The following is a 68,602-nucleotide window of genomic DNA, read 5'->3' on the forward strand; positions in this document are numbered from 1 at the left end:
GATGGACTGGTTCTCACGATCTGTGAAGAGACAGAAAAGAAACGATTATCATTATGTGCCATGAATATCATTATGACAACTTTTAGCCTGATATGACGAACTACTCAATTTATTATTGTTGGGTTTCATTGAATTCTCTTCCAATTAACTTTCCTAACACTCTGAATGCTACTGATTTAAATAACTGGGGACAAAAGAGGGGATAAGATTTCTTTTAACAAATTAAAGTACATGTTCTTATACTGTTATCTATATTTCTGACCAATCTGGTCTTTCCTGAAATTCTGGATATTTAGACAGTGCTAAAAACCTTGGAACTACCCTTCTTTGGTATTTCTTTCCTTCATAGTAATGAATGGAAAAGAAGAAATTGATTGAAATAGAGGAAGGAAGTTATCAATTTTCTGAGAAAATTTCACTGCAATTTCTGATATACACTGCTTCCAGAGTTTTTATAAAGCTACCATAGAAAACATTGGCTCCAATGTTGAATGTATTTTCCATTTACACACAGCGTTATTTACAGAAATTCATCCTAGTGATTTTCAGTCCTGCATAGCAATTCAAAGAACAATCCTTTCATCTGAGAAAAAGCAGAGCTTTAAAATAAATCCAAATTTCTTGAACGGAAAATCTGACAATATAGTCAATGTTAAATCATATCCTCCCAAATACACTGGACATGAAAATTTAACATTGATTTCTATAAACTTTATGTTCAGTAAAAAAATCTATTTACAGTGGTGACAGAACATCCACATTCCCAGCAACATTAAACTGAACTATTGTGCAGTGAAAAGACTTTTTTTCTCTTTTGTGAGTGTTTACAGCCAAGTGATTTTATAGAAAATCATGAAACTCACCAGTCAGCATGAACTGATAGGCGTTGTCAGAGATGGAGAAGATGTGTGGAGGGGCCTCCTGGCGCTTCTTGCCTCGGTAGGCCAACACCACCTCGGGGTTGTACACCGGCAGCCACTTGTAGGGGTTGACAGTGACGCAGAAGAGACCCGAGTAGGTCTGCAAGGAAGGGACACAGCTCACTGGCTTGCCCTGAGCCTGGCCCAGCAGCTCCTGAGGCTGCCCAGAGGAAGCTGCTGCTGCCACTTACGTAGATCATCCAGGCTGCGTAACGCTCTTTGAGGTTGTACAGCACAGCGGGTTCGTGCAGGTGGGTCATCATGGCCATGTCCTCGATCTTGTCATACTTGGGAGGGTTCATGGAGAAGATTTGATCTTCTTTCACGGTCAGAGTCTGTCACAGAATAGAGAGATGTATGTATGTCAGCTAAGAACTCAGACTGGGAATTAAATTTTATTTGTGTATTTTGCATTCATTCACCTCTCCACCTTCGGTCTTGACAGTGACCTTCCCTGCATCCTTACTCTCGATCTTCCCCTTCACATAGGACTCCTTTGGATGTACCACAAAGACACAGGTCTTGGCATCAAAAGGTTTGTTCTGGGCCTCAATTCTCTCCTTCTCCGATTTTCGGAGGTAAGGAGCTGCCTCGCCAAAGGCGGCCATGTCAGCGTCTGGAGCCGACATTGTTGCACTTCTTCAGGAGCCACAGTCAGCAGGGTCCTCCGTAGGCTACAAGATATGTTTTGTCAGTGAATGAACATCTTTATGTGAAAGAAAGGAGACCTCTTGCAGTTTGATCTTTTGAAATATTAAAGTAGGTATAAGCAAGTCAAAAGTTGGATTTTAACTTCCTAGTCTTGGCTGAAAATACTTACGTAGCTCTCTAAAATTAATCCTTAGACATCCAGCTAAGAGGACATGTACAGAACAGCAGTTAAGTGTACAGTATGTTTTGAAACTTAGCAGTATTAATTCAACTTTGTTAACTCTAGCAAATCTGGCTGTTCTCATAACAGAGTTTCTGTTTTTGTTTTTTTAATGCTACTGAAAGTCTCTGAAATAGTTCTTTTTTTCTGATATCAAGTAGTGGCTTTCTAAAAATTACTTGCTGTGGATAATTCATCTTGCATTATGACAGATAAAAATGTTACTATTGCCTGTTTTCCCTTCCACAAATCTTAAACTCTTGGATTTCATCCTGTTCCTTAAAAGTCGTTAAATTTTATTTTTGATTTTGGTGGCAGAGGTTACTGCTACTTGAAAACATAAAATCTCATTTTATGTTGCACAGATGTTCAGATCTAATATAGAATTTGAAGGAAAACATGCTAACTTCAAACCTACAATATAGTTACTGCTCATAGAGTCAGTCCATGACAGAAGTGGATATCCAAGTCTTATAGGAAGTTAAATGGAATAAAAAGGTATATGTTTTGCCCAGCAGTTCACAGGAGCCAAACACTTACCTCGAAATTTTCTGTCAAGACTGGGCACAGCACTCCAAAGAGACTTTTATAGACTCTGGTATGCAGATGCTTTGGATGTTTCCTTTTCCTTCTGTCAAAATATATTTTGGCAAACCATCTTTGGCAAAATATTGTCTGGCAAACTTAACTAATGGCATAATTGTCATTTGACCTGATATATTTAGAAATGTTTTGCATCTTACCATTCCTGTGGATACATTTCCTATAAATAGTCTGACAGGGCTATTAATATTGGAATCTGGACTAGTCAAGGCACTTAAAGAACTTGGGTGTATGATTTATTGGTTCTTCTATGATCTTTACAGGTAACTTAATCTTTGATCCAGATGGGATTCTTTGGCATTTCTGTACTTTTGCAGATGTAAAAGGGAAATATTGTAATGTATCTTGTACATGTGGTCCTATGAACTTAGAGCTCACCTTTACATCATTAGAAAAGGCAGTTCTACAAAAGACAAATTACTTCTAAAACTCCTTCAGTCATTCTTTATATATTATAATAAAAAGGGGAAAACCAGACGTGTAGTAGTCCAGGAATATCAGATAGAGAAGACTCCAGTAGACAGCAAGGTCAAATACAGTTACAAGTTTGGACATGTAGTTTGTGCCTTAAGTGTGAAATGTGACTCCTTAGCTATAAAAGCAATTGAGTATGTATGTGAATAAACCCTTACTTGGTATTCTGCAGAAATCAAAAAATTCAAAATGTGCCTACTGGAGGAATGTTCATGATTGCAATAGTAAGTCATGAGTGATATAACAGAAAATTCTTCATAGTTTCAAACAAAAAAAGTTATTCATAATATCTCACACCTGAAAAAAAATTATATAAGTTTTGCAAGTAATTTCAGATTGTGAAAAAGTATATGCTTCTGTTACAGAGCTGATACAGAAGAAATATATAACATTTTATAACAAGCACACTTATTAATAGGAAAATTATTCATTTATTTTTTTTCTGTTCTCAAAATTTATTAAAGATTTTCTAAGGGTTAAGAGAGCCTAAGAGGAAAAAGTAACCTAGACTAGGAAATACTTTTAGCCCCAGTAGACATACAGTCAATAACTATACAGTGATACTTCCTGTTCCACCTCACACAAACATGAAGTGCTAACATGCCTTAAAGAGCTCAGGCCCATGTTGCTAATATTTATGTGCTTATTGTCAATGTATACCAAGCAATGCTCACAACCAAGTCAGGCCTTCACTACCTAGAACTCCAAATAAACCTCAACCCTTCTGCCCAAACAACTCTACCCACATTCACACACACAGCACTGGTCTGGGATCCTCTGCACTCTGACACATCCTCAGTCCCACATTCCCAAATCACAAATATCTTGCATATTCATACAGTTCCAACAACAAGAGCTCTCGACACAGTGCTGCCTGGTTGGAAGCAGCATTGCTGTAGGCAGTACTCGGAGAAAGGGAGAATTTGCCAGTAGTTCTGGAGAATGAGTGGTCAAGTTCTTGGAAAAAGGGCACTGTCACTTGAGCTGCTTTAACAGTGTCACTTCTGAGCACGCTCTTCTCCTGGTCATTGGCATTTTGATTATTAAAAGAGCTCAGTGGGTAAAGCTCAATGAAGTGCAGAGGGCAAGGTCAGTAAATGTGATGCAAGATATCCAACAACAAGCATGACATGAAAAGCTTATTCCAAGGATGAGCAGGCAACTTTCTGCAGTTCAAAACCAGAGCTCAGCCCTGGGATCCCTGTGCAGGGCAGGGGGAAGCTGGTGGAAACACCCTCTGCCCTGAACAGGAGGAGCTCTCTAAAATAGAAACAGCCTGTATAAAACTGTGAGTGCAGAGGGGCATGAGAAGTCCTGTGTCTGCACAATCTCTGACTTCCACAGACATACAGAACTAAGAGGACAAAATCAAAGAATGGTTTGGGTTGGAAGAAACCTTAAAAGCATCATCTAGTGCAACACCCCTGCTGTGGGTAGGAATTTTGACTAGATCAGGTTGCTCAAAGCCCCATTCAACCTGAGCTTGAGCACTTCTATTGATTGGACATTCCTGTATTCTGGGACCTGTCTGTTCCTGTGTCTCACTGGGCTCTTCTTAAAAAATGCCAATTTATATCCAACCAGAATCTACCGTTTTTAATTTAAAACTTTTCCCCTTGTCCTATGCCAGAAGCCAAAGGTAAAAAATCTTTCCCCCTCTAAAGAGCTGCCTTTATATATAGAAAACTTGCAATATGGTCTTCTCAGAGCCTTCTCATCTCCATGCTGAGCAGGTACAACTAAGTAAGCTTTTCTTCATAGCAGAGGCATTCCAGGACTTGGATTTTTTTTCCTTGTGGCTCTGCTCTGCATCTGCTCCACCTGGTCCATTGTCCATTTTTTATCAGAGGTCCCAGAGCTGAATACAGCGCTACAGATGGAGTCTCATGACAGCTCTTTAACTGGATGACATTCCTTCCCATTGGTGTATCAGCTGAAACATCCAGCTTGATGTTGTCTGCTTTATCAGTAAATTGAACAACACAGGCTCCAGTACACATAACTCAGCTCTCTTTCTGTCTCTGGGTAAGAGACTTCCTTCTTATCCCATGGCTACATCACTTCTATAAAAGCCTCTGTTGACTTTCTTAACCTCGCTAAAAGGTTTTGGAAATCCCAGTCAATTATATTATCTGTATCTCTCTCTCCACGTGCTCATCTATCCCCTCAAAGTTTTGTGTGTTTTTTCATATGTAAGCCTGACTGGAATTTAACAGACTGCTCCTTTTGGAAGGACATAAATCACCTGTCCTCAGTTCCCCATACCAGTTCTGTCCCTGGAGGTGTTACATATGCTTGGTCCAGTTCTCCCTGGGAATTCAGTGTACTCTGCCCTAGGAGGCAGGGCATGGGACTGAACATGGTAACTTTCTCCCCCTGCACTCAAGTCTTCACTGTCAGTTTATGTGGATCTCTCCTCAGGCTCAGAATCTGCCATTTCATTTGCCCATCTTCTTTTTTGCTTCTTTTGCACATTGAATGGAAAATCATTCATCTACAGCTACTAATGGAATGACAGCTACTAATGAAGTGTTTTCCTTTCACTGCTGGACTACTGCAAGCTGTCTCTTCCCTGCTGTCTTCTCTGACCTCTCTTGCCATAGGCTAGTGAGAGAAGCTGCTGGTGTGGGTTTCCACAACACGAGTAAGGAAAACACGACATCAAAGAGATGATCTTTCTCATCAGGAAAGAAAAATTCCCCAAGAGAGGGCAGTGTTTCAGAAAGTAGTGTGGCAGAAGTTCAGCTTTTTCAGACACTGATCTAATTTATAGAAACAAAAGGAATTCTTATAGAACTGTCAACAACATTCTCTGGTTTTAAATCAAGGGGATGTGATACTCTTCATGGTCTTCTAATTAAAGGAAAAATATAGTGGAGACTAAAGACTATTTCTGTCAGCTTCACAAAAAACCATAAACTCTTTGGGTTATTACCACTCTATAAGTCACTCTCAGAGGCCAGCAAAAGGAGCATCTCACACCTGACAATCACAAGCTGGAAAGTGCTGAGGTGCCATAAGGGTGAACATAATATAAGATATTCTCTGGGGTATACCAGTAGGAAGAACTTGCAGGAGCCACAATCGGGAATTATTGTCCTTGACTTCTCTTCATGTGATGTTATTTTTCTAGTCACTAAGAAAAAAAGAAGGGATAACTAGTCAGGAACAAGATGACAAAAAAGCTGCACTGCCCACATAGGTACACAGAGATTATAAGACAAAACTGTGCAAAACAGTACCAAAAATGGTAAAAAAGGTCTAACCAATAAAACCAGAAATAAATGAAAAGCACTGCTCATGGTATGCACACAAACAAATCTACAGGATTTATTCTCTAGACATTAAAATGGTTAAAACAAAATTGCAGAAAGTAGGAAGTGACAGAGGGTACACATTTTGTGCAGCCTTCAGGTCACTTTGATGCCTCATGACATCCTCACTCTTCCTCTTCTATCTTCTTGCCGTGAATGTCACGGCTCTTGGCTCGGAGCTTGTTGACCTGTGACTCTGCAATGTCAGCCCGCTCCTCGGCTTCCTCCAGCTCGTGCTGGATCTTGCGGAACTTGGACAGGTTGACATTGGACAGCTCCTCCTGTGTGGGGAAAGGGAGTCAGTGATGAGGAGCCCAGGGCAGGGGTTTCACTCCTGCTGCAAGTCAGCCTTGTGGGGCTGCAAATCTCCATCCCCCTCCCACCACTGATCACACATCAGCCTCACACAGAGCTCCTCATCCTCCCCTTTTCAGGACCCTGCTGGGACAAGCTTCACCGGGACTGTGTCACAGGTGAGAATCAATTTCACCCCTTCGATTATCATTTCTGTATTTATTCTCACACTACTTCTCTGTATGAGTTTTTGGAACCCTTCTGCTGTTGATTATTAACAGATACTAAGGAACTTGTCAGTCACTGGGTGTGGCCTCTGGGTTTGTTTACTCAGGCTTCCTGTGTGAAACAGGCGGCAGAACTTCCCTTAATGAATGTCCCTGACTGCAGGGTGCCCAGAGCTCATCAAGGCCTCATGACACGATAGCAAACCAGCATGGCCAAGACAGTTGTGTCTTGGGACATTCTTTAATACCCCTCCTCCTGGCATTCAGACTCATTCAGTGTGTGTCCTGCCCCAATGGAATTTTTGCCCATTCTCCAATCAATACTTACAGCCTCCTCAGCTTGTCTCTTGTAGGATTTCACTTTCATTTGCAGCTTGTCCACCAGATCCTGCAGCCTCAGGACATTCTTCCTGTCTTCCTCAGACTAAAGCAGTTGGTACACAGAATAGAGAGTCAATTCTTGGTTCTGCATCACGTGAGGTTAACAATTACCCTTGGGAATGGTGTGGGCAAAATGTGACTCACTGTGAGAAAGCCCAGTGAGAGCAGGAGAGCTCCTGCCTTACCTGGTAGGTGAGTTCCTTCACCCTCCGCTCGTACTTGCGCACACCCTTCACGGCTTCAGCGCTGCGCTTCTGCTCAGCATCAACCTCCCCTTCCAGCTCCCGCACCTGCAAGCACAAGCCCATCCCTGCAGCTGCCCTGACAAGGTCTCTCCAAGGAGGGACACGCTCACTCAGGCACAGCCCCAGCCCTACACACCCTGGCCTCCAGCTTCTGGATCTGCTTCTTCCCTCCCTTCAGTGCCAGCTGCTCAGCCTCTTCCAGACGGTGCTGCAGGTCCTTCACTGTCTGGTCCAGGTTCTTCTTCATCCTCTCCAGGTGGGCACTGGTGTCCTGCTCCTTCTTCAGCTCTTCTGCCATCATGGCCGCCTGATCAGACCAAAAGGTCAGAGCCATTTTGGGACATATTTTGGGGAAAGAAGATCCACCATCAGCAATGCCAGGAGTGTCCAACTCACATCTGTGATGGCCTTCTTGGCCTTCTCCTCAGCATTGCGGGCTTCCTGGATGGTATCCTCCATTTCTCCCTGGATCTGGGAAATGTCTGTTTCCAGCTTCTTCTTGGTGTTGATCAAGCTGGTGTTCTGTACAACAGGAAAGACAAGATTCCTACTGTCAGACCAAATGACTCCTCATCAAGGCCTGAAAATGTGGCTATTGTTTAGGAAATCCTTTAGTGCAAGAGACTTCTTTAGCACCAGAGCAGCAGACCAGATAATGTGGGCTGGATGGAGGGGACATATCGCAGCACACTTCTTCAAATGTTTACGCAGGAATCACAAGATGAATAACAATTTCACTCCTTGTTATCCCCTGTGAATGGGAATAATTTCCAGCAGTGGCTGACCTGGGTGTGGAGGAGCTGTGCCCGTTCAGTGGCATCCAGAAGCTCCTGCTCAGCCAATTTCCTCGACCGCTCCGTCTGCTCCAGGGCTGCCCGGAGCTCCTCAACCTCAGCCTGCAGCAGGTTTGCTCTGCGCTCTACCATTGCCACCTGCTCCTTCAGGTCATCCTGTGTCCTGAGAGCATCGTCCAGGTGCAGCTGAGTGTCCTGGAAAGAGAGACAGGGGAAATGACCAGGCATCAACGGGTGCTTAAGTGGCAAAAAATGTCAGGATCTCATTTCTCTTTCTGTAGCTCTGCTGGACGGACCTTGAGGACAGCCTGGGTGTTTCTCAGGTTCTTCTGTGCCTCTGCAGCCTGGCGGTTGGCATGGCTCAGCTGGATCTCCATTTCATTCAGGTCTCCCTCCATCTTCTTCTTCAGCCTCAGGGCTTCATTCCTGCTCCTGATCTCAGCATCCAGGGTGCTCTGCATGGAGTCCACAATTCTCAGGTGGTTCCTCTTCATCTGATCAATCTCCTCATCTTTCTCTGCTATCTTCCTGTCGATCTCAGACTTCACTTGGTTGAGCTCAAGCTGCAGGCGCAGGATCTTTCCCTCCTCATGTTCCAGGGAGGCCTGCACAATTCAACATAAAGAATATTTTACTTTCAAAGTAATTTTACATGCAGTTCTACATGAAAGGTCGGTTTGCTTTCCTGCTCTCTCTCCAAAGGACTGCACCCATACTCTGGGTGGGGACATCATTAATGAGCATTGCCTATACCTCAGCTTCCTCCAGGGAGGCTTGCAGTTCAGATTTCTCCTGCTCAATCTGCTTCTTCACTTTCTCCAGCTCATGAATTGCCTTTCCTCCCTCCGCAATCTGCTCCGTGAGTTCAGAAATCTCCTCTGTGGGAACAAAGATCAATGGCATGGTCAGGCACAGAGCAGAATGGGAAGGGCCCTGTCCCACCAAGGTGACAGGCAGACCTGCAGGCCTGCAGGCACAGAGCCATGAACAATGGTGGTAATTGCTGATAGAAAGGCCAGGGAGTATCAGAGGGCCAGGGCCTTACGCTGCAAGTTCTTGTTCTCCCGCTTCATTGTTTCCAGGTGGTCCAAGGACTCCTCATAGGCATTCTTCATCTTGAACAGCTCCGTGCTCAGAGAGCGCGACTCCTTCTGCGAGGCCTCCAGCTCAGCCTGCGTTTCCTCGTACTTCTGCTTCCATTCTGCCAGGATCTGAAGAGAAACGGGGAGTGAGCAGGGCTGTGGCCATCACAGGGCCATGCTCTGGCCAGGAGGGCTGGTGCTGGAGGCCAAAAGACCTTGTCAAAGTTCTTCTGCTTCTTATCCAGAGCAGCACAGGCAGCATTGGATCTCTCCACATCAATCATCAGGTCCTCCACTTCATTCTGCAGCCTCTGCTTTGTCTTTTCCAGGGAGGCACATTTGGCATTGACAGCCTCAACATGTTCCTCTGCATCCTGCAGGCGCTGGGCCAGTTTCTTCCTGGGAGCAGACAAGCACATTTGTGTGTTAGAGCTTGGAAAGGCATCATTTCTATAATGTCATAAGAGGGCAGGTTTGTCGATTTGAGGGTTTTTAGCCAAGAGCTTTTCAGAGATATGTAAGGAGTTATCCTTTTTTGTGTCTATTCACCTGGGAAGGATTAGGCATGTCTTAGCACTTCTAATGACTATGTTTTTTCTTCCAATCTCTCTTTTTCTCTCCCTCTGTCTCCTCTTTTTTTAGAGATACCCTGTATTCTAGCTTCATCCCATTCTTGTCTTAGCCCACTCTCAGAAATTCTAATTTCCTTTGACCAATTTCAGTCTTCTCCGGTCATTTGCCACCTTGCATTCCCACGTACTTGGCCTCCTCAAGCTCCTCTGTGCGCTGAATCGCGTCCGTCTCGTATTTGGTTCTCCACTGGGCCACTTCACTGTTGGCCTTGGACATGGCTCGCTGTAGCTCTGCCTTGGCCTCCTGCTCCTCCTCATATTGTTCCCGGAGCAAGTCACAGTCGTGGCGAGCAGACTGCAGGGCGTGGGCGAGGGCATTCTTGGCCTGTGGGGACATTCGGTTTGGCAAAATTCACTACTTATCTTTAAATCTGTGAACTTGAACATGAAAACGGAATTAAACTCTAATTGGGCAAATGTAGAGCTTGGAGCTGATGAAGCCCTCATTGACACGTTCTGGAGCATCAGTACACATTAGTGATGGCTCCTCTGGTGACAATAACCTGCTATTTGTTTAAATGTGTGGCTGAATCCTGTCTCAGAGAGGATCATCAGAACTTCATGGAAACCTTGTGGATTACTTCCTCCAGCACCTAAAATATCCTGCTTCCTTCTCTCTCTACTGGAAGAGTGAGGGTTGTGCATTAGTGCTCTTCCCTCTGGTCCTATGTGTGTTTGGGGAAAGAACACTGAAGCAGACTAGTGTCACATAGGATTCTGAAGATGTTTTTGGGGCTAATGTAGGCTGTGGACAGTAAGGTACTTCCAGACCTTGATTTCTTCCTCTAGATGTCTCTTGAGTTCCTCAATCTGTTGGGTAAATCCTTGCTTGCCCCTAGACAGCTGAGAAATCAGAGCATCTTTCTCCTCCACCTGGCGGGAAAATTCACCTGGAAAAGGAAAGGAAAAAAGAGATGCACACTGTTGCTCCTAAGACAACTTCTGCTTGTAAAGCCATGTAATGTGGAATGGCCTAGAGGGCTTATACCAGCTGCCACTTGTACTCTCTGGCTTGCTCAGGGCATGCAGGTCCTGCCATTGAACTTTGGGGATGAGGATCTCTCACCTGACTCTGTCTGCAGACGAGCTCTTTGCGTATTGAGGTCGTTGATCATGCGCTGATTCTGCTCCTCCTTTGTTTTAAGCTCACTTAGCTGATCTTCCAGTGTGCGGCACATCTTCTCCAGGTTGGCCTAGACAGGGAACACAGGAAGGGAAAAGAGATGATGGTCTGCACTCTGCCTTATTGTCACAGTGCAGATTTTGTTTCTGAGAATGTGTGTAGCAGAGGCAGCTTTTATGCCACACTTTGTTCTTGTGAGCATATTCTCCTGCAACTCCATACCTTGGCTTTGGAGACAGACTCCATGTTGCTGGCCAAGTCATCAATCTCCATCTTCAGCTCACTCTTCTCCTTCTCCAGCTTCTGCTTCACACGTTGCAGGTTGTCGATCTGCTCGCCCAGCTCAGCCGTGCTGTCCGCGTGCTTCTTGCGCAGGGCAGAAGTTGTGGCTTCGTGCTGCAGCGTGGCCTCTTCCAGGTCACGGCGCATCTTCTGGAACTCTGCCTCACGCTTCTTGTTCATCTCAATCTGGGCTGCTGTGGCCCCTCCTGCTTCTTCCAGGCGCTCGCTGATCTCCTCCAGCTCCCTGGACAGGTCAGCGCGATGCTTCTCTGCTTTAGCGCGAGAGGTTCGCTCTGCCTCAATTTCCTCCTCCAGCTCCTCAATGCGAGCCTGCAGAACAGCAAGGACCCTTCACAGCCGTGCCCTCCTCCTGCCTGAGCTGAGCCTGAGCAAGGCAGGGGAAGGAACAGAGACTTGCCTGCAGCTCCTTGATCTTCTTCTGAAATTGCATGCCCAGGGCTTGTTCATCCTCGATCTTGCTCTGGATCTGGCTGATTTCAAAGTCTTTCCTTTGGGACAAGTGAACCGTGTTAGAGCTCCAAGAAAAGAGACAAGCGCTGCAGCCCAGAACTCAGGAGTCCCAGAACCACACTTACTTCTTCAGCTTCTCATCCAGCTGCTGCTTATCATTCTCCAAATCCATGATGCTGTCCTGGGCCAGCTTCAGGTCTCCTTCCAGTTTCCTCTTTGCTCTCTCCAGGTCCATGCGCAGTTTCTTCTCTTGCTCCAGGGACCCTTCCAGCTAAACACAACAAGACCATCAGGCCTCTGCCAGCCAGCTTGGACTCCATACCTGTCCTGTTCCTGCTCTATGTCTGTGTGCTTACATCATCCACTTGCTGTTCCAGCTTGGTCTTGGCTTTGGTCAGAGTATTGACTTTGTCTTCCTCTACCTGCAGGTCATCCAGGGTCTGCTGATGGGCCTCTTGGAGGGCTTTCTTCTCTTTTGTCAGCTTGGCAATGGTCTCGTCCAGAGCTGCCATCTCCTCAGTCAGGTTTTTCACCTTGGAGAAGAAGGGAGCAAATATAAATAAAGGAAGTAGCTATAGAAGTCCTGTAATAACACACAGCCCATTTTCTGCAGTGTGAGTGACAGGTTCTACCTCCTACCTTGTTTTCAGTGGCATGTTTTTCCTTCTCCACCTTGGCCAGTGTTAGCTCAAGGTCATCAATATCTTTCTTCAGCTCTGAACATTCATCCTCCAGCTTCCTCTTCTTGGCTGTCAGCTCTGCATTGATTTCCTCCTCTTCTTCAGCCCTTTCAGTCACCTCCTTGATTTTGGCTTCCAGCTGGATTTTGGTTTTGATGAGCTGGTCGCACCTTTCCTCAGCATCAGCCAAGCTATCTGCTTCCTGTTGGGGAGACAGAAATTTGTGGGTCTTAATGTTTGAACATTCTCTTCTCTGCCTCTTTTATTACTGAGTAGCAGCTGAACCTGACCTTCAAGACCAGCAACAGAAGGATCTTGAGTGGTGTCTACTGGTAAACCTTGTCATTTAGAATCAATATCTATTCCAAAGTTTTTGTGTTTCCTAAATATGTCTCCCAGGGTGACTAGCTATGAGAATCCCTCATATCACCAACAAGCAGAATGGAATAGGGGTTACTTCCTTTTCTAGTTTCAGCAAGAATAATGTCTTGGAGTATTTTTCTTGTGGAAAAAAATATGTAATACCTCTTCTTTTTAATTGACTAGTTAACTTCATAGTATTTGAGCAATAAAGTTTTATGAGAATTCTTCAGTGGTGAAAGTTATTTTTCCTTTGGTCCAATTGTATTTCCCTAATTGAGTTTTGAGGGAAAGTGGGTCTTTCTCAGGTTTGCTTTTACTGTGTTTGACAGAAACACTGTTTTGAAAATTATTTCTCTTCAAGCTCCAATTTCTCCGCAGTTCAGTACATATTGTCTGGTGCTCCATGGCTCATTCCTCTGACAACAGCAATGGTGAATGCCATGTGGGTCTGCCAGGAGTCTCACTATACCCCTGTCAGTGCATGTTTGTTCGACATTAGTGTGCCTCAGAATGTGTGATTTAGAATGTTTTCTTCCACCCATTAATTCCTGCAAGTCTCTTTGCAGTACAAGAAGCCGTCTGGCAGTATATCATTCTTTTTCCAGAGGAAAATGAACGGTGTTACTCACAGCCTGTACTTGCAGCTGCAGGTCATTTTTCTCCTGCACCAGGGCCACCATTTTCTCCTCCAGTTCCTTCCGCTTTGCCTCAGACTTTGCAAGCTCCTCCTTGGTTTTCTCAAACTCTTGTTTCATGTTGGCCATTTCCTTCTCAGACTCTGCACTCTTCAGCAAGGGCTTGATCTTGAAGAACAGCTTCATCCATGGCCAGTGTTTGACATTCATGAATGAACGAACGTTGTACTGGATGCAGAAGATGGAGTCCCTGAAAAGAAATTCACATGGTTATTGAATATCCTGTGTTTGGTGAATTTTGACTCAATTAGCCAGCAACCACTAGAACATAACAAATGAGGGAGAAGTATCTACCTTCTCTCCACCATTCTCTGGTACTCCACTCTCATCAGGTAGCCTCTGCACCTGGCTTGTATCATGGTCATAATCTCTGCCAGTTTCTCATCTCTCATCTCCTCTAGCACACCTATCAGTCCAGCTTTGAAGAAGACCTTGAGAAAGGCAAGATTGTAGTACATCATTGTTGGGTAGTACATTACTTGGGCACACTGTATTTAAATACAGAACTTCATTCTACCTTGGTGTGACCAAATCTGTACTGGGTGTGATCAACATCAATGGACCCAAGAAGCTTCTCTGAAGCCTTCTTGTTATCCATGAACTGTCCCTCTGGGATAGCACTGGCATTAAGTACTCTGTATCTGTAGGAAAAAGCAGAATATTAAGAAATCAACAGCTCTGAAACCACCACTGTGAATGAACCTCACTGCCTACTCAGCAACAGCTGAAGAATATAATGTTCATTATTTTTAAAAATAATATTATAATATATAAACAATATATAAAATATATATGCATCATAATTTTATATTATTTATATTTTAAATTTTTATTGTTAACATTTTCATATAAAATAATATTTATTATACTATTTAATAATAATATTATATATTATAATACATTATAATATATATTATATATTATAATATTATATATTATAATATTTAATGTAATATATAATAATGATAATAATCCAGCAACAGCTGAATAATATCATGTTCATTTATAATATCATAAGAGTGCATTCTTTCAAGACAATGGAAGACTTGAAAGACACTGCAAGAGAGGGCAAGAACCATTCATACCATTAACTCAGAGTCCAAGTGAATCCTTAAAATCAGCATAAAATAAATCATAAATTCACAACAAAACATGACAATGTAAAATGTAAAGATTGTTAAGATGATCAGGTTCTTCAGCTTACTCTGAATTGGCAGAAAGGTTCAGAGCTCTCACCTCTGTTTGAAGTCAGCGTAGAGGACTCTGCTGGGGAACCCTTTCCTGCAGATCCTGATCCCTTCCAGCACGCCGTTACAGCGCAGCTGGTGCAGCACCAGCTCGTGCTCCATGGCACCTGACAAATACCACCATTAGTGACTACCCTGCTGTTTGACACTCAGGAGAAGAGCTTCTGCTGCTCAAGCTTTCCTCCCTTGGCTTGCCTTACCAGGTGTTTTAGTCTCATTGGGGATGATACAGCGCACAAAATGGGGGTGAGTGCTTCTCAAGTTAGCCATCAGCTTGTTTAAATTCTCCTGTGAGGTTACAAGGAAAAGTTCAGGTTTAATCAAGTAAGAACCCCATGCCTATCTATGATGTGCATAAACAAAATGAGTCTTTTTGGGTCTTGAACAGTAGTAAATACATGATTATGTTGTCATAAAAATTGTATAAATAGGAATCAGAGTCTTAAAGAATTACAGGCCTATCTTCTGACTGCAATTTCACTGAACTCCTATGTTATTTCAGTAGATATTTAAAGGAGGAAATGAATTCTGCTCTTACCCTGAAGAGAGCCGAGACAGTCTGGAAGGAAGAACCCTTCTTCTTGCCTCCCTTCTTGCCACCACCACCAGCATCTGCAAGTCACCGAAAAGAAAAAGAAATATTTTTTTATCATGGGCAATAAATACTGGATACTACAGAACACTAAGACACTTTATATTTCTTGTGTTTTCAGCATTAATTCTAAGAAAACTTTCTCCCATATTAAAAATACCATTCCTACAAAACTGACCTGCATCGGCTCCACCATAGTTGGCAAAGAGTAAAGCCAGGGTCTTCACAGATGATTTCTGGTACAGCCCAATGACAGTTTCATTCAGAGGGTCCTTGTTCTTCTCCAGCCATCCAGTGATGTTGTAGTCCACTGTGCCAGCATAGTGCACCAGGGAGAAGTGGGCCTCAGCCTTGCCTTTGGCAGGTTTGGGCTTCTGGAAATTGTTGGATTTGCCCAGGTGCTGGTCATAGAGCTTGTTCTTGAAAGAGGTGTCAGTTGCCTTGGGGAACATGCACTCCTCTTCCAGGATGGAGAAAATGCCCATGGGCTGGGAGAAAACACAAGTGAAAAGGGAAGGTTATAATGGAAATGTTCAATGTCGCTTTAGATGGGATGTTCACCTGCCTGGTCTAGTGGAAGGAGTCCCCCCCACCTTGGTAGGGGATTGCAACAAAATGTTCTCTATGGATTCTTCCAACCCAAACCATTCTGTGACTCTATGACAGTGACAGGAAGCCTGTGCTATGAACATAAAAGTCTGGTTGTACTATTGGCAGCATCTCAGCCCGGATGAAAGCCAGGTTTACCAGGCTTGTTCTTCGTCAATGAGTTTATTTCTGCCCCCCGCAGCCTATCTTCATGGAACTGGTAGGATCATCAGTCCAGTTCACATGAGAATTGGTAGTAGAATTGGGGAAGCAATGATAAAGAGAAAACTATGGGGAAAAACAGCTAAAAGGGTTTTGGTACCTGGGGGTGCCAGGTGATATGAAAGTTATTTCTCAAATTTGCCTGTGGACTTTGGATCTGACTTTGTCTCAGAAACATCACAGAATTTCAGCAGCCATCATATACATGCAAGGGAAAGGTACCTTCTCAATGAGCTCAATGCAGGCAGCCAGGTCCATGCCAAAGTCAATGAACTCCCATTCAATCCCCTCCTTCTTGTACTCCTCCTGCTCCAGCACGAACATGTGGTGGTTGAAGAACTGTTGCAGTTTCTCATTGGTGAAGTTGATGCACAGCTGCTCAAAGCTGTTGAACTGCCCAAAGCAAGGAAAAGTGCACAGGTTCTCAAGGTGTGCCAAAACACACAGGCCTTTGCTGCCATTCTCCTAAGGCTGTTTGAAGTTGAAACACCAGTCCCAATCCTACTGTACCACCCTGTGTTTCTACTCTAACACTCACTGTTCTTGAGGGACATTTTCATTATTACTTTGCAAATCAAGCCAAAAGTGACAATTCTTTTTCACTGTGCTACTCAGCTGCATGGCTTTGGTAAGCTCAGTAGCTCCATGGTGTCAGATCTCTGAGCTGATGGATGGTAGAAACCTCCTGAGTGTCCCACCCAAGAACTTCCCTGGCCTCAGAACAATAATCTGGGGGGCTTTGTGTTCTGACACAGAAGTCCTTGCATCATCACTGCATTCACAGAACAGGAAACAGGCTCTGAACTTGTCCAGACCACTGCCTTTACAAGAGCATCCCCCTGTTTGGCCCAGAGCTGTGTGAGCCTTAGTCCTCTAGGGGTTCCTGTGTCCTCCTGACCCGTCCTTGCCCATCGCTTGACTGTGGTGTCAAACCCTTGCTGCTTACATCAAAGATCTCAAAGCCAGCAATGTCCAGGACACCAATGAAGTACTGCCTGGGCTGCTTCGTGTCCAGCTGCTGGTTGATACGAACAACCATCCACAGGAACATCTTCTCAAACATTGCCTTGGCCAGGGCACCCACTGAATTGTTCACCTAGAGGAGACAGGACTGGAGTTACCTCTGAGAGGCAAAGAAAAATGTGCACATACTCCTTCAAGCTGTGCATTTTCAACTGTCAGATGTTACCTGTGTCACGTTTTGACCTTTGGTCACGTATTCATTCCCAACCTTGACTCGGGGGTAACACAAGGCCTTGAGAAATTCAGCTGAGTTGAGGCCCGTTAGGTAGGCAGCCTTGTCAGCCACTAGAGGTGGGAGGAGAGAGAGAAAAGCATTTGTTCATGGATAATCTCGATACTTCAGGTGTTGTGAACAACTTTGCTGTTCATGTTCTAGGAATGGAAGAGGATTTATCTCATTCCATATGGACGGCCTGTGAAGGAATGCAAATTCTGGACACTACTGATGGTGGTCTTTGAAAGCAAGAACAAGTATGGCTTGGATAGGAAGAGCTTGAACCTGAAATTTCCCAGAAGAACAACAAAACCTCTAGCAAGACATAAGGCAAGGCATATTCTCTTTCTGTGGGAAGGTGATTTGTGGGTAGCAGAGCTTGCAGGAGTTATTTCATCAAAAAACAAAATTGACTCTCAGGGTACCTTAGTGCTTGGGGAATTTCAAGAGAGAGAGAAAATGCTGTATTGAAATGGAAGTTTCTGCTTTCAGGCAGCATGATTTTGGGGATCCACCATTGGATAGAATAATGGAACTTCCTATGATTAGGAAAGAACATCTGAATTTAGAGGGACCGGGGACAGAAAAGGAATTCTCAATGTTTTATCTGGGGACTCAGGCAACTACAGTATGCCTCTGGAGTCTAACATATCACCTCTGGTGGCAGAGACAGGCATAAATCAGCCCCCAAATTTGCTGATACCTTCTGTGCCATCAGGCTCTGCCTGCTCCTCTCGTTGCTTCTGCTTGAATTTCAGGTTCCCATAGTGCATGACAGCCCCTGTCAGCTTGTAGATGGCTGTTTTCTCATCTGCAGTGAAGCCCAGGATGTCAATGGCACTCTGCAGTCAAAATAATAAATTCAAAAATGTGTCCTTAGTGGGTCAGAGATGTCACCCTCAAGCCATGCCTTGTTGCTGTGTTACTTACATCTGTAGCCATGAGCTCCTCCTGGTCATCAATGCTGGGGACAGTGACCTCCCCTTGACTCACATAGTGGAAATCGTAGGGGTTGGTGGTAATGAGGAGCATGTCTGCAAATAGGAAAAGGCAGGGCATAGGTTTACTTTTGCCAACAGGCGAGACAGGGAACTGTTCCTCAGTGATCAACCCCAAAAACCCATAATGCTCCTTCCTACCAATTAGCTCCGGCTTCTTGTTGGACATGATCTGATAAAAGATGTGGTAGCTTCTTTCTGCCTGGAGCTGGAAAGTGACTCTGGACTTCTCCAGCAGATCTGGCAAGGATGGTAGAAAGAGTTAGGCACTTGTGGGAATGTACATGGAGATGAGAATTTGGGAAGGGATGGGAGCATTCCAGGAGAATCTCTTACAAGTTTCAATGTCAGCAGAAGCCAGTTTGCCTGTGGCACCAAAGTGGATTCTGATGAATTTGCCCTGTTAAGCAGAAGCAGCAGCAGGTCAGCCTGGATGTGTTCTGCTGACATCTCCTTTGCACCAAGAACTGCTCAGGCATCATGTGTGTTGCCATGGAGGGGAGAGATTTTATGCAAAGCAAGAACTCACAAAGCGTGAGGAGTTGTCGTTCCTCACGGTCTTGGCATTTCCAAAGGCCTCCAGCAGTGGGTTGGCGCTGATGATTTGATCCTCAAGCGTTCCCTGCAGGGACATCACTATTCAGTGACTGTGTTTGCTTGACAGGGCAATGACAGTCCAAGCATTCAGTCTGTCCTTCCTGACTCACCTGCATTTTGCCTGATGACTTTTCCTCTTTCTTCTTCTCTCCACTGGCTGCAATTGTTGCAAAGTACTGGATGACACGCTTTGTGTTCACAGTCTTCCCGGCCCCGGATTCTCCGCTGCCAAAGCCAAGAGAGAAGCAGAGGGTGCGTGGTCAGGCAGGAGGTGCCCTGGCACTGGGCAGCCCCGCAGGGACCCGCGCAGGGGGGTACCTACGTGATCAGGATGGACTGGTTCTCACGATCTGTGAACAAGGCAGAAACACAGCACTTAAAACTCAGTGAACAGAGAAAGAATGAAACATAGTCAGGTAAGTCTAATGTTTTGCCTGATGTCAGCTTCACTTCAACAAGCAAACCTCCAAAGCCCATCACTGAGTACAGAGATATCTTTCACTTAAAACAGCAGAAACAACGCTATGAAGTTTGCTATACTCCAACAAATGTGTGTGTCAGATCCAAGAAAGGTTTGAAAAAGTCTCTTCACTTTGCTGAGACAGGGTATCCCTTCAGAGAATTTATTGATCCAAGGCCCCTGAGGCAGACAGAGCCACTCACCAGTCAGCATGAACTGATAGGCGTTGTCAGAGATGGAGAAGATGTGTGGAGGGGCCTCCTGGCGCTTCTTGCCTCGGTAGGCCAACACCACCTCGGGGTTGTACACTGGCAGCCACTTGTAGGGGTTGACAGTGACGCAGAAGAGACCCGAGTAGGTCTGCAAGGAAGGGACACAGCTCGCTGGCTTGCCCTGAGCCTGGCCCAGCAGCTCCTGAGGCTGCCCAGAGGAAGCTGCTGCTGCCACTTACGTAGATCATCCAGGCTGCGTAACGCTCTTTGAGGTTGTACAGCACAGCGGGTTCGTGCAGGTGGGTCATCATGGCCATGTCCTCGATTTTGTCATACTTGGGAGGGTTCATGGAGAAGATTTGATCTTCCTTCACGGTCAGGGTCTGACAAGAAAACAGAAAGATCCACATGTGTCACCTAAAAGCTCTAAGTGAGGATCAAATGTTGTTCTTGAGCCTTGTTTTTGACTCACCTCTCCCCCTTCAGTCTTGACAGTGACTTTGCCCGACTCCCTGCTCTCAATTTTGCCTTTCACAAAGGATTCTTTAGGATGAACCACAAAGACCGATGTCTTGGCATCAAAAGGTTTGTTCTGGGCCTCAATTCTCTCCTTCTCCGATTTTCGGAGGTAGGGAGCTGCCTCCCCAAAACAGGCTAACTCAGCATCTGCAGAGGTCATGGCTGCACTTTACTGAAGGCACATCAGCAAAGAACCCTATGGAAGAAAAGAAATGTAACATGAATAGATCATTAATGTACCTTGCTTACAAGGACAGCTTTTCTACTGCTTTAAAACTGAGCACTTACTAGAATTGCTAAAACTACCAAAAGTTGCCTTCCTCGTGTTTAATAATTTAAACCCAGAAGAAAAAATACTGTTTCATCCTTAAATAATATATAATAACCTTGTAACAATTTCTTTTGTGTCTTATGGTACTGTACAGATTTTACTTTGGCTTTATGGATTGTAATGTCATATTTCAGAATATGAAATATGTTAAAGGAACCTTTTAGTTCTAGTATAAAATAATTTTTAAAAGTATAGATAGAATAAATACTATAGCCGTAAAAGCAGATGGAAAAACTTAGTTGGAAACCAGTTTCAAAGAAAAAAATATATAGGCATAAAATGCAAAAATGGGAACACCTAATAGCTAGATCCAGTGCACTTACCTTGGAACTTCTCTAGCAGACAGGGCAGAGCACTGCAAAGACTCTTTTATAGAGTCTGGTTGGCAGGTGCTCTGCATTCTTCCCCTTTCTTCGGTCAAAACATTTTTTGGCAAACATTCTTTGGCAAAGCATTGTCTGGCAAACTGAACTAATGGCATAGTCATTTGATTCAATACGATATATTTAGAAATGTTTTGTATCTTACCAATGCTGTGAATGTATTGACTATAAATAATTTGTCTAGAGACATAAGGACAGAAGTTCAGTTAGTCGAGGCATTTGGAAAATTTGGATGTAGGACCAGTGAACTATACTGCTGCATTTCCAATGGTTTCTTCATGTGCTCAAGGCAGATTTTTATTGCATGACTGTGGTGTTACTGTGATAAATCCTCAGTCCAGCATTTCCATCGCATCACAAATATCGCTGTCACTGAACCCCTTTAAACATGCTCTTCTCCTGGTCATGGGCATTTTGATTGTTAGAAGAGCTCAGTGGGTAAAGCTGAATGAAGAGCCGAGAGGCGAGGTCAGTAAATGTGATCCAAGGAGATAGTCAACATCAAGCACTGGCGCGGGCATGAAAAGCTTATTCCAAGGATGAGCAGGCAACTTTCTGCAGTTCAAAACCAGAGCTCAGCCCTGGGCTCCCTGTGCAGGGCAGGGGGAAGCTGGTGGAAACACCCTCTGCCCTAACAGGAGGAGCTCAGAACCAATCTGTGTAAAACAGTGAATGCAGGGGGGCATCAGAAGTCCTGTGTCTGCACAATCTCTGACTTCCACAGACATTCAGAACTTAGAGGACAAATCAGAGAATGGTTTGGGTTGGAAGAAACCTTAAAAGAATCATCTAGTGCAACACCACTGCTGTGGGTAGGAATTTTGACTAGATCAGGTTGCTCAAAGCCCCATTCAACCTGAGCTTGCACACTTCCAATCATTCCAGGGGCATTCCCTTATTCTGGGGCCTGTTTGTCACTGGCTTCTTCTTAAAAAATGTCACTCTTATATCCAGCCAGAATCTATCTTCCCTCCAGTGTGTTGACTGCAGCACATGGCTTGGTGTTATCAGCAAACTTGCCGACAGTGCTCTCAACCCCACTGTCCATGCTCTTGACAAATGTATTCAAATATAATGCTGGTTTCAAAACAACCTGCTGGGGGACACAACTTGTTACTGGTCTCCACCTGAAATTCAAGCCATCGACCACTGCGGCTTCATGTGTGACCATCCAGCCAATGTACCATAGCATATTTTCCAGAAGGATCTGTTCCATGATCTGTTCCATGCAGAGAGGTGAAACGGACCAGCCTGTAGTTCCCTGGGTCTTTCTTTTCACCTTTTTAAAAATGGGGATTTTTCTGTCAGTGGAACTTCATCAAACAATCACGACTTGTCAAGTGTGAAGGATAGTGGTTTAACCACTTCATCTGCCAGGATCTGGGGATGCATCTCATCAGGGCAGCTCCTTCATCTCTCCTACCTTGACTCTCCCTTCCAAATATTTTATAGCTGTCAGTCACAGCACATGTCAAGCACACAGTCCATCCCAACAAGTTTCTGTGCTAGCAATCAGGCCATAGTCCCTGTCTGGGCAGTGGCTACCAGCTCCTACTGTCTGTTGCCCAAAGTGCTGCACTGACAGAGAAGGACTTCATCTGGGCTATCAGCCACTTCTCCTTGGTAGAGGAGTTTGTCTTTATTCCCATAAGACAATCCACTGGTTTGGTCACTAATTCATTCCCAACTTCGACTCAAGGACAGCACAGGGTCAAAGCAGGTCTGCTGAGTACAGAACCATCAGGTAGGCTGCCTTGCCAGCAACTGAAACACAAGCGAGACAAAGAAAAAAATTATTATTGGACAAGGATTGGAATTTGTGTGTGTGTGTGGAAATGCCATTAATGACTAAAATTCTTGACTGCAAACCTTTTGACCAAGTGTCACAGCAAACAGTGAATACAGAAAAGCTACAAAAGCCAATATTGCTATTTTCTGAACACAGTTTTCAGTAAGAAAACTTTCCTTGGATATTTGAACTAAATTTATAAAACAAATTGCTTATTTTAATAACGTTCACGTTAAAAATTCATTAAGATTATAACTCAACTTCTTCTCTAGAGTTGGCTCTGTCATATTTATACTCCTCCTCATGGCAGTACAGACCACGGCCTTTGGAATAGAAGAGCTTTCTTCGATCATGACTATGTATGAAACTAGAAAGACTTTGTCTTCTAAAACCTTGTCAAAACCCTCCATATCAAAAGGTAAAATGCATGAAAGTATCCCATCAAAAAGCAAACTGAAGGAGTACCATTTAGTAAGCAAGGCCAGGGGTCAGACAATCAGTTTCATATATACTGAAGGAAATATTATTTGGTTTTCACATTATGAACTAATAGCTTTTTTCCTGTCTGAAAAAAAAGTATTTCTCAAAACTGATTTCTTTATTAAAAGGTTAGTTGCTAAGGATTTTCTGTGCCATCTGGCAAAAAACCTGTGACCAATTGTAACTAAGTCCAAGGTGATATTACTGAAAATAGAAAAGCAGAAACGTGTTACAGCTCACATTCTCTCATGGACAATATATCAACTCTTGAAGTACAGGTCATGTATAGAGCACTTGAGGTGATTTCTGGAATATTGAGATCCATTCCAACGGATAGAAAGATACATAATGATAAATATGAAGGTATATTATATTTAAAGGATATTAAATTAAGTTTCCCTGAAAGATGAGATATAAAAGTCATTCTGCATATCCATAAAAATGAAAAATTAGTTGCAAATGATACAGGTTTTTACATATACTATATAAGATTTTAACAGCTAAAAATCACAGCATCCCCATGTCTGTAAAAATAAGGAAATGTTTTGCTTTGAGCAAAAGGATGAAATTTATGATTTCTAGAATTCAGACAGAGGAAGTATGTAACAACTCTTGCTTGAGACAATGCAAGAAGAGTGAGGGATGTCTGATGCTTCTCCTAGGGTGACAGCTGGGGATTCTCTCCCCTCACATTTGGAACTGAAAATCTTTGCTTTCCCAGTGGCAAATGACAAAGCTGGTCCACTCAGTGGAGCACTTTTGGGGCTTTTTTTCTGTACTGTACAGGATGTGGACCCAGACTTGCAACAGGCAAGAGTGAGCCCCATGCCCAGGAAGCTATAGGGCTGCTAGTCCTTAGGAAAGGGTGCACTGAAAGCAGCAGTAATGCCTTAACACTAAAAGAAAAATTGAATAGATCCTGCCCACCACTGTCTTCCAGTTCTGCTACTGTCACTGCAGGGCTGGACTCTGCTCCAGCTGAGAGCAAAGCACAGCACACTCAAAAAGAGGAGAGGGAGAGTGAGCACAGACCCTGGACACAGAATGTCCTGCTCAGCAATGTGGGGTGGGCAAAGTATTGCAGGGCTGACATTTCCTCTGAAGAAGAGACTGAAGCATGCTGAAAATAGAACCATCTTGAGAAAGACATCAAGCAGCTGACTCGCTGTCTGCCAGCCCTTAAGATATGACTTCTTCTATCTCAGACTCTGTGTTAGCAGGCAGACAGAGCGAGAGAATACTTAGCAACAAGTAAAAGTATGTGCAAACACAGATTTCCAGCCTGTGGCCTGGCAAAATCTCACCATTTTTAGATTTGCATTGTAAACTGGAGACTAGAGTTTATAACATTCGAGTGTGGAAAACTTTTCCCAGCCTGGAAGAGTGATATTATCTTCATTACTTTTATCCATGTTTCAATAGTTTTATTAATGAGTTTCTTCAGTGGAAGAAGCCCCATGGTCCTTGTTCTGGTGTCAGAACCTATAGCTAAAAATAAATCTAGGAAGAGAGTGATCAGATCTTCATACAATTCTCATCCATTCTGTTATGCAGCTTGAAAAAACTGATTGAGCACTACAGACTTCTCACATTTGGCAAGGAAGGCCTTTTCATCTTGTCTAGGTTGAATCTTATTAGAAACGGATTACCCTGTGGCAGCCAGCAGAGTCCACTGTATAGAAAATAAACTGTGAGGTTCCATTTCCCCTTTCACTATGGTGCAGCAGTGAAATTACATTCAATTTATAATTTTTATATGCTCATCAACTATCTATTGCAGTCTCATTAGTTTCTACTTTTTCACTAGTTTCCCAGTACAATCTGAAATTTCAGACATGTCTTCAGGATGTTTGTACATTCACTCAGTGGGCAGTAGATGAAGAAGTACTCATTTATAGATTCATAAAGAAACTTTCACATGTTATGTAGCACCATGCCTCATTGAGATTGTGACTGGGGAGTTTTGAGTCCAGAACCTTTTCCTGCAGATTGGCTGCTGTGACATTTATTTCCAACTGACTGTATCTTTGGGGATAATTCATTCAAGTAAGCATCAGTAGATTCCAGTGAAACACTGATTGTACTTATATGATGGACATGTCCTCTGATCTAGGCCTTGTGAGGTTTTACTGCTTACAGAATGGCATGGCATTTCATGGGAAAAATGCAGTAGACTTTCAGGGGGATAACAAGATGCATTGCAGAGTGAAATTTGGTCTTGATAAGTAATTACTACCACCACTACATGAAGATTAAAAGCATGACTCCAATGTTTTACTTATTTCCCTAGCAACATGAAGCTCACAGGATAAAGCAATAAGCTCCTGCTAGTGAGCCCTGGGAGGCTGGACAGAGCTAAGAGATGCTCAGCTTCTGCTCCAGTAGGTAACCTCCTGCTGTGGGTTGAGGATCTGGAGAGGAGGTTCAGGTGCTCTACACAAACAGCTGTGTCTCCTTGTGCCTGGGGACAGGTCATTGCAGCTCCTCCTCAGGTAATTGGGGTCCCTGATGCCCTGATCAGGAACTGGGAGGTGCTCAGGGCCATGGGAGGGACCAGGAATGAACAGGATCTGCATGGATGTGCTGATTCCCTGGCAGACCATGGCCCATGTAAACTAAGCTCAGACACAGCTGGGAGAGCAGAGGAGCAGTGTGCCTGAGCTCACTGCAAGGGACACACCTCCAAGGACATGGGGAGGTTAGGTGGGTGAGAAGAATGAGAGCACTCATCAGTGGGGAAACTGAGATGGGGTAATGCAGGATAGGGGATGTAAAGAGAGGAGGGACAGGCAGTGGAGAGAGAAGATGCAGTGATGTGGGTGCATTGTGAATGAGAAGTTGATGCAGCAAAAGTTTTGCTGGAATGGAAAGGTCTTGAGCTCTGCTGTCACTCCTATAGGAATCCAGGAGACAAGCTCACTACAACATCATTTATTTTAGAATGTGCTAACACTTTTCAATATTTCTTTTTCAGTCTCAAAGACCAAAAATCTTAAGAGGAGCTTCATCCTTTGGAGATGAAAATCAAGAATTGTGATGAAATCCTTTTAAATTATTCTCTCCCTTCTCATTTTAGAACTAGCTTAGTTTTAGTATTTCAAACCAAGAAAACAAAATTAATCCAAATGCTACACCTGGAACACATATACATACTTATTGTTGCCAAAAAAAGGTTAATATCACATAGATTTGGAAAATAGGGTTACTAGAATAGTTTATCTTCTAATGAGAAGCCTTTAGCTGTAGGAATGAAATCATCAACATGCAAGAACAGACATTGTCTCATATACTGACTTGATCCAAAATGCAAAGATAAGCACCCAGGTTTCTTGTTAAAATATGGAAGATGTGCAGCATTTTTTACTGCTTCATGTTAGTTTTACAATAATCTAGAAGGAAGATTTCCAATGGGAATTGCAGCTTGCAAATGCAATGGGATTTGCAGCTTGCAAATGCTATTCTCAGCTATGCTGTTAATATTTTTAAAACATGCCAGGAGGGACCTTTTTGCCTGCGGATCCTTAATGACTGATAAGGAATGTGTAGCCTCTTACTGAAGATCCCTGGGTAAAGTAAGACCTCTGAGGAATGCTGGCATGAGACAAGGAGAAATGCCAGAACATTAATTCTCTGGTGCAAGCTTCTCACTGTGACACTTTTGCTAAGATGTGGCTGAACACTGGACCCTGGAGATGGTAAGAATGAATTTGACATTGAATTTCTATTGAAAGATGGCTATTGTGTTGAGTTAAATTAAATATGCTGAGTACTTTCTCTGGTTTTGGCATATTTAATCCAGGTAATTTTTTACCTGGGTAAGATGAGTCCTTCAGAGACTTGAGCTAAGAGTTGGGGATTATATCTAGCAAAAAACCAGTGATGAGCCTAACAAGGGAGAGATTAACTAAACTGGTGGGGTACTTTGGCCAGTTACTGGCTTGGCCATTGCAAGAACAGAACAGGAGAGAGCTGACCTTTGTGCCTGTGCTGCTTAGAACATCCTTGTATCTCAGGGTAGCTGTGAATGGACTGAGATGGTCTTGAGCTCTTCTGATCCTGCCCTTTCCTTTGGAGACTCATTTCTGCAATGCTTAAGGCAGTTATTAGCTGATCTCACAGCAGGGAAAACATATGGCACCTCTGAAGTTTCAAGAGTATACTTTAAAACCTAGGAATGTCTTTATTTTTCTTGGTGAGACCTGTCTGCCCACTGAGGAAAAGTAAGTTTTGCAAAGAAAAGTGAAGAGGGAGGGCAAAACCAGCTAGAGATTGGTGACAGTTGACTCACAGAATTTTTAGACTTAATGATAAACTGCTTTCTATGTGCGTGAGATTTCTATGGTTACTCAAATTCCTCCCATCTTCACAGCATATGTCAGAGAAACATGAGCAGGAGGTTCTGGATGAGGAGGTGACATTCAGGATGCCCTTTCCATCACATGCCAGAGTAGCTGAAAATCTTCAGTTACCAAACAGGTGAGTGAGGTGGACAGGCTCTGATGGCAATGGAAGGAGAAGGAAAAGGCAAAAGGAGATGGACAATGGCATGGAAATAGAAGAAATGAGAACAGAAATGAAATTAAATAAAATTAGGAATTGGAAAGAAACAAAATAAAATTAGCTTGATTAATTGGCTTGTTTCGCTGTTAACTGCGCTTGCAAGAGAAGCAGAGAGAGGCTACACCATGGAAATAAATTTGCTTAGATTTGCACAACTAGCCTTTTTTTCCCTCTAAGTGAACGTTGCAATTATATAAAAAATGTTCATCACTTTTCTTTATAAAACAAGAAGGACATCAGAACATTAAACCCAAATTGTACAAGGCATTTTAAAGTGCAGAAAAAGTTTGCAGTGTTGATACCAGATGTTTAGTATTGGTAATTACCATATTCATTATTTACATTGGTAGAAGAGAGTTCTCCAAATTTGCTTTCAGTTTTGAGAGGATACACATTAAGAGTAGCAAAACTTTGGTTTCTCATGGGTGTTCTACATGTGTCCTAAAAATGTAATATGGATCTTCAATAAAGCTGTGCTGTAATTCCCAGGAGAACATGTAGGACTAGAATAATTTATCTAAAGATGGTTTTAGGAAGAGCACACCTCGTTTGAAATGATTAGTTTAGACTGAAAATTACAGCAAGTTGTTAGAATCCTAAAAAATCCCTGCAAATAAAACATTCAATAAGTGTGATATGAGTTTAGAATCCTAAGGAACATGATAATTTTCCAAGTACAGTATATTTTCAAGGTATTTATAATTTATGGTTGATATTTTAATTATTTTATATTGTTCAAAATATATTATCCAAAATAAAAATGCTGTTTTTCTTATTCACTTATTTACCAGCCCAGCCCAGTGAATTCTTTCCTACCACAGAAATGTTCTAGGTCTGCCACAATAACATACAAGCACAAATACAAACCAAAAAATTCCCTAGAAATCTTCAGAAATATCAAAATACATTTTTCCCCCCCCAAAGTTAACTTTTGATGGGTTATAACCTCCACATCCTTTTCTTCCTAATTCAAAAGCCATAAACCTTCTTGACTAATCATCACAAAAGTACTTTATGTCTCTTTATTGCATTTACTACTGAAGATTTGAGACAACTTCTCCAGTTTCTCAGAGTTACTTTTAATTCTGATGCCATTTCACCCTGCCAAAGTGTTTGGACGTCCCTGTCCCAAAAATCTCTCAGGACCTTCACAGATTCTGCACTGTGACAACCATGTGAGGTAATCAGGGCAGGTAGTCCTGATAGTCGCAGTGGGGTCAAAGGGCATCTCCTGTGCCAGATACATGATGTGGTTTCCAAGTGTGGCACTGAATACCCCTGCTTTAAAAGGCAGTAGAAATCACAGCACAGGATGCTCACGTATTCTTTACCTGCCATGTAGCTCTGGGTATTTTAGGCCAGAGTTTTTTCCCCTGAAGACCCAGGTCTCTGGCAGATGGGACAGCCTGAGTCCATCTCAGTAGCTCTACCATGATGGAAAATTCACATTCTGGCCACAGGTTTCAGGGAGATCTCCCTGCCGGTCTGCAGTGGAGCAGGGCCCAGAGCAGGGTCCCCTCCATGGCTCCAGGCTGCCATCCCCTGGCACTGGCTGCTGGAGCAGAGGGCCTGGGCAGCTGCTGCAGCTCCCTGTGACTGACAGGAGCCTGATGGGGCCGTGGCACCGGCACCCCCTGCTCCTCTCACAGCAATAATGCTGCTGGCTACCTGCCAAGGATCCCGAAAGGAACTTCATGTCAGGGGACAAGGCCCAAGCGGAGGAGAAAGCTGATGTGACCTGTGCTGTCCGAGCAACAGCCAAGGCCTGAGGGACAAGGCACAGCCGCCATCCCAGCTGATGTCCTGGGCTCAGTGTCCTCTCATTGCCCGTGGTGACTGCACCTGGCTGGGACACGGCTTCCCTGAGCTCCCCAGAGGGCCAGGGGAGTCAAGGGGCAGGCAGGGCTGAGTCTCCATAAGCATCATGTCAGAGCCACCAGCCCGGCCAGGGCTTCTCCTGCAGCCCTGACACTCCCAGGACACTGTAGGCCGTACTCTGGAGTATGACCCTGCATCTTTCCCTAAATGAGGGCTGGGAAAGCACAGCCTGAGCAAAGGGACATGGATGGCAGCTGAACCTCAGAGCAAGCCCTGCCTCTGCCTTCATCCTCACCCAGGAACTCCACCATGGCAGCTGTAAAATGCTGCACTTTCAAACCTACAGCCCAGCGTGTCTTTTCCATTTGCTGGTCAAAATGGAGAAGCAAAGCCTCATCCACCCCAAGGAGCTCTGGCTGACTGCTGGAAGTACCTGGGCAGTGTCTGTGCTGCCCGTGGGACAGCACATCCCAGCAGGGAATGGCCATGGCACTGGGCTGGCACAGGGCCCTTGCATGGGCTCCAAAGGGGAACAGTCTGGATTCAGGCCCTGAGCAGGAGAGCACGCTCAGGCCCCATTCTGGTGTTTAACCTTTCAGCTGGCAATGGAGCTGTGCTGCACTGAGTCCCTCTGGGCTAAGGAGAGCAGCTGCTGCCTTGGGACACAGCACACGTGTCCAGCTCCTCCAGGGCAGCACGTTGCAGTGCCACAGAGAAGGCAGCCTACCCGCCCAGGAATGTCTTCAGGCGCTATTAGTGGAAGCAGATCATGCCCACAGACAGGCACGACCCCGCACAGGAGCCTTGGGAGAGTGGGGCTATTTTGGGCTTTTGACATTGAGCGTGAAAGGAGACACGTGCTGGGCTGATCCTCCTGCCATGGGCCTCTCCAGAGCTCCTTTCAGCCTTGTCCCCTCCTCCAGCAATGGCTCTTGTGAAGGCTGAGGGGCAGTTTGGTGTGGCCTTGGAGTGCAGGAGGTGAGGGCAGAGGGAGCTGTGAGTTTGCTGGTGGGGCAGGGCCAGCCCTCAGTGCCATCAGCAGTGCCCAGCTGTGCCCAGGGCAGGTCCTGCCTGCGGGTGTGCACCTGTCCCTGAGCTCAGGGCATGGAGCCTCCTGCTTTGTTCTCAACCACACCCATGAGAGGGAGAGAGATACAAGAGGGTGTGTGCAACAGAAACAGGCAGAAAGCCGGAGGAAGAAGCAGCTGATTTTACAAAAAATCTAAAGTCAGAACAGACACAGTCACACTCCCAGTGAGAGAGTTGTTTCTTCAATGACATGTCCGTCATTCCCCATTCATGTCCTTTGGGACAGTGCTGTTGGACAAGTCATCAAAAAACTCTCCAGGAGTCTCATGTGACCGTAGGGCTCATTGACTCTTCACTTCAGCAAAATAGGGATGGGGTGACTGGCTGTGACAGCTTCAGAAAGGGACAGAGCTACAACAGTGGGGACAATTTCATGAGCTGATATTGCTGAAAGGATTTCCAAATTAACTTCATAGCCCTCAGCTCTCACTAACCTGTTTGACTCAGTGTATACACAGAGCCCCATGGCCTTTGAAGTTTCTGGGAAAACTCTCTGGAGCTGAGTGTCTCTCTGTCAATGTGGTGAAGAGCCATGTGGTGTGTAAGAGCTGGGCACGAAGGGACAGTCCTGACAGTCCTTCCAGCACACGGCCCCAGGCAGGCTCAGCTGTTTTCCAGCTCAAGAGAGACTGGCAGCAGCTGGTGGCAGCAGCTGAGGAAATCTAGGCTGAGGGAGATGGCAAATGTATGGACACTATTGGTGTCTTGTAACTGTGCTCTTTGTGACTGAAATAATCTCTGTCAAGGAACTATCAGTCCTTCACAGTGCAGTGCGCTGCAACTTCTGATGACTCTCTCAGAGATTGATGTTTAGGGTTTATTAGGGCCAGCATCACAAACAAGTGTAGGAAAAGGAAAAAGCAAAAGGATCACCCTCTCTTGACTCTCCCATGGGAAAGATGCTGTGCTGAAAGGACAATGGGAGAAGCATTAGGAGGATGTGAAGGTAGGAGCTGGACAAAGAACTGCTGGAGACAGGAGAGAGCACAGGCTGGATTTTTCAGGAGTCTCCACAGCAATGGCCAGCCTCTAAGTGTGCAGATCCTCAATCCAGTACTGGCACCAGCTTTTCCCTTGTCCCAGAGAGGAAAAGTAAGGAAACTTCTTCGTCAATGGAATTGCTTGAGGAAAACAAAACCCAAATAAGAACAAAAGCACTGGCCATAGTGTGTATGCAGAGGAATCTACTACATTCTTTATTCACTAGACACTGAGGTGGGTACAAAGGCTCATGGCAGCAGAAAAGTGACCAAGAGGTTCACATTTTGTGCAGCCCTCAGGTCACTTTGCTGCCTCGTGACATCCTCACTCTTCCTCTTCTATCCTCCTGTGGAACTCGCGGCTCTTGGCTCGGAGCTTGTTGACCTGTGACTCTGCAATGTCAGCCCGCTCCTCGGCTTCCTCCAGCTCGTGCTGGATCTTGCGGAACTTGGACAGGTTGACATTGGACAGCTCCTCCTGTGTGGGGAAAGGGAGTCAGTGGTGAGGAGCCCAGGGCAGGGGCTTCGTTCCTCTTGCACCTTGGCTTTGTTAAGCTGCTGCTTTTCCCTTGGGGGAAGGCACAAATCTCCATCCCATTTCTTCCACTGCTCACACGTCAGCCTCACACAGAGCTCCTCATCCTTGCCTTTGGGGAAGATCCGTTGTAGAAGGAGCATAATGGGATTTAAACATAATTCTGCTTTGGAATGTGGGAAGGAAGCATAATAGGTGGCTGGAAATGTAATATTTTTAGTGCAGAAACAAATGTTCATTTACATCTGCAGATGCTTAAATGGGTTTAGGAATTTATGAGCGACAACAATTACAAGAGGGAACGTCTCATAAATTGCCTTAACTGAACCAGAAGCCCTATTCTGTGCTGGACTGTTTCCACAATGAAAAAACCATGCCCAGGCAATCATAAATGCAGGGGATGTGAGACTTCCCCCAGGCCAACCCTGACTGCTGCATGCCTAGAAACAAGCAAAGGTTCCTTGTACAATTATAAGAGCAAACATAAAGTGGTGTGGGAGCAGAATTCCAACTATCTTCTATCAAAACTCAGAAAAAATTTTTTTTCAAAATTTCTTAATACATTGTATTACTGATATCATTCATAAAAATCCTTACAGGTTGCTTTGTAGTTCTAATAAAAAAATGCTATGTGCATTTGCCCTCCTCAGTAGTCTTAGTAATTCATTGGCAAGTCTGAATTATGATCCTTTCAGAGAACTGGAAGAACTCCATTACTGATGAATGGCATCTTCCAACTCTCTTGTATCTATCTCCTCAATGGCCAAACTACCCTCTGGGAAGGTGATTCTTGCCAAGCATTCAGGGAGATACTTACAGCCTCCTCAGATTGTCTCTTGTAGGATTTCACTTTCATTTGCAGCTTGTCCACCAGATCCTGCAGCCTCAGGACATTCTTCCTGTCTTCCTCAGACTAAAGCAGTTGGTAAACAGAATAGAGAGTCAATTCTCTGTTCTGCAGCACTTGAGGTTAACAATTGCCCTTGGGGATGGTGTGGGCAAAATGTGACTCACTGTGAGAAAGCCCAGTGAGAGCAGGAGAGCTCCTGCCTTACCTGGTAGGTGAGTTCCTTCACCCTCCGCTCGTACTTGCGCACACCCTTCACGGCTTCAGCGCTGCGCTTCTGCTCAGCATCAACCTCCCCTTCCAGCTCCCGCACCTGCAAGCACAAACCCATCCCTGCAGCTGCCCTGACAAGGTCTCTCCAAGGAGGGACACGCTCACTCAGGCACAGCCCCAGCCCTACACACCCTGGCCTCCAGCTTCTGGATCTGCTTCTTCCCTCCCTTCAGTGCCAGCTGCTCAGCCTCATCCAGACGGTGTTGCAGGTCCTTCACCGTCTGGTCCAGGTTCTTCTTCATCCTCTCCAGGTGGGCACTGGTGTCCTGCTCCTTCTTCAGCTCTTCTGCCATCATGGCCGCCTGATCAGACCAAAAGGCCAAAGCCATTTTGGGACTGGAGATATTGTGGGGAGAGTACATTCACTATGAGCAATGCCAGGAGTGTCCAACTCACATCTGTGATGGCCTTCTTGGCCTTCTCCTCAGCATTGCGGGCTTCCTGGATGGTATCCTCCATTTCACCCTGGATCTGGGAAATGTCAGTTTCCAGCTTCTTCTTGGTGTTGATCAAGCTGGTGTTCTGTGCAATGGGAAGGACATGGCAAGAGTTGAATTCCAAAATTTGCAATAATAAACCTTCTGCCTGAACAAAGACTTTCCCCTTCCATTTTCCAATTCTTACTCTGGAATTATTGTTACAATGGTTGTTTACAAAATGTCAGGTGTTGGCTTGGGGAACTGATGCAAAACATGCCTTTCCTTGGGGAGAACAGTAGTAAGGCATGTCTAGAACTGCTGGTACATTCCAGCCCTTTGTGTTTGACCAGTGTCAACACAGGTCTTTGCCCTGACCTGGGTGTGGAGGAGCTGCACACGTTCAGCAGCATCCAGAAGCTCCTGCTCAGCCACTTTCCTCGACCGCTCTGTCTGCTCCAAGGCTGCCCGGAGCTCCTCAATTTCAGCCTGCAGCAGGTTTGCTCTGCGCTCCACCATGGCCACCTGCTCCTTCAGGTCATCCTTTGTCCTGAGAGCATCATCCAGATGGATCTGAGTGTCCTGGAAAGAAAGAGAAAAGAAATTAGGAGGTGTCAGTCGCTTGAGTGGCATAAGTATCACGGATCACATTTTTCTCTTTCTGTAGCTCTGCTGAACGGACCTTGAGGACAGCCTGGGTGTTTCTCAGGTTCTTCTGTGCCTCTGCAGCCTGGCGGTTGGTATGGCTTAGCTGGATCTCCATTTCATTCAAGTCTCCCTCCATCTTCTTCTTCAGCCTCAGGGCTTCATTCCTGCTCCTGATCTCAGCATCCAAGCTGCTCTGCAGGGACTCCACAATTCGCAGGTGGGTTCTCTTCAGCTGCTCAATCTCTTCATCTTTCTCTGCTATCTTCCTGTCAATCTCAGCCTTCACTTGGTTGAGCTCAAGTTGCAGGCGCAGGATCTTCCCCTCCTCATGTTCCAGGGAGGCCTGGACAAGTGGACACAAACATTGATAGCATTGATAAACCTACTGTTTGTTTTTTAGACAATGATAGGATATTTCTAGATATCTCAGCTGTCTGCACTCCCCAGCCAGAAGAGAGGAAACCCAGGCCTTGTTAGCCCTATTTCCTCATTTCTTTACTACAGAAACCAGTGATTATGGTCATGTACCTCAGCTTCCTCCAGAGCAGCCTGGATTTCAGATTTCTCCTGCTCAATCTGCTTCTTCACTTTCTCCAGCTCATGAATCGCCTTTCCTCCCTCCGCAATCTGCTCCGTGAGGTCGGCAATCTCCTCTGTGGGAACAAAGATCAATGGCACGGTCAGGCACAGAGCAGAATGGGAAGGGCCCTGTCCCACCAAGGTGACAGGCAGACCTGCAGACCTGCAGGCACAGAGCCAAGAACAATGGTGGTAATTGCTGATAGAAAGGCCAGTGAGTATCAGAGGGCCAGGGCCTTACGCTGCAAGTTCTTGTTCTCCCGCTTCATTGTTTCCAGGTGGTCCAAGGACTCCTCATAGGCATTCTTCATCTTGAACAGCTCCGTGCTCAGAGAGCGCGACTCCTTCTGCGAGGCCTCCAGCTCAGCCTGCGTTTCCTCGTACTTCTGCTTCCATTCTGCCAGGATCTGAAGAGAAACGGGGGGTGAGCAGGGCTGTGGCCATCACGGGGCCGTGCTCTGGCCAGGAGGGCTGGTGCTGGAGGCCAAAAGACCTTGTCAAAGTTCTTCTGCTTCTTATCCAGAGCAGCACAGGCAGCATTGGATTTCTCCACGTCAATCATCAGATCCTCCACTTCATTCTGCAGCCTCTGCTTTGTCTTTTCCAGGGAGGCACATTTGGCATTGACAGCTTCAACTTGTTCCTCTGCATCCTGCAGGCGCTGGGCCAGCTTCTTCCTGGGCGACATAAGGTCAGCTCACATTAATACTGAGTATCAGTGCATGCTTTTAATTATAGTGTGCCTAATCAATTTGCAGCTTGCAGTCACACAGTGCTAAGGGCTACATTTATGCTGTCCTTAGCCTTAGCTTTTACTATAGCACTAAGTATATTGTAGGATAAAGTTTCTCATTTTCTATTGCTCTTCTGCAAATCAGATACCTGACTTATTTCTCCTAATATAGTGATGTTTCCCTTGAAATGTCATCTTTGAATTTTCAGTCTTACTTTTCTGCTTTTTCTATCAACATACTTGGCCTCCTCGAGCTCCTCCGTGCGCTGAATCGCGTCCGTCTCGTATTTGGTTCTCCACTGGGCCACTTCACTGTTGGCCTTGGACAGGGCTCGCTGCAGCTCCCCCTTGGCCTCCTGCTCCTCCTCATATTGTTCCCGGAGCAAGTCACAGTCGTGGCGAGCAGACTGCAGGGCGTGGGCCAGGGCGTTCTTGGCCTTGACGGACAATTGGGTTGGAACAATTAATTTCCCGTGGGATAGTAAAATGTTAACTTGATGATAGTTGTTGAAAATTCTTTGATTATGACATTTAAGGTCAGACCGAGAAAAAATGGCATATTCATTCCATGTTTTGAGAATCTAGAATGCCTTTTCAGGAGAGACGATGGGTAAATTGTAAATGACAGCTATACAGCTGCGAATCATTGAAGCCTCTTAAATATGTTCCAGTGTTTCAGCTGCCACTGCGAAAAAGCAGACCAAGATGTGCAATTTCCTTTTAGATATATCTCAATCAATTTTTATTTGTCATCATAAATTGATTAAAGACCTAAAATTGTTTTCCCTGTCTCAGTATCCACATTGGGAGGGTGTCTTCCTCAGCTTTTTACACCACAGAGGAAGGAGACAAAATTTCTCACCTTTTTTGATAGCTCAAAAATTAAAAGGATACAGCTAACATTCTGATTTTATGTGAGAGTAGGAAATATAAAGTAAACAGCTTCCCAATCCAAAATCAACCCACTACAGGAAGTAGCTTTACCTTTATTTCTTCTTCTAAATGTCTCTTTAGTTCCTCAATCTGTTGAGTGAATGCCTGTTTGCTTCTGGATAACTGAGATATCAAACCATCTTTTTCTTCCACCTGACGTGAATATTCACCTAAGAAAGTTTTCAAACAGATTGCCATTTAGAATCAATATCAAATCAATATTTCTTTTAAGCACAGTATACCAGCTTACAGAGAATAGATCAATTTGAGTAAAGCATCAATATTTTTTCTTATTATCACGGGTTACCGTTGTTCCATTTTGAGGTGATATCGGGGTGTATTACCTGACTCTGTCTGCAGACGAGCTCTTTGAGCATTGAGGTCATTGATCATGCGCTGATGTTCTTCTTCCTTGGACTTAATCTCACTCAGCTGATCTTCCAGAGTGCGGCACATCTTCTCCAGGTTTGCCTGCGCATCAAGGTAATGTAAAAAAAAAAGGAGTACCACTAAGTTCTAGCATACTGTCCTCAAGGTGAAAAAGAATGGATGTGAAAGCCGAATATAATCAGAATCAAAATCATGTATTAGGGTGTGTATAATAGGGCAGTAACAGACAGAAACTCCATACCTTAGCTTTGGAGACAGACTCCATGTTGCTGGCCAAGTCATCAATCTCCATCTTCAGCTCACTCTTCTCCTTCTCCAGCTTCTGCTTCACGCGTTGCAGGTTGTCGATCTGCTCGCCCAGCTCAGCCGTGCTGTCCGCGTGCTTCTTGCGCAGGGCGGCAGCCGTGGCTTCGTGCTGCAGCGTGGCCTCTTCCAGGTCACGGCGCATCTTCTGGAACTCTGCCTCACGCTTCTTGTTCATCTCCACCTGAGCTGCTGTGGCCCCTCCTGCTTCTTCCAGGCGCTCGCTGATCTCCTCCAGCTCCCTGGACAGGTCAGAGCGATGCTTCTCTGCTTTAGCGCGAGAGGTTCGCTCTGCCTCAATTTCCTCCTCCAGCTCCTCAATGCGGGCCTGCAGAACAGCAGGGACCCTTCACAGCCGTGCCCTCCTCCTGCCTGAGCTCAGCCTGACCAAGGCAGGGGAAGGAACAGAGACTTGCCTGCAGCTCCTTGATCTTCTTCTGAAGTTGCACCCCCAGGGCTTGTTCATCCTCAATGTTGCTCTGGATCTGGCTGATTTCAAAGTCTTTCCTTTGGGACAAGTGAACCATGTTAGAGCTCCAAGAAAAAAGACAAGTGCTGCAGCTCAGCACTCAGGAGTCCCAGAACCACACTTACTTCTTCAGCTTCTCATCCAGCTGCTGCTTATCATTCTCCAAATCCATGATGCTGTCCTGGGCCAGCTTCAGGTCTCCTTCCAGTTTCCTCTTGGCTCTCTCCAGGTCCACACGCAGTTTCTTCTCTTGCTCCAGGGACCCTTCCAGCTAAACACAACAAGACCATCAGGCCTCTGCCAGACAGCTTGGACTCCATACCTGTCCTGTTCCTGCTCTATCTCTGTGTGCTTACATCATCCACTTGCTGTTCCAGCTTGCTTTTGGCTTTGGTCAGAGTATTGACTTTGTCCTCCTCTGCCTGCAGGTCATCCAGGGTCTGCTGATGGGCCTCTTGGAGGGCTTTCTTCTCTTTTGTCAGCTTGACAATGGTCTCATCCAGACCTGCCATCTCCTCAGTCAGGTTTTTCACCTTTGAGAAGAAAGGAACAAGCACAGACAGAAAATGGTGCTTAACATTTTCTAACAAGACAAGTTTTTCCAGAGTGAGAGTGACAGATTCTACCTCCTACCTTGTTTTCGGTGGCGTGTTTTTCCTTCTCCACCTTGGCCAGTGTTAGCTCAAGGTCATCAATATCTTTCTTCAACTCCGAACATTCATCCTCCAGCTTCCTTTTCTTGGCTGTCAGATCAGCATTAATTTCTTCTTCATCCTCTGCCCTTTCAGTCACCTCCTTAATTTTGGCTTCCAGCTGGATTTTGGTTTTGATGAGCTGGTCGCACCTTTCCTCAGCATCAGCCAAGCTATCTGCTTCCTGTTGGGGAGAAAGAAATTTGTGGATTCTAATGCTTTGAACTTTCTATGCTCTGACTTTTTTATCACTGACTAGCACCTGAACCTGACCTTCAACTCCAGCAACAGAAGGATCTTAACTGCTAGTTACCAAGCAAAGAGAGGATAGCTTTTCCTACACTTGCATTCACAATCACCACTTTCAAGTGTGGTTTGCATTTTGCCACAAAATTAATTAGTTGTTCTACCTCCTTTCGAGGATTTACATTTGCTTCCTTCCTCTGAAGACAATGGCACTGACTCCCAGTTGAAACTCTCTTTCAGAGCGCTTACCACATCACTGTCAGAATTTGTTTCCTCACCTTCATATGCATATAATGGATAATTTCCCAAATTTATGACTTTTGGTCTTCTATAGTCTGATCTTCTGTTCATAAAGAACAGTCTGAATGTATGGACTTATTTTCTGAGTGATAAAATAAAGGTGATAAACTCACAGCCTGTACTTGCAGCTGCAGGTCATTTTTCTCCTGCACAAGTTTCACCATTTTCTCCTCCAGCTCCTTTCGCTTTGCCTCAGACTTTGCAAGCTCCTCCTTGGTTTTCTCAAACTCTTGTTTCATGTTGGCCATTTCCTTCTCAGACTCTGCACTCTTCAGCAAAGGCTTGATCTTGAAGAACAGCTTCATCCATGGCCAGTGTTTGACATTCATGAATGCACGAATGTTGTACTGGATGCAGAAGATGGACTCTCTGAGGCATAATTAAAAAGTGCAAGGAATATTCTCACTCTGATGAGTGTCAGCACTTCCCCCCAAGCTGAATGACACTTTAACTGAAGAAGAGGAAGGTGTACCTGCGCTCCACCATTCTCTGGTACTCCACCCTCATCAGAAAGCCCCTGCACCTGGCCTGGGTGCGGGTGATGAGCTGTGCCAGCTTCTCATCCCTCATCTCCTCCAGGAGTCCCAGCAGCCCAGCTTTGAAGAACACCTTGAGAGAGGGAATGTTGCAGCACATCACTGGCAGGTAGAGAGAGCAAAGCCCAGGCAGGCTGTGAATGGGGGGGTTTGTACCTTGGTGTGTCCAAATTTGTACTGGGTGTGGTCCACATCGATTGACCCAAGGAGCTTCTCAGAAGCCTTCTTGCTATCGATGAACTGTCCCTCAGGGATGGCACTGGCATTAAGCACCTTGTATCTGTGGAATCAGAAGAAGGCTATTTTTTTCCAAGCAGCACACAGTAGCCTCTAAACCCCATGAACTGCTTTTGAAAACAGAGCACAGCCTAAATGGACCTATGAATGAACCAACATTGCTTTTAGTGATGCTGACTAGTGCAGAGCTCTCACCTCTGTTTGAAGTCAGCGTAGAGGACTCTGCTGGGGAACCCTTTCCTGCAGATCCTGATCCCTTCCAGCACACCGTTACAGCGCAGCTGGTGCAGCACCAGCTCGTGCTCCATGGCACCTGGCAATGCAGAGCACAAATGAGTGGCACAGATTGCAGGGCAGAGGGGAATGGATGTGTCAGAGCAAGGATCTTTCAGCTTGGAGTTCTTACCAGGTGTTTTAGTCTCATTGGGGATGATGCAGCGCACAAAATGGGGGTGGGTGCTCCGCAGATTGGTCATCAGCTTGTTGAGATTCTCCTAGAGGAACCAGTTACCAGTGTGAGTTTTCTTGTATCGAAGCAAGGTAATGATTTTACAACTTCTCAAGCTGGGTTTTGGAGCATTTAGATAAAGCCACAGAAATCAAAAACTTTCTTCTAATTGAAGACACTGAGCAGCAGAGTGAAATACTACTGTGCTGCTATTGGTTCCTTGAAAACTTATATAGAATTTCACATGGTCACAAAAAATAAATGACTTAGATTTTTCACATTCTTCCTTCAAAAGTCAATCTACTTTAGTTTTAAAAAATAGGGATGTTTTACAATGAGATATATATCTCCTTGGAAATTATTTTCAACTCCGCAACAGAAATGCAGGAATACTAATATTACTATTCTAGTCTGACCCAAAGACATAAAAATATGAAGATCTGAATGATATCTGCCAATAAAAAAAAATAAGAGCAAAAACCACCACAAATTAGATTTCCATGATTTTGAAGACTGAATGCTTTTTTTTGGATATATTTGCAATGTTTAAATTGATCCTCGAAAACCTGATGGGGAATACCCAAAGAAATTTACCCCCTTTATAATAATAAAAAATAACTCTTTCAAATTTAATATTAGCTCACCCCCGTTCTTCACATTTCAGAAATAACAGATACAATAATATACCCGGAAAAGAGCTGAGACAGTCTGGAAGGAAGAACCCTTCTTCTTGCCTCCCTTCTTGCCTCCACCAGCCTCTGCAAATTGAATAAAGGAAAACAACATTTTAAAATGAACATGAAACAGTTTAAATGTTTAATATTTATGCCTTTAATTCTGTGACAAGTCCCCACATTAAAAATACAATTTCCACAAAAACTGACCTGCATCTGCTCCACCATAGTTGGCAAAGAGTAAAGCCAGGGTCTTCACAGATGATTTCTGGTACAGCCCAATGACAGTTTCATTCAGAGGGTCCTTGTTCTTCTCCAGCCACCCAGAGATGTTGTAGTCCACGGTGCCAGCATAGTGCACCAGGGAGAAGTGGGCCTCAGCCTTGCCTTTGCCAGGCTTGGGCTTCTGGAAGTTGTTGGACTTGCCCAGGTGCTGGTCATAGAGCTTGTTCTTGAAAGAGGTGTCAGTTGCCTTGGGGAACATGCACTCCTCTTCCAGGATGGAGAAAATGCCCATGGGCTGGGAGAGAATATGACAGACAAGAGGGAGAAACAGATTAGAAAGGAGACATCTCTTGGTTGGAAAGTTGCTGAAGTCAGAAAAGGAAGCTGTTCCCATCGTGACTTTAAGTCAGACAAAAGCAGCTAAGGCTCAACTTTTTTCAGTGTTGCTTTTTCATTCAAAATTATGGAAATGCCTTTGCAGATGAAATTATAATAGATATGACAATGTGTGTTTTATGTTCTCTCCATAAAACCTGTTTACTGGTAAGTACTTAGAGAACATGACCCTTTTCACTTCATTTTGTAATTTGGCAATGAATTCTCTAACCAAAAGCCTTCATATCTGTGTAATGATCTCCAAAAGCACTTTTACCCTGTTGCCACTTTCGCAGAGTATATATTTGAAGAAGCCAAAATATTCTCATGTGCTTCTTAGCTGTTTCTCCTTGCAAGCATAGAACACCCAATTTGTATTAAACTTGAACTGGAAGGATACCTTCTCAATGAGCTCAATGCAGGCAGCCAGGTCCATCCCAAAATCAATGAATGTCCATTCAATCCCCTCCTTCTTGTACTCCTCCTGCTCCAGCACGAACATGTGGTGGTTGAAGAACTGTTGCAGTTTCTCATTGGTGAAGTTGATGCACAGCTGCTCAAAGCTGTTGTACTGCCAGACATAAAAAGACGTACAACACTTTCAAGGATCAGCAATAATACCAAGGTGTTTTCTTGCACAATCCTAATTCACCGTGTCTTCTATTTTAAGTACAAGTCACCCTCCTGTATAGTTTTCCTTTGCTGTCTCCCTAGGATATTTAGAAAAGAGAGGTTTCTAATTTAGAGCAGTGAGATTAGTTTTCTATTCTCTAGTTTTTTCAGGATTAAACATGATTCCAAAAGCCCTACAAAAAAGTGGAGGGAGATAGTGACTTCTATGAAATATATTCTCAATTATAGTTCTACAAAAATTCTAGGAAGGCTGTGCTCCTTACATCAAAGATCTCAAAGCCAGCAATGTCCAGGACACCAATGAAGTACTGCCTGGGCTGCTTCGTGTCCAGCTGCTGGTTGATGCGAACAACCATCCACAGGAACATCTTCTCATAGACAGCCTTGGCCAGGGCACCCACTGAATTGTTCACCTAAAGCATAGATAAAGCTTTGGAGGTTACTATACACAGCAGAGGAGAATCAGTGGGAGCCATCACAGCATGCTCCACATTACCATGTTTCTTCTACCTGCTGCACAGTTTGGCCCTTGGTGACGTATTCATTCCCCACCTTGACTCGGGGGTAGCAGAGGGCCTTGAGCAGGTCTGCTGAGTTCAGACCCATCAGGTAGGCAGCCTTGTCAGCAACTATCACCAGAAAAGACAGAAGAGTAGATATTCAAAAATTCCTAAAAGTCAGTGCTTGTCTGTCCAAATACTGTTCTCCACAAGGTTTCACAACAGTACCTGTCAAAGCTAAAAAGCTAATTTCTCTTTTTGTGATCAAGACTCAGAGTCTATAACTCCTCCTGAGCATCAGATTCTGCAAGCATTCTTCAAGAGACCTCATTGCCTTTCTCCTCGTCCAGGTGTCAGTATGAAATTTCAAACTTTCTATTCATATAGCGGGAAAATTTATCACTCAGAAAGATTGAGATATGGACTGTCATTCCTGATATGGCAGAGACTAATGAAGTACACATCTCATGTCAGAGCTCTTTCCAGTAGGTGAGGGTGGAGCACAGCCTTCTGTCTTATTAGGGCTGCTCCATACTACAGCAGAGGTTGCAAGGTGTATTTCACCTTAAGTATGATTAGCAATGTTACAGCAACTGACATGCAAGTCTCCTGGCTTCCTGTTGGTGTACACCAGATCTCTTATATAGCAGTCACAGAGGAAAAAGTACATGTATCATTAAATGAGATAAATCCCTCAACTGGCATTTAGCCATGGAGCAACTACTGTTATTCTTAGTTTACACTTTTAAAGCCTGAAATCTGCTAAAGTCCTTCTGTAATAAAGACTCTTTTGGAAAGCTTGCTGACTCTGCTGATACCTTCTGTGCCATCAGGCTCTGCCTGCTCTTCTCGTTGCTTCTGCTTGAACTTCAGGTTCCCATAGTGCATGACAGCCCCTGTCAGCTTGTAGATGGCTGTTTTCTCATCAGCACTGAAGCCCAGGATGTCAATGGCACTCTGGCAACAGAAACACAATGTACATACAGCAGAGCTCAAGTCCAGCAGATGATCATTTGGTAAAGTTACTCACATCTGTGGCCATCAGCTCCTCCTGATCATCAATGCTGGGGACTGTGATCTCACCTTGACTCACAAAGTGGAAATCGTAGGGGTTGGTGGTAATGAGAAGCATGTCTGAAAACAACAGAAGGAGAAAAACAAGCTTAATTTAGTTTCCAGATAAGAAAATGAACTATTGCTCTTCCTTCCAAAGTGATCTTCCTTCCAAAAAAGTTACTGATCTTTCCTACCAATAAGCTCTGGCTTCTTGTTGGACATGATCTGATAAAAGATGTGGTAGCTCCTTTCCGCCTTGAGCTGGAAAGTGACTCTGGACTTCTCCAGCAGATCTGGCAAGGAAGGTAGGACACAGTCAAGCACAAGAACTGGGGAAGGATGGAGGGAAAGGGGATCAGGCCAGAAGGGTGTCTTACAAGTTTCAATGTCAGCAGAAGCCAGTTTGCCTGTGGCACCAAAATGGATTCTGATGAATTTACCCTGAAAGCAGCAGGAAAGTGAATTGAGACTTATTTTACCAATCTGGACAGCAAGAATATCCAAATTGGTGTTGACAGTTGTACCAATTAATAACTCACAAAGCGTGAGGAGTTGTCGTTCCTCACGGTCTTGGCATTTCCAAAGGCCTCCAGCAGTGGGTTGGCACTGATGATTTGATCCTCAAGCGTTCCCTGCAGGGTGATAATTATCCTTTGCCAGTTATCCTTTCCAAGAATCATGTTAGGACCAAAGAAAAGCATTGATCCCAACATGTATCTTGCTGTCCAGATTGGTAAAATAAGTCTCGTTTGACTCACCTGCATTTTCCCTGATGCATTTTCCTCCTTCTTCTTCTCTCCGCTGGCTGCAATTGTTGCAAAGTACTGGATGACACGCTTTGTGTTCACAGTCTTCCCGGCCCCGGATTCTCCGCTGCCAAAGCCAAGAGAGAAGCAGAGGGTGCGTGGTCAGGCAGGAGGTGCCCTGGCACCGGGCAGCCCCGCAGGGACCCGCGCAGGGGGGTACCTACGTGATCAGGATGGACTGGTTCTCACGATCTGTGAAGAGACAGAGGTAAGAAACAGAGGTGAGAAAAGACAAATAAGAAATTTGAGAACTAGGAGAAAAATAAGAACTGAATTTTCCAGAGGTTCCAGGAGCAGTAAATAGCAAAAAGTGCCCAAGGAATTCTAGTGGGTTGTTTTGGTGCTGTCAGCAGTACTGCAGCTCTTAGCAACTGGTTCTATAAAGGAAACACTGCAGAGAAACTTCAGTAGTCTTATGCCTTTCCTGACATTGCCTTTCCATCAAGCTACTTATTTCTCTTTTAATAGGCAAGTACAGGTAAGGAAAATATTGAGGTTGTAATTGTTTTGTATGTAAATTCTTCTGAAGCTAAAAGTCTCTAGAATAATCTTAGTAAAATTTGGAGGCATCATTAATTACAGAAACATCTGACCAACATCTTTCATCCTTTTTCACCTCTATTTTTTTAATCCCTATATATACAGAAACTATGCATTCTTGAGATTATACGTTGACAGCATTCGTTTTTTATTTTTCTATTCTGAATGTATTTCCCAGAGTCTAAGAAAAGAAAGGACAAGAAGTTCTAAAATCCTGCACACCTTTCATTTCAATATATATATAAGGAAGAGAAAATAGGAGGTGAAAGGAAGAGGGAAAATTGGCAAGAAATTTTTTTAAGTCGGCCAGTTTAAATGCCAAAAGCTTTATTTTTTCCTTGATATTTTTTATGAAGCTTACTTTTCACTATACAGTGCAATTGATTTATAGATGCAGCAACCAGTGCACGAGTTCAAGAGATCATTGAAGGCTGTATGCAATATAAATCACATGGCCATCATCTACATAATGAAATCCATTTACATATTAAGTGCCTAGGTGAGGCTTATGTACCTCTTTAAGGTAGAGCTCTCTGATTTATTTGTCAGCACTGATGCTTGAAAATTTAAATTTATATTATGCACATAATTTATAGGTTATGTCATTTAGCTGTACCCTGTACTCTGCTTCTGAGACTGATTTAGTGATTAACATACATAAATCTATCCATATATGTTAGATTCCATTATAGGCATAAGGTCTGCACCACAAAATAGGTGATTTCTTTCCAGTGAATTTACACCCTCTAGGTTATGTCCAGATCTTTAGTGATTCTAATGGGATCACTGACACTCAGCTCTCACAGACTATTAGAGTAAAGTGCATTAATCTTCCATTAATTTCACGCACACAGTTTTTTTTAAGTGTGGCACCATATTTCCAGAGAATACTCTACATTTCCCTCTACAGACAGACAATTTCAAGAACAGCTCAAAGGAAATCAAGCACTCACCAGTCAGCATGGACTGATAGGCGTTGTCAGAGATGGAGAAGATGTGTGGAGGGGCCTCCTGGCGCTTCTTGCCTCGGTAGGCCAACACCACCTCCGGGTTGTACACCGGCAGCCACTTGTAGGGGTTGACAGTGACGCAGAAGAGACCCGAGTAGGTCTGCAAGGAAGGGACACAGCTCGCTGGCTTGCCCTGAGCCTGGCCCAGCAGCTCCTGAGGCTGCCCAGAGGAAGCTGCTGCTGCCACTTACGTAGATCATCCAGGCTGCGTAACGCTCTTTGAGGTTGTACAGCACAGCGGGTTCGTGCAGGTGGGTCATCATGGCCATGTCCTCGATCTTGTCATACTTGGGAGGGTTCATGGAGAAGACTTGGTCTTCCTTCACGGTCAGGGTCTGCCAGGGAAACAAAAGATCCACATGTGTCACCTAAAAGCTCAAAGTGGGGATCAAATGTTGTTCTTGAGCCTTGTTTTTGACTCACCTCTCCCCCTTCAGTCTTGACAGTGACTTTGCCCGATTCCCTGCTCTGGATTGTCCCTTTCACAAAGGATTCTTTGGGATGAGCCACGAAGACAGATGACTTGGCATCAAAAGGTTTGTTCTGGGCTGCAATTCTCTCCTTCTCCGATTTTCGGAGGTAAGGAGCTGCGTCCCCAAAAACAGCCATCTCAGCATCTCCAGAGGCCATGTCTGTCCTCTAATGAAAGCTCGTCAGCAGAGGTGCCTTGTGAAGAACAAAATGTTATTGGTCATCAGGAAGAATAATGCAATTAATACCAATGAGAAAGCTCCTTGCTCTTCAGCAAATAAATTCCTAGTTAGTCTCCAAAATAAACTCTTAGGAAGAAACCAATTAAATCCACTTTGATTTGAAGTTAAAAGTAACCTAGTTTGAACCCAAGAGTAAGACTTAGCCTTCTACAACAGGCAGGTCTTGTAACAGTAAATAGACCATCTGAATATTGAGTACAGTTTGGTAAGTCACCCTGAATTCTGACAAGGTTTGAGTTTTTCACATAAAATAATCTAGTCATAGAAAAATCACTCTCTGTTCAGAGTGATTCAGAGTGACTTTTCACTCTGAACAGAGAGTGATTATAACCTTAATTATAAGCTGAGTCTTCAAGAGAATACTTTCTTGCTGAAGGATTACCTTTTCTATTAAAAATGAATTCATTTTTTTAGATCTTTCCTATTTCCAGCTATCTAGACTAAGCAAATTCAGCTGGAATATTAGAGGATTTATGAAGAGAATTTGTGCAGCTCTTTAAAAGTCCTGTCCTAGAATATAGATTAAGAATGGATTATTCAGTGGATTACCTTTGGGTAACAGCTTGTATCCTGGAATATGGCCAACCCTGTAAAATAGGAAAGACAGCTGTTTCCTATTGCTGAACACAATTCCATAAAATACTGTAGATTACAAATACAGGCATGCATCAAAATTACACTGAAATTTTTTGTTCACATGGGCACTGCCTCATGGAAATGGTTGTTAGAGACAGAAGAAATGAAACAGGATATTGCAAAGATATGATCCTCTTTCTTCAAGCTCATGAAATGCATGCACTTACCTGGAAGCCTTCTGCAGAGACAGGCTAGGCTTGTCTCTGGCAGATTTTATAGTGTCTCGTCTGCAGATGATGCAGATGGTCCCCCTTTCTTCGGTCAAAATATTTCTGGCAAACCTTTTTTGGCCAAGCATTGTCTGTCAGACTAAGGGCATAATTGTCACTTGATTTGAATGATATAATTAGAACATTTTTATATCTTACTGACTACGTGAATACATCTATAAATAATTTGTCAAGAGTGTTAAGGAGAGAATCTAGACTACTCAAGGCACTTAGAGAACTTGCATGGTTCTATTGCTGCCTTTCTCAGTGATTTGCTCCTTGACCCATGGTAGTTTCCTTGGTATGTTTATACAACAACTTTTCAGTCATGTAATGGTGATGACAACGCCTATGATGCTTTAGGAACATATGCATTGGGAGGAACAGGGAAAATATGTAAAAAACTAGCAAATAATGTTGGGAATCACTTTTCAGTGGTATTTTTTAAAAAGCAGGAAGCAAAAAACTATTACGGCTGAGTTTTCTGCATATGACACTCTCAATAGCATAAATTATTTGAAAAAAAGTGAGTTGGGAGCCTGATCCCAAGTAATGGGAGACTCTACTTTGATATGGAGCTCTTGAATAGATTCCTGAGCTGACTGTTGAGGAATCAAATGTTGCAAATGCGTTTAGGTTGCTTAAAGTATCACCATCAAAGGCATTAGTGAAAGAGGGTCCAATATAAATTTGCAAAAGCGCAACAAAGTTTGATGGCAATGTTTGCTCTATTACTTGCTGCAAAGATCAAGAAAAATCTACTAAGAATTCCTTTAGAATGCTTTGCACAACAACTGGGGATGCAAAGTGCAGGGGTAAAAAGCAAAAGAAAAATCTTCCTGTTGAGTTATGAGGTTCACAGAGGGCCCCTTGATTTCTAAACTCCTGACAGAGTCTAGGTGCCATTGGATCTAATTTAAATACAGATCTGGTCAACAGTTTGTGTGTAAAGGATTTTAGCAGGACTTAATCATTGACTAATTTGACATTCAAAAAGTGATTCAAATGGATTTACTGTGAGTGCAACAGTGACTTACTTAATTATAGATCCCAGATAGCAAACTATGCTTGCTGTAGGGTGCTTAAATGAACTCATAATGCACACACACAGACACAAAGGCGTGTGTATAAATGTTCAAGGGTTACCCCTGTTAATAGTTCCCTCTGAGCTCAGTGAAATTTTCGCTTCAAATCTCTTGGAATTTCTCAGTGGGCAAGAGCTGAGCCTCAGGGACTGGAGGGTATTGTTCTGGTGAATCAGCTTGTGGTGATTTTTTTTTAAATCAGTCTTTAATTTTTCACAAACTTGAGAGTTCATGAGTTCTGAGAGGCACCCCACTCTGAGGGGGATACTGGTTGCAGCCAGTATGAGTAATTCAGTTCTGAGGAACATATACTGACCATAGCACTGTTTGCCTTTTTTGGTTGAACAGCAGACTCATACTGAACAGACTGCACTCAGGAGAGATGAAAACTGGGAAGCTGAATTCCTTCTAGCTCTTGCCATGTCCAGCACTGAAGTCCTATGTTAAAATTTCTCCGTGCTCATGCTGTTCAGGGAATTCAGGTTCCTCAAGTTTCCTGCTTCAGGCTCTTCACCAAGCATCTCCTCATTTCTCAGCAGCTGTCCTTTCAGGACAGAAATACCAACTGCAAATAAAGAAGGGGCTACTGTACTGCTCAAGCAACTCATGTAACACCCATAGGAGACTACAACTGCTCCATACATTATGGGCAGATGTTATTTTGGCTTCTAGTACTCCTTGCCAGTGAGTGCCTGTAGAAATCACTAAGTAGGGTGTGAAAGAAAAGCAGTGTTGACTTACCTGGTTCGAATACAGCCGTGGACATAGCTGAAAATAAAGCTGTGTGAGAATTGATCTATGACAATACATGTAATGTAGCATCCTATGAAGGGTTAAAACAGCCCCCAGAAGTCAATATGATTGTGTTTCTAAAGTACATCTCTCCTGAGCAGTGTCTTCCACAGCTGCGGCAAAGTGTGTGCTAACGAGCAGTTCCTGGAATGCAATGAATTCCAATCTTACAAAGTCCAGGGTGCTAATTCTGTTGCTTATCTCCCCAGCTTTCTGCTGGATCCTTCATCCAGTCATGTATTTGCTGCAGTCTGAGGTGCCATCTGGGATCATATTTATCACAAGTTCATCCCTGCTTCCAATATTCAGTGTTGCCTGTTCAGTATTTACATTGGGCTATTGACATCAGCACTGCCTAAGAATTTCTGGCAGAGCTTGCCTGGTGCTGTTGCCCTCACAGCAGATGTCCACATGGCTGAAAACCTCCCTAAGGTAGAGGAGACCTGAGTTTCTGCTAGCTGTGGAAAGCCCTTCAGTACTTTGTCTCTTTCAGATGGCCCATAACAGACCCTAATCACAATATCCCTCATTTTCCCCCCGTCTCTGACAGGATGTCTGCAGCCCCACAGTGGAGCATTGCACAAGCAAAGAGCACTTTGACATAAAGCATAAACCCTTCTCATTTCCCTGTGTATTCTTCCCACACAGTCTATACTGTCCCATGACTATGCTCCTGTGATGCACTGTCCTACATTACCTCCATAATTCTGATCACGTTCCCCTTCTTCCTTGTGAAATTCCTACACTTTCAGCTATTCCTCTGTCATTTCTCAGCTTAAGCGTTCTTCCCATAATGAAACTGATTTCAGATCTTTTCCATCAGGTTAGTAGTCTCATGGCAGATTTCTTTCCTTCTCAGTCCTCAAATACAGATGTCCAAAAATCATGGCAAACTCATAGATAAACTTGTGAAGCTTCCAAACACAATGAAAGCTCCTACTTAGGAATCCATTAGTATATCACAGGGCTGCCAGGTGACTAACGTAATCCCATGCCATTAAGAGGGTTTATGAGGAAACCAGGACAACTACAGTGCACCAAGGCTGATGGCTGTACTGGACAAATTAATTCAGCACCCCTCCCTCAACTCACTTTTTGAGGGCAGCACCAATAGTTAGTTTTCTTGGTCTCAATCCTTAAATTTTACAGCAAGTAGCAATAACACAGGAGAAACCCAACAGGGCACTGGCTGTTTCTCATGCTCTGATTAGAAGCCCACTGCATCCCATACTTCCTGGAAATTTTAGCATATTTTGGAATGGGAATAGAGACACGTTGTCCCCCTCCAACCGCTCCAAATTTCTCACACAACAAGCTACTCTCTGGGTAAGACACCAAGGCTCTTCACCATGTGCTTCCTCCTTGTAAAACTTTATTTCATTCCCCCCATTAGCAAAATTATTAAAACATTCTCCAGTTAATTTTCTTTGGGGTGATTGCTTATTTTCTCTTGTAACTTAACCAATTCTGTTGCAGAGTGAAATCTAATTACTGTGGTGTTTTCTTCCTGATAAAAGAATTCTCTTTGCTAGTGGGCAGAGCTTAGGGTAGAGTGGAGAGGGCAGGTGGTTGGCTCTGCTGGGTCCTCCTCCAGGGAGTGAAGTGACATCATGTTTAGGGAATTCCACATCCTCCCTCTCTGAAAGGGTTGTCAAGCCCTGGAACAGGCTGCCCAGGACAGTGGTGGACTCCCCATCCCTGGAGAGATTTAAAAGATGAGTGGGGACATGGTTTAGTGGTACACTTGGCAGTGCTGAGGTAATGGTTAAACATAATGATTTTAGAGGTTTTTTCCAACCCAAATGGAGACCTCATGACTCCGTCACATTTTGGAGAGTACAGGGCAGCAGGAGGAGCAAGTGTTCTGATTTTTTCCCCTGCTTTTAATTCTGCAGACTCTTTAGGATACTGGCACACCACCTTCATCTCTTTTATTTTCCCTTTGTCTGCTAAACTGTTTGGCATTATGTCCAGAGTACTGAGTGGCAGTCATTGCCAAGTCCTCTCCTTAGTTATCAGCTAGGATTTGCAAGAATCTTTCAAAAAAAGGATCTTGTTTCAGTATAGGTTGCCTAAATTCACTTCTATTGGGGAGTAAGTATTTAGTATCAGTGTTCTAGGAAAAGAAAAAAAAGTACTTTGTTTGGTGTCTTGATTCTGCCTTAAAAAACATTTATGGCAATGTGAGACCTAGCTGCTAGAATATCCCTTTCTGTTTTTTCTTGACAGACTCTGTAAATCATACATAGTGGAATACTATCCCTCCAAAATAAAAGGCAACATTAGAATTCTAGAATCAGGGCATTAACATATAGCACTTTTGAGGTAAAAAACACATCACCTCAAAACAGCAGAGACTGAGATAGTGACAGTGGCAGATACAAAAATCAAAATAGTTGTAACTATACTTACAACTCTTCTAGAAAGAGCAATGGTGTAGGAAGGAGCCTGAATTACTTGCTCATTATTTCCCCCCACTGCCAAAAAAAGGTATCTCAAATCCTTGCAGGGTTTTTTGTTTGCTGCTGGCCCTGCTCTCATTAAGGTAGGGCTTGCCTAGAGAGGTCAGTTTTCTCTGCAGCCTGTCGTGTTCAGTCTGACAGGGAATGCTCAGCCCCTGCTACAGCAGCTTTTTGCTGCCCTCTGTGTAAAATGAGAGCTTCCAGGAATGTTAGAAGAAGGCAAGTAGAAATGTCAGAGCACTGCTCTGTAGCAGCACTGCTACCCCCCGTATTCTGCTGGGATATGACTGGACACTGAGCCCTGGAGAGGGTAAGAGCACATTTTCCATATTAAAAGGTTGGCTTTCAATTCAGTGTTGCTCCATTAAGGCTCATGCTTTCAATGGTGTGTTGAAACATGCTCAGTGTTATGAGCAGGACATGCTCAGTCTGTAATTTTGATGTGACATCTGGTTAGGAAATTTGCCATTGAACTAACACTTCTAATAAATGTGGCTGAAGGAACAGGCTGAGGCAATTGCTGGAAGCAATAAATGATTTCTGAGGAAGAACCACTGAAGACCATAACTGGTAAGACTTAAAAGCTGCAGGTAAAGAATAGGCCACCCATTCTTTACCATGGCAAATGTGAAGAAATGTTCAAAATTTCTGTGTCTAAGTGTGAGAACCTGTGAACTTAAGCTGAATGTCACAGGCTGGCCATGGAGGGGCTGTGGTGGCCTTGCTGTCCCTTCTGCTCCATTCAGAAATTATTTTCTGTAGATCTAAATGTGATTTACCTCCACTACATGTCAAATAAAGTGAATGCACCTGTCCTAGGGGGAACTTTAATTATAAATTTGTTTCCAAGTAGGTTCCCACAGAGTGGTATTCTTGGAAGTCTTGGAGTGAGTTTAAGCTGAACATGAGAGGCAAATAAATGGAATAACTGAACATGAGAGGCAAATAAATCCATAATCTGGGATTAGAGGATGGGCAGTTTCAAGAGCATGCCACTCGTGTGCAGCGATTCACACTCCTCCTGTCTCCACAGACAAATCAGAGGAAGAGGTCTGGGCAGGAGATCCCATCCAAGGAGGTGACGCTCAGGATGCCCTTTCTATCCCCTGCCAAGCAGCTGAGGAGCTCTAATTACACAGCAGGTGAGTGGGGTGGGCAACCTGGCAGGCAAGAAGAGGTAATTGAAGCAGCAAGTAACTATGAGAGCAGGAAGGAAGGGGAAGGAAAAGGAAACAATGAAGGAGCATGGTATTAACCCCTGCAGGAAACTCTGTCATAACCTAAAATAAGATGTCCTTGTGAGATCAAAGGTTCGTGTAGCCCAACTTCCTGTCTTTGAAAGTGATGCTCAGGAAGGATCATCGGCATAGAATGGCACTTCTACAGAACTCTCCTACTTCCAGTAACTTGTATTTATGGAAACCCTGAGCAGAATGCAGTGTCTAAGTACTTAATGGAGGAATTTTAACTGATTAATTTCTCAAAGCACTTGTTGAACTCATAAAGTGCTCCCTGAACACAGGTTCATGTTACTGTGATCCTCTACTGACCAAGGCCAGTGCACAGAAAGTGAGATCTCCCTGCCGGTCTGCAGTGGAGCAGGGCCCAGAGCAGGGTCCCCTCCATGGCTCCAGGCTGCCATCCCCTGGCACTGGCTGCTGGAGCAGAGGGCCTGGGCAGCTGCTGCAGCTCCCTGTGACTGACAGGAGCCTGATGGGGCCGTGGGACCGGCACCCCCTGCTCCTCTCACAGCAATAATGCTGCTGGCTACCTGCCAAGGATCCCAAAAGGAACTTCATGTCAGGGGACAAGGCCCAAGAGGAGGAGAAAGCTGATGTGACCTGTGCTGTCCGAGCAACAGCCAAGGCCTGAGGGACAAGGCACAGCCACCATCCCAGCTGAGTTCCTGGGCTCAGTGTCCTCTCATTGCCCGTGGTGACTGCACCTGGCTGGGACACGGCTTCCCTGAGCTCCCCAGAGGGCCAGGGGAGTCAAGGTGCAGGCAGGGCTGAGTCTCCATAACCGTCATGTCAGAGCCACCAGCCCGGCCAGGGCTCCTCCTGCAGCCCTGACACTGCCGTGTAGGCGAGGAGTTTGTGGGAATTGGGAGTGGGGCTGTGTGTGGCACAGTTTGGGGTCCCTGGGCTGTGTGTGGCACAGTTTGGGATCACTGGGATGGGGCTGTGTGTGGCACAGTTTGGGGTCACTGGGATGGGCTGTGTGTGGCACAGTTTGGGGTCACTGGGATGGGCTGTGTGTGGCACAGTTTGGGGTCCCTGGGCTGTGTGTGGCACAGTTTGGGGTCCCTGGGCTGTGTGTGGCACAGTTTAGGGTCACTGGGATGGGGCTGTGGCCCAGCCTCATCCCCAGTGGGTGCAGCTGTGAGCAGCAGGTGAGCAGCACTGACAGCAATCAGCCATGCAGTGCCCAGGGGTGCTGAGCACCCACCCAGGGGAGCAGGGGGCATACAGATGCAATACATGAACAATAAGGGGTATTGTTGGGCTAAAGAATAAGAAGGGCAGATGCTTAAAGCCTTCGGAAGTGGGTGGTGTTACTTTGTGTGGGTTGAGCTATGTGAAATTGTTTGATGATACTCTGTGTATCATGGCAATCTCAACTGTGATGTTTGCTGCAACACTCCCGGGACACTTGAGGGACCTCTGGTGTACAGCCCTACAGCCTTCCCTAAATGAGGGCTGGGAAAGCACAGCCTGAGCAAAGGAACATGGATGGCCCCTGCAGCCCTGCTGGACCTCAGAGCAAGCCCTGCCTCTGCCTTCATCCTCACCCAGGAACTCCAGGATGGCAGCTGTAAAATGCTGCACTTCCAAACCTACAGCCCAGCCTGTCTTTTCCATTTGCTGGTCAAAATGGAGAAGCAAAGCCTCATGCACCCCAAGGAGCTCTGGCTGACTGCTGGAAGTACCTGGGCAGTGTCTGTGCTGCCCATGGGACAGCACATCCCAGCAGGGAATGGCCATGGCACTGGGCTGGCACAGGGCCATTGCATGGGCTCCAAAGGGGAACAGTCTGGATTCATGCCCTGAGCAGGAGAGCACGCTCAGGCCCCATTCTGGTGTTTAACCTTTCAGCTGGCAATGGAGCTGTGCTGCACTGAGTCCCTCTGGGCTAAGGAGAGCAGCTGCTGCCTTGGGACACAGCACACGTGTCCAGCTCCTCCAGGGCAGCACGTTGCAGTGCCACAGAGAAGGCAGCCTACCCGCCCAGGAATGTCTTCAGGCGCTATTAGTGGAAGCAGATCATGCCCACAGACAGGCACGACCCCGCACAGGAGCCTTGGGAGAGTGGGGCTATTTTGGGCTTTTGACATTGAGCATGAAAGGAGACACGTGCTGGGCTGACCCTCCTGCCATGGGCCTCTCCAGAGCTCCTTTCAGCCTTGTCCCCTCCTCCAGCAATGGCTCTTGTGAAGGCTGAGGGGCAGTTTGGTGTGGCCTTGGAGTGCAGGAGGTGAGGGCAGAGGGAGCTGTGAGTTTGCTGGTGGGGCAGGGCCAGCCCTCAGTGCCATCAGCAGTGCCCAGCAATACTCACAGATTTTATGTGCCATCTAGACTCTACCCAGACCTACCTGAAGCTTTGGAGATGCCCTCAGGTGGGACTGTTCCCAAGAGGAGCAGCCAGCTTCTAGGTGGGCTTGGGCAGGCAAAAGTTCATGCCAGGAGGCCCTGGCAGTATTGACAGAACAATGCACAATGTGAGACAAGGAGAAAGAATGCAGGGGATGAGAAGGGAGGAACAAGGTTAGGAGTCTGCTAAGGAGCCCTTGGGAAAAGATGTAGAGTGTCATGAGAATGAAGTCTAGCGTCTCTGCAAGGTCTTGGGTGGCTTTCTGAAGGTCTGGGATTGAAAGCTGAGGTCTGCTCCTAAAGAGCCATGTCTCATTTCTCTCCACAGGCAATACGGACAGGTTCTGCTCATCAAAGCTTGTTAGTGACGCTGGAATCAGGCTGGACTTCCCAGCAAGAGTTAGTGAGGCTGCACTTGGGAGCCAGGTAAGGTGAGAGCCCTTGGGATATTGCTGTCATGGGTGTAACAAACAAATATCAGAGTGATGAGTTTCAACTTTGCTTCAGTGTCAAGACTGTTGACCAACAAAACCTAAAACTGTGTTTAGGGTTTGTTAGGGCCAGCATCACAAACAAGAGTAGGAAAAAGAAAAAGCAAAAGGATCACCCTCTCTTGACTCTCCCATGGGAAAGATGCTGTGCTGAAAGGACAATGGGAGAAGCATTAGGAGGATGTGAAGGTAGGAGCTGGAAAAAGAGCTGCTGAAGACAGGAGAGAGCACAGGCTGGATTTTTCAGGAGTCTCCACAGTAGTGGCCAGCCTCTAAGTTTGCAGATCCTCAATCCAGTACTGGCACCAGCTTTTCCCTTGTCACAGAGAGGAAAAGTAAGGAAACTTCTTCTGCAGTGCAATTGCCCAAGGAAGACAAAACCCAAAGAAGAACAAAACCCAAATAAGAACAAAAGCACTGGCCATAGTGTGTATGCAGAGAAATCTACTACATTCTTTATTCACTAAACACTGAGGTGGGTACAAAGGCTCATGGCAGCAGAAGAGTGACCAAGAGGTTCACATTTTGTGCAGCCCTCAGGTCACTTTGCTGCCTTGTGACATCCTCACTCTTCCTCTTCTATCCTCCTGTGGAACTCGCGGCTCTTGGCTCGGAGCTTGTTGACCTGTGACTCTGCAATGTCAGCCCGCTCCTCGGCTTCCTCCAGCTCGTGCTGGATCTTGCGGAACTTGGACAGGTTGACGTTGGACAGCTGCTCCTGGGAGGGAGAAGGAGTCAGTAATGAGAAGTTTGGGGTTTTCATTCCTCCTGGGCCTCGGCCTGGGCAAAATCACAAATCTGCAAACTCCACCCACTGCTGCTTGTCCAAAGTCTCACAGTGAGATTCACCCTGAGATCTCATCATTTTCACATATCCGCTTAACTGAACCAGAAGCCCTGCTCTGTGCTGGACGGTTTCCACAATGTAGAAGCCATGCTCAGACAATCTTAAATTCAGGGGCTGTAGGATCCACAGTCCATCCCTGAATACTGCATGCCCAGAAACAAGCAAAGTTTCCTTGCAATATTCTAAAAGCAGAATGCAAATTGGTTTGGGGTGGGACTTCTGACACCTTCCCTTTCTGCTACCAGAAATTCTAAAAATAAGGTATTTCCAAAATTTCTTAATATATTGTACTGCTGATATCATTCATAAAAATCTTTACATGTTGCTTTGTGGTTCTAATGCAAAAAATGCTATGCGCATTTGCCCTCCTCAGAAGTCTTTTTAAGGGCTCATTGTTTTTATTATTAAAGGTGAGTCTACTTTATGAGCCTTTCAGAGAATTTGAAAGCATGTGAAATTAATGAGCATCTCCATTGGCATCTTCTAAATTTCTTATATCTGTCTACTCAATGGCCAAACTACCCTCTGGGAAAGTGGTTCTTGCCAAGCATTCAGAGAGATACTTACGGCCTCCTCAGATTGTCTCTTGTAGGATTTCACTTTCATTTGCAGCTTGTCCACCAGATCCTGCAGCCTGAGAATATTCTTCCTGTCTTCCTCAGACTAAAGCAGTTGGTACACAGAATAGGGAGTCAATTCTTGGTTCTGCATCACGTGAGGTTAACAATTGCCCTTGGGGATGGTGTGGGCAAAATGTGACTCACTGTGAGAAAGCCCAGCGAGAGCAGGAGAGCTCCTGCCTTACCTGGTAGGTGAGTTCCTTCACCCTCCGCTCGTACTTGCGCACACCCTTCACGGCTTCAGCGCTGCGCTTCTGCTCAGCATCAACCTCCCCTTCCAGCTCCCGCACCTGCAAGCACAAGCCCATCCCTGCAGATGCCCTGCCAAGGTCTCTCCAAGGAGGGACACGCTCACTCAGGCACAGCCCCAGCCCTACACACCCTGGCCTCCAGCTTCTGGATCTGCTTCTTCCCTCCCTTCAGTGCCAGCTGCTCAGCCTCATCCAGACGGTGCTGCAGGTCCTTCACCGTCTGGTCCAGGTTCTTCTTCATCCTCTCCAGGTGAGCACTGGTGTCCTGCTCCTTCTTCAGCTCTTCTGCCATCATGGCCGCCTGATCAGAGCAAAAGGTCAAAGCCATTTTGGGACTGGAGATATTTTGGGGAGAGTACATTCACCATCAGCAATGCCAGGAGTGTCCAACTCACATCTGTGATGGCCTTCTTGGCCTTCTCTTCAGCATTGCGGGCTTCCTGGATGGTATCCTCCATTTCACTCTGGATCTGGGAAATGTCAGTTTCCAGCTTCTTCTTGGTGTTGATCAAGCTGGTGTTCTGTGCAATGGGAAGGACATGGCAAGAGTTGAATTCTAAAACCAGCCATAATAAGCCTTCTGCGTGAACAAAGACTTTCCCCTTCCAGCTTCCACCTCCTATTGTGGAATTATTGTTACAATGGTTGTTTATATCAGGCGTGGGCTGGGGGAACTGATGCAAAACACGCCTTTCCTTGGGGACAACAGTAGTAAGGCATTTCTAGAACTGCTGGTTCTCTAGTATATTCCACCCTTTGTGTTTGGCCAGTGTCAACAGAGCTCTTTGCTCCCTGCCCTGACCTGGGTGTGGAGGAGCTGCACACGTTCATTGGCATCCAGAAGCTCCTGCTCAGCCAATTTCCTCGACCGCTCCGTCTGCTCCAGGGCTGCCCGGAGCTCCTCAATTTCAGCCTGCAGCAGGTTTGCTCTGCGCTCCACCATGGCCACCTGCTCCTTCAGGTCCTCCTGTGTCCTGAGAGCATCGTCCAGATGGATCTGGGTGTCCTGGAAAGAAATAGAAAAGAAATTACCATGTGTAGGTGTGCACTTGCATGGCAAAATATTTCAGGGATCTCATTTTTCTCATTCTGTAGCTCTGCTGAACGGACCTTGAGAACTCCCTGTGTATTTCTCAGGTTCTTCTGTGCCTCTGCAGCCACACGGTTGGCATGGCTCAGTTGGATCTCCATTTCATTCAGGTCTCCCTCCATCTTCTTCTTCAGCCTCAGGGCTTCATTCCTGCTCCTGATCTCAGCATCCAAGCTGCTCTGCAGGGACTCCACAATTCTGAGGTGGTTCCTCTTCATCTGGTCAATCTCCTCATCTTTCTCTGCTATCTTCCTGTCAATTTCAGCCTTCACTTGGTTGAGCTCAAGTTGCAAGTGCAGGATCTTCCCCTCCTCATGTTCCAGGGAGGCCTGGACAAGTGGACACAAACATTGATAGCATTGATAACCTACTGTTTGTTTTTTAGACAATGATAGGATATTTCTAGATATCTCAGCTGTCTGCTCTCCCCAGCCAGAAGAGAGGAAACCCAGGCCTTGTAAGCCCTATTTCCTCATTTCTTTACTGCAGACAGCAGTGATTATGGTCATGTACCTCAGCTTCCTCCAGAGCAGCCTGGATTTCAGATTTCTCCTGCTCAATCTGCTTCTTTACTTTCTCCAGCTCATGAATTGCCTTTCCTTGCTCAGCAATCTGCTCCGTGAGGTCGGCAATCTCCTCTGTGGGAACAAAGATCAATGGCATGGTCAGGCACAGAGCAGAATGGGAAGGGCTCTGTCCCATCAAGGTGACAGGCAGACCTGCAGACCTGCAGGCACAGAGCCATGAACAATGGTGGTAATTGCTGATAGAAAGGCCAGTGAGTATCAGAGGGCCAGGGCCTTACGCTGCAAGTTCTTGTTCTCCCTCTTCATTGTTTCCAGGTGGTCCAAGGACTCCTCATAGGCATTCTTCATCTTGAACAGCTCCGTGCTCAGAGAGCGCGACTCCTTCTGCGAGGCCTCCAGCTCAGCCTGCGTTTCCTCGTACTTCTGCTTCCATTCTGCCAGGATCTGAAGAGAAACGGGGGGTGAGCAGGGCTGTGGCCATCACGGGGCCATGCTCTGGCCAGGACGGCTGGTGCTGGAGGCCAAAAGACCTTGTCAAAGTTCTTCTGTTTCTTATCCAGAGCAGCGCAGGCAGCATTGGATCTCTCCACGTCAATCATCAGATCCTCCACTTCATTCTGCAGCCTCTGCTTTGTCTTTTCCAGGGAGGCACATTTGGCATTGACAGCCTCAACATGTTCCTCTGCATCCTGCAGGCGCTGGGCCAGCTTCTTCCTGGGAAGTGGTAAGCACAGTTCTTAACCGATAATGTTCGTGGATGTTGATTATCATACTCACCATGGCACTGAGACACTTCTTAATATTTGTCCTAATGCACATGTTCAGAGCCTACCCCTACCAGTCTTTTTTTTTTCTATTTCATTTCCCCAGGGTCTTCATAGAATCATAGAGTCACAGAATGGTTTGTGTTGTATTGGAGGAGACATGAAAAATCCACTAATTCCATGCTATGATTAGGGACACCTTCCACTAGATCAGGTGGCTCCAAGCCCTGTCCAGCCTGGCCTTGAACACTTCCATGGATAGGGCAGCCACAGCTTCTCTGCAGTCTTGCTATCCCTCTGCACTTTGCACAATTCCACACATGTCCTTTCTCCTGCATTCTTTGTCACGTAACATGTTTTCCTTGTGTTTTTCTGTTTCATATAACTCCTCAACCTTCTACTAGCCTTTTGCCTTTGAAAATCTCAGTGGTGTCTTTAAATTTCCCTTATTGTCAAATAGCAACCTTCCACTCAAAGCTTACGTACTTGGCCTCCTCCAGCTCCTCTGTGCGCTGAATCGCGTCCGTCTCGTATTTGGTTCTCCACTGGGCCACTTCACTGTTGGCCTTGGACAGGGCTCGCTGCAGCTCCCCCTTGGCCTCCTGCTCCTCCTCATATTGTTCCCGGAGCAAGTCACAGTCGTGGCGAGCAGACTGCAGGGCGTGGGCCAGGGCGTTCTTGGCCTGGTGGTAAAAAATACAGTGATAAGGAGTAGGTGTTTCCTGGGAAATTTCTCTCACTGTTACTTCTACACTGATATACATCCCAAAGAGATAATGGTTAAGTGACTGCCTCATAAAAACATGAGAGTCCTGCATTGCAAGGGCCTGGATGGCATCATCTAAGGGGATGGTTTGAACTTTTAATTGGATCACCTTTTGAAGCCCTGAAAATTTCACAAAAAACAATATTGTGTCAAATATTTATTTCATATGTAATGTATCTTCACCTTTATCTCTTCATCTAGCTGCCGCTTCAGTTCTTCAATCTGCTGGGTGAAAGCCTGTTTCCCTCTAGACAGCTGAGAAATTAAAGCATCTTTTTCTTCCACCTGGCGTCCATATTCACCTGAAAAAGTTTGTAATTGAGACAGAATTTTAAGAGCCAAGAGAGCAATTTATGGGGTTCTCCCATTTCCAAATTATAGATGGAATGGCTGTACCAGATTCTGTCTGCAGACGAGCTCTTTGAGCATTGAGGTCATTGATCATGCGCAGATTCTGCTCCTCCTTTGATTTATACTCGCTCAGCTGGTCTTCCAGAGTGCGGCACATCTTCTCCAGGTTTGCCTAGATATCAATTGCACATAAAAAAAAGAGTAAATACCTTTATCCTGCCTTCTTTTAGCAGGAAAATATGTCCAGAAGATGCAGTTGACGTCTTGGGACTCTAAATTCGCCCACACTTCTACACATGTGATTTGGAGAAACCATTTATAATACAACCTGATAAAAGTTAAGTCATATAAGATTAAAGAAAAAATACCACATTGCTATCAAATTCCTAATACATTAATTGTGTACCTTGGCTTTAGACACAGACTCTATGTTGCTGGCCAAGTCATCAATCTCCATCTTCAGCTCACTCTTCTCCTTCTCCAGCTTCTGCTTCACACGTTGCAGGTTGTCGATCTGCTCGCCCAGCTCAGCCGTGCTGTCCGCGTGCTTCTTGCGCAGGGCGGCAGCCGTGGCTTCGTGCTGCAGCGTGGCCTCTTCCAGGTCACGGCGCATCTTCTGGAACTCTGCCTCACGCTTCTTGTTCATCTCCACCTGAGCTGCTGTGGCCCCTCCTGCTTCTTCCAGGCGCTCGCTGATCTCCTCCAGCTCCCTGGACAGGTCAGAGCGATGCTTCTCTGCTTTAGCGCGAGAGGTTCGCTCTGCCTCAATTTCCTCCTCCAGCTCCTCAATGCGGGCCTGCAGAACAGCAGGGACCCTTCACAGCCGTGCCCTCCTCCTGCCTGAGCTCAGCCTGAGCAAGGCAGGGGAAGGAACAGAGACTTGCCTGCAGCTCCTTGATCTTCTTCTGAAATTGTATGCCTAGAAGTTGCTCATCCTCGATCTTGCTCTGGATCTGGCTGATTTCAAAGTCTTTCCTTTGGGACAAGTGAACCGTGTTAGAGCTCCAAGAAAAGAGACAAGTGCTGCAGCCCAGAACTCAGGAGTCCCAGAACCACACTTACTTCTTCAGCTTCTCATCCAGCTGCTGCTTATCATTCTCCAAATCCATGATGCTGTCCTGGGCCAGCTTCAGGTCTCCTTCCAGTTTCCTCTTGGCTCTCTCCAGGTCCATGCGCAGTTTCTTCTCTTGCTCCAGGGACCCTTCCAGCTAAACACAACAAGACCATCAGGCCTCTGCCAGCCAGCTTGGACTCCATACCTGTCCTGTTCCTGCTCTATGTCTGTGTGCTTACATCATCCACTTGCTGTTCCAGCTTGATCTTGGCTTTGGTCAGAGTATTGACTTTGTCTTCCTCTGCCTGCAGGTCATCCAGGGTCTGCTGATGGGCCTCTTGGAGGGCTTTCTTTTCCTTTGTCAGCTTCACAATGGTCTCATCCAGACCTGCCATCTCCTCAGTCAGGTTTTTCACCTTTGAGAAGAAAGGAACAAGCACAGACAGAAAATGGTGCTTAAAACTTTCTAACAAAACAAGTTTTTCCAGAGTGCGAGTGAACAGTTCCAACTCCTACCTTGTTTTCAGTGGCATGTTTTTCCTTCTCCACCTTGGCCAGTGTTAGCTCAAGGTCATCAATATCTTTCTTCAGCTCTGAACATTCATCTTCCAGCTTCCTCTTCTTGGCTGTCAACTCAGCATTAATTTCCTCTTCATCTTCAGCCCTTTCAGTCACCTCCTTGACTTTGGCTTCTAGCTGGATTTTGGTTTTGATGAGCTGGTCACACCTTTCCTCAGCATCAGCCAAAGCATCAGCTTCCTGGTGGGGAGATGCCATTTTCAGGGGTATGCTTTTTCAGGGAATATTGAAATACTTAATCTTCATAGTGCATGGTCTTGGATAGCAGTTTTGTGGTTTAAAATTTGATTCATGTTCCAACAGAATGACATATAATATAAAAATGATTTTTATATTGTTAGTTTTGAAACAGCCAGGTTTAAAAGGCAAAACCAAATAAATTCCTTTTCAATCTACCTGAAGATATGAGTATGTATGTATTTGTGCAGGGCATAGAGTCCAATACTATCTCATAATATCAAACATAGGATCAAAGTGCATGATAAGAATAGGGTATAAGAATATCTCAGCGTACACTGTGGAAAAGTGTCACCTAAATAATATTTTGACTACAGATAACTCACAGTCCTTATAGAAGCTAATTATACCTTTTAGAGCACCACTGAAAGAATTAAAATTGAGCTGAACTAAATCAAAGTTTCTATGTAGTTTGAAAACGTACTTGTAAATAGCAACCTGATAGTCACAGTAGAATTAGGATAATGCCTACTGGTGGTACTCACAGACTGAACCTGGAGCTGGAGGTCATTTTTCTCCTTCATCAGAGATGCCATTTTCTCCTCCAGCTCCTTCCGCTTTGCCTCAGACTTTGCAAGCTCCTCCTTGGTTTTTTCAAACTCCTGTTTCATGTTGGCCATTTCTTTCTCAGACTCTGCACTCTTCAGCAAGGGCTTGATCTTGAAGAACAGCTTCATCCATGGCCAGTGTTTGACATTCATGAATGCACGAATGTTGTACTGGATGCAGTAGATGGACTCCCTGAAAGATAAGTTGAATTAATATTCAATATTTACACAATAAGCCAAGTACAGTGAACCTGATCTAAAGATAAGTCTACCTTCTCTCCACCATTCTTTGGTACTCCACCCTCGCCAGGAAGCCCCTGCATCTGGCCTGAGTGCGGGTGATGAGCTCTGCCAGCTTCTCATCCCTCATCTCTTCCAAAAGGCCCACTAGCCCAGCTTTGAAGAACACCTTAGGTAAGAAAAAGAAAACAGATGCAGTGTCAGTAGCCTGATACCCTTCCCCCCATGAAACATTCTGGAAGTTAAAAGCAAAACCACAAAGAATATATGTAGTGGCAAACGCTCTTCTATAACTCCAAGCTTCTGGTTATTTGCAGTTTAGGAACCATAATACCCAGACATTTTTGTTTGATTTTTATTCACTTATGATTCTTTTATTCTACAACTTTGTCTTAAATAGGAACTTGATTAGCCCTTAATTAAAACATCCTAATACCATGAATTTCAGTTTATTCAGTGTTGAGTAATCAAGAATCTGGTTGGTTTATTTTACAATATTTCTTATACCCTATTGGAACATTTAATGTGCTAGCTGGAGTATCTGATTGTCAGTATCAAGCCATGCAAACCAAAACCACGTAGCACTTGAAGCAAACAATCTTTTACCTTAGTGTGACCAAATTTGTATTGAGTATGGTCTATATCAATTGATCCAAGAAGTTTCTCACAAGCCTTCTTGCTGTCAATGAACTGTCCCTCTGGGATAGCACTGGCATTTAATACTTTGTATCTGAGGAAGAAAATGGAAGGATTTGCTTTGAACTCCAGAATATTAAGGATCGTTTCCAACCTAAGTGATTGTATGACTATGAAGAGGTCTGTGGTTGAGACCAGCTGGCAGGTACGTGGCAAGAAAGAGTCTCAAGAACTGTTGAGAAGAAACAGCACTTGGTAAACTGAAACTTTTGAGAAGGCTTTAGGCACAGAAGGGGATGGTTAGATTTCAAAAGCTATTTAAGATGGACAAGGTGATCCAGTAAGAGAATGAAGTCTGACCTCTGTTTAAAATCTGCATACAGGACTCTGTTGGGAAATCCTTTCCTGCAGATCCTGATCCCTTCCAGCACGCCGTTACAGCGCAGCTGGTGCAGCACCAGCTCGTGCTCCATGGCACCTGGCAATGCAGAGCACAAATACATGCCATCTTCTGTAATACAGCGGGGAAGAGCTGCACCACACTGAAAACCTTCAATGTACATGTACGTCTCTTACCAGGTGTTTTAGTTTCATTTGGAATGATGCACCGTACAAAATGGGGGTGGGTGCTTCTCAGGTTGGTCATCAGCTTGTTTAAATTCTCCTGGGAGAGTCATTAAGAAAAGCTGATATTAGCAAATGTCATTTCTGCTGTAGGCATCAAGTCACCTGAAATGAGATACTAGACAAAAATTAGCAGAACCCTGAACTCAAGCTCTCTGCGCCAGTTTTTCTGACTTTCCAAATTATCTTAGTAATCTGAGTAATGTTTAGGAAAGACTGTACTCTTAAATATACAATTTTAATACATTTCACTGACTCTAGTGGAGTGCCTTAATTTGGAGGGATATCCATCTTCCAATAGATGTACCCAGAGAGATAAAGCAGTACCCCTATAAGGCAGTGTGAAGCATTCTGCAGTAGGCTTTTAGGCTGGGTCATATGGAGGACACTGCGTAGAAACTTTGTGTTTCCCCTACTGAAAGCAAAAGGGACAAAGCCAACAAGCTGAGTTTTAAATGTCTAGATTATACATTTATCTTGTAGGGTGTGCTGAGATGAATCCCAGCCTTAAACAAAGGGAAAAACTGTGCATTCAGTGAAATTAAGTATGAGTAGATTGATTGGATTTATTCCTAGCAGAATGTGGCCCAAAAACTTCAGAATCTTTTAACAGAACCAAGCCAAAGCAAGACTAGCTGTAGTAATTGGTGGGTTTGGTCCTTGTCTTAGGAGGAAATAATCAGTTCTTTACTGTACCCGAAAAAGAGCTGAGACAGTCTGGAAGGAAGAACCCTTCTTCTTGCCTCCCTTCTTGCCACCACCACTAGCCTCAGCTAAATGGAAAATAAAACAGCTTTTAGATTTTTTTTTGCTGGCCTTTTTTGATTCCTTCTTGCAAGCTGTACATCAGTGAAAACATGGAACTCAAAGAACCAACCTGCATCGGCTCCACCATAGTTGGCAAAGAGTAAAGCCAGGGTCTTCACAGATGATTTCTGGTACAGCCCAATGACAGTTTCATTCAGAGGGTCCTTGTTCTTCTCTAGCCACCCAGTGATGTTGTAGTCCACTGTGCCAGCATAGTGCACCAGGGAGAAATGGGCCTCAGCCTTGCCTTTGGTAGGTTTTGGCTTCTGGAAGTTGCTGGACTTGCCCAGGTGCTGGTCATAGAGCTTGTTCTTGAAAGAGGTGTCAGTTGCCTTGGGGAACATGCACTCCTCTTCCAGGATGGAGAAAATGCCCATGGGCTGGGAGAAATCACAAGAAGAAACCAATTGTAATTTATCTACACCTAGGCACAGTAATAGAACATAGACTGAGATATACAGCAGAAAATATTATTTAATTCCATTTTCTTTGAGAAAGTGAGATTGATCACACCGATACTTACATTTTTGAACACAAAATTACTCATAAAAGAAATAGAAATTAATTTTGTTTGAGTTGACAATGTGCTCTGTAAAATCAGAGCACTACCTTCTTATTCAGTGGAGCTCAGAGCACACACAAATGTGTTGGACAAGTTGAACATGAGCCAACAGTACACCATTGCAGCAAAGCCACCAACTCATCCTCAGCCACGCTGTGCTGCTAACAGCTCAAGGGAGTTAATCCTTCCCCTCTACTCAGCTCTGAGAAGAAACATCTGGAGTGTTGTTCCAGCTCTTGGCTACCCAGCACAAGGGAAACGAACGTGGAAGAACCCTTTGGAAAATGAGACCAAGAGATTCCATGCAGGTAACTGATTTGAAGAGGAAGGATACCTTCTCAATGAGCTCAATGCAGGCAGCCAGGTCCATCCCAAAATCAATGAATGTCCATTCAATCCCCTCCTTCTTGTACTCCTCCTGCTCCAGCACGAACATGTGGTGGTTGAAGAACTGTTGCAGTTTCTCATTGGTGAAGTTGATGCACAGCTGTTCAAAGCTGTTAAACTGGAAATAAAGTAAGAAAGATACATACTTGAAGATAGGAATAATTGGAAGACCTCATTTTTTAAAATTAAGGAATGCAGTTCATTGATTTCCCATGCATTTCTTCAGTCTGTTTTGTACATTATGAAAAAGAGAAAAGGATCAAATTAATTGTCCACAAGGAAATTTTTTTCATTGACAAAATTTAAAGATAAATTATACATCCTGTTTAAAATAAGACCAAGTTACAGGAAGAAAAAAACCCAAGTTTAGGACTATCATGAATACATGTTTTTATACTCTCTTGGACCTGATCATAGAAACAATGAACTTTTTTGATTGGACCATTTTGTACCTTTGATTTTGCACATCTTGAAATAGCACAAATCCTTTGAAAGGTGTTTTTCTTTACTTAAAAAAAGACAAATAGCATTAATCATGTAATGACATTATTTTCTCTTTAAAAAGGCCTCTCAAATTGATCATAACATTCAGTTGTCACTTCCAAATAGCTCTTAGCAAATCTTACTTACATCAAAGATCTCAAATCCAGCAATGTCCAGGACACCAATGAAGTACTGCCTGGGCTGCTTCGTGTCCAGCTGCTCGTTGATGCGAACAACCATCCACAGGAACATTCTCTCATAAAGCGCCTTTGCCAAGGCACCTACAGCGTTGTGCACCTACAGGGAAAAAAAATACCTGGAGTTACAACACGAGGCAGAGGAGAATCAAAGGAATGTTCATTCTACACATGGTTACAGGTTACAACATGTGTCTTACCTGCTGTGCTGTTTGGCCCTTGGTGACGTATTCATTGCCCACCTTGACTCGGGGGTAGCAGAGGGCCTTGAGCATGTCAGCTGAGTTCAGACCCATCAGGTAGGCAGCCTTGTCAGCAACTGAAAGGCCAGAGGAAAAAGGAAGAATTTTATGTCCAGTAGGCTTTGAATCCTAGAGCATTTCCTAAAGGCTGAATGGTTCAGATTTCTGTTCTTTGAAAACTTCTGATAGACTCTCGTAGAGGGAATCTTTGTAACATCACACTTGCCATTATGTATACTGAGCTTTTCTAAAAAAATTTCTGTTTGAAATTTTTCACTGCAGCACGGAGTAAGTAATTATGTTTTCAAAAACCTCCTGGCACAAAACTGAAAACTGAAGTTTGGTATTCTGAATTGTGCAGTACACATGTAGCTCAGGAGCTGCAGTGACAACAGTCAGGTACTGATCTACATTCAGGCGATCAAAACCACAAAATAGTTAGAGTGGAAAACAGAAACAGTGAAAAACTTTTTCTGTCTTCCACATACATAGTGGCTGACAGAGGGTTAATTATTGAGTTTTTAATACCTTCTGTGCCTTCAGGCTCTGCTTGCTCCTCTCTTGGTTTCTGCTTGAATTTCAGGTTCCCATAGTGCATGACAGCCCCTGTCAGCTTGTAGATGGCTGTCTTTTCATCAGCAGTGAAGCCCAGGATGTCAATGGCACTCTGGTAAGACAATGAACAAAGTGAAATATTTGCATGCTATCTGATGTATGACCTGTGCCTCTTGACCTGTTCTGTACATTACTCACATCTGTTGCCATCAACTCCTCCTTGTCATCAATGCTGGGGACAGTGATCTCACCTTGACTCACAAAAGGGAAGTCAAATGGGTTGGTGGTGATGAGGAGCAT

At 44.7% G+C, this 68,602-nt stretch overlaps 4 protein-coding genes across 8 annotated transcripts in view; all 4 read right to left on the reverse strand.

The window, feature by feature from the left end:
- The window catches only part of LOC311161146 (myosin heavy chain, skeletal muscle, adult), a gene marked incomplete at its 5' end in the record, with an annotated part of 15,613 nt that extends 14,064 nt beyond the window's left edge, over positions 1-1,549 (reverse strand). For all 3 annotated transcript variants that reach the window (XM_084218463.1, XM_084218464.1, XM_084218462.1), the window contains 4 exons: positions 1-20; positions 864-1,020; positions 1,112-1,255; positions 1,343-1,549. The exon at positions 1-20 is cut by the window's left edge and continues 8 nt beyond it. In XM_084218463.1, coding sequence (XP_084074589.1) covers positions 1-20; positions 864-1,020; positions 1,112-1,255; positions 1,343-1,549 — 528 coding nt within the window. The remainder of the gene's footprint in view (positions 21-863; positions 1,021-1,111; positions 1,256-1,342) is intronic.
- Positions 1,550-6,307: 4,758 nt separating this feature from the next.
- Positions 6,308-20,283, reverse strand: LOC311161094 (myosin heavy chain, skeletal muscle, adult-like; the record flags this gene model as incomplete). 2 transcript variants are annotated; one of them, XM_084218384.1, is made up of 38 exons in its annotated part: positions 6,308-6,463; positions 7,032-7,127; positions 7,270-7,374; positions 7,466-7,636; positions 7,726-7,851; positions 8,115-8,318; positions 8,420-8,728; positions 8,877-9,001; positions 9,169-9,334; positions 9,421-9,604; positions 9,966-10,162; positions 10,609-10,727; positions 10,904-11,030; positions 11,183-11,572; positions 11,661-11,751; positions 11,839-11,984; positions 12,070-12,246; positions 12,353-12,595; positions 13,386-13,641; positions 13,746-13,882; positions 13,969-14,092; positions 14,688-14,805; positions 14,899-14,986; positions 15,237-15,310; positions 15,469-15,778; positions 16,323-16,493; positions 17,047-17,196; positions 17,290-17,408; positions 18,041-18,179; positions 18,268-18,371; positions 18,477-18,575; positions 18,672-18,735; positions 18,865-18,957; positions 19,043-19,157; positions 19,255-19,282; positions 19,596-19,752; positions 19,844-19,987; positions 20,077-20,283. In XM_084218384.1, 38 exons carry the CDS (start codon positions 20,281-20,283, stop codon positions 6,308-6,310), a joined length of 5,829 nt encoding a protein of 1,942 aa, XP_084074510.1. The 2 variants fall into 2 exon arrangements, with proteins under 2 accessions (XP_084074510.1, XP_084074509.1); XM_084218383.1 differs by having other exon boundaries at positions 15,460-15,778.
- An 11,595-nt stretch (positions 20,284-31,878) lies between these two features.
- LOC311161066 (myosin heavy chain, skeletal muscle, adult-like) lies at positions 31,879-46,587 on the reverse strand (the record flags this gene model as incomplete). The annotated part of the gene is made up of 38 exons (XM_084218340.1): positions 31,879-32,031; positions 32,906-33,001; positions 33,144-33,248; positions 33,340-33,510; positions 33,605-33,730; positions 34,003-34,206; positions 34,307-34,615; positions 34,801-34,925; positions 35,093-35,258; positions 35,345-35,528; positions 35,825-36,021; positions 36,569-36,687; positions 36,862-36,988; positions 37,149-37,538; positions 37,627-37,717; positions 37,805-37,950; positions 38,036-38,212; positions 38,313-38,555; positions 39,031-39,286; positions 39,390-39,526; positions 39,610-39,733; positions 39,886-40,003; positions 40,097-40,184; positions 40,826-40,896; positions 41,023-41,332; positions 41,813-41,983; positions 42,309-42,458; positions 42,556-42,674; positions 43,364-43,502; positions 43,576-43,679; positions 43,796-43,894; positions 43,979-44,042; positions 44,141-44,233; positions 44,360-44,474; positions 44,572-44,599; positions 45,901-46,057; positions 46,149-46,292; positions 46,381-46,587. The coding sequence occupies 38 exons, from the start codon at positions 46,585-46,587 to the stop codon at positions 31,879-31,881; spliced, it is 5,823 nt and encodes a 1,940-aa protein (XP_084074466.1).
- A 9,913-nt stretch (positions 46,588-56,500) lies between these two features.
- Positions 56,501-68,602, reverse strand: part of LOC311161065 (myosin heavy chain, skeletal muscle, adult-like) — a gene marked incomplete at both ends in the record, with an annotated part of 14,252 nt that continues 2,150 nt past the window's right edge. Inside the window, 30 exons of one of the 2 annotated variants that reach the window (XM_084218338.1) lie at positions 56,501-56,653; positions 57,350-57,445; positions 57,588-57,692; positions 57,784-57,954; positions 58,049-58,174; positions 58,456-58,659; positions 58,764-59,072; positions 59,257-59,381; positions 59,549-59,714; positions 59,801-59,984; positions 60,521-60,717; positions 60,984-61,102; positions 61,197-61,323; positions 61,558-61,947; positions 62,036-62,126; positions 62,214-62,359; positions 62,445-62,621; positions 62,722-62,964; positions 63,507-63,762; positions 63,842-63,978; positions 64,416-64,539; positions 64,806-64,923; positions 65,022-65,109; positions 65,766-65,842; positions 65,947-66,256; positions 66,773-66,943; positions 67,456-67,605; positions 67,706-67,824; positions 68,276-68,414; positions 68,501-68,602. The exon at positions 68,501-68,602 is cut by the window's right edge and continues 2 nt beyond it. In XM_084218338.1, coding sequence (XP_084074464.1) covers positions 56,501-56,653; positions 57,350-57,445; positions 57,588-57,692; positions 57,784-57,954; positions 58,049-58,174; positions 58,456-58,659; positions 58,764-59,072; positions 59,257-59,381; positions 59,549-59,714; positions 59,801-59,984; positions 60,521-60,717; positions 60,984-61,102; positions 61,197-61,323; positions 61,558-61,947; positions 62,036-62,126; positions 62,214-62,359; positions 62,445-62,621; positions 62,722-62,964; positions 63,507-63,762; positions 63,842-63,978; positions 64,416-64,539; positions 64,806-64,923; positions 65,022-65,109; positions 65,766-65,842; positions 65,947-66,256; positions 66,773-66,943; positions 67,456-67,605; positions 67,706-67,824; positions 68,276-68,414; positions 68,501-68,602 — 4,920 coding nt within the window. Of the gene's footprint in view, positions 56,654-57,349; positions 57,446-57,587; positions 57,693-57,783; positions 57,955-58,048; positions 58,175-58,455; positions 58,660-58,763; positions 59,073-59,256; positions 59,382-59,548; positions 59,715-59,800; positions 59,985-60,520; positions 60,718-60,983; positions 61,103-61,196; positions 61,324-61,557; positions 61,948-62,035; positions 62,127-62,213; positions 62,360-62,444; positions 62,622-62,721; positions 62,965-63,506; positions 63,763-63,841; positions 63,979-64,415; positions 64,540-64,805; positions 64,924-65,021; positions 65,110-65,765; positions 65,843-65,942; positions 66,257-66,772; positions 66,944-67,455; positions 67,606-67,705; positions 67,825-68,275; positions 68,415-68,500 lie in introns of both variants that reach the window. The other variant, XM_084218339.1, reaches the window with a different exon arrangement.

Source organism: Fringilla coelebs, assembly GCF_963513975.1.
Source record: "Fringilla coelebs genome assembly, chromosome: 19".
Lineage (NCBI taxonomy): Eukaryota > Metazoa > Chordata > Aves > Passeriformes > Fringillidae > Fringilla > Fringilla coelebs.